Consider the following 72,089-nt stretch of genomic DNA (forward strand, 5'->3'; position numbering starts at 1 on the left):
TGGTAAAAATAAAACAGTTCAGATACGTAGCAAAGTTAATAAAAAAAGTGGTCGGAAAAATGCAGCTATCAGTATCAATCAATAAAAAGCAAAACAGAGGTACTTAATCCACTCAAAGTCTCTTTTTCGCTTACTACTGCTGTAGAACTTTGAAAAACACCCTGGTAAGCTTGTGATGATGTAATACAAATACAAAAATTGTGAAACACTGTTTTTTAAGCAGAAAGATGAAAGGGATAGAAATATTTTAAGGCTGCAAGAAAACTACAGTTTCTAGATTGAAACCACTCCTCCTGTGACAGATAGGCAGTTCCAAAGCTCACAACTCTTACTGATGAACAGAGAAACTTCCTTCTATCTTAGAAACATATGGGCAATGCAGTAACTTACAAACAGCCCAAAATTAAGCAAACTCTGAAATCCGGACTTTACTAGATTTCGAAAGCTGGGAAGCGAGAATTGGGATAGGATTTTTTGTTTTTGATTTCTTGTTTTTTTTTCAAAATGTCAAGTCAAAAACTGCAAATAAACACATTTAGCATGGAAATTAGGCTATCACACTTGAGTATGTAGCCTTTTACATTTAAACAGAAGAAAAAACACTTAAAATGAATACTTTAAAGTGCAAACAGTATTTGGTAAAAAAAAAAAAACAGTTCAGATAAGTAGCAAAGAAAATAAAAAAGTGGTCACAACAATGTGGCTAGCAATATCAAGGAATAAAATGCAAAACAAAGGTACTTATTCCACTCAAAGTCTCCTTTTCACTCTCTGCTGATGTAGAACTCTGGAGGAAACCCAGGCAGCCTCTTGCTGAGGTACTACAAGTGCAAAAACTGTGCAAACATTTTTTTAAGCAGAAAGATGAAAGGGATGGAAATAGCCCAAAACAGCCAACAAAACTAAACTTTCTGGGTTGAAACCACTCCTCCATTGATAGATAGGCTGTTCCAAATCTCACCACTCTTACTGATGAACAGAGAAGCATCCTTCTATCTTTGAAAGGTCTGGGCAACACAGTAACTTGCAAGCAGCCCAGAATTCACCAAACTCTGAAAACCGGACTTTACTAGATCGAGAAAGGTGGGAAATGAGTATAGGGATAGGATTTTTTTTTTTTTCAAAAAGTTGTCCAAAACAGCAAATAAACACATTTAGCATGGAAAATAGGCTATCTCACGTGAGTGTTCATAGGTTCATAAGTAGGTACTAGGCTATCGGCCCAAGGCCCTACATAAGCCTAGTCAACAAGGTTCCCTGGCTTACGCCACCCAAGAAAGTTATTTTCCTGTGCCACTGTTGAGTAGAGACACAGAAGTGATCCCCAGGGTGTATTTCCTATTTCCCATCCACTCATCGAGGTTTTTCTTGAAGAGTGCTAATGAAGAACTTTGCTTGACATAGATGGGTAGCCTGTTCCAGAGTGTGCAGCCTTTTACAATTATGCAGATGAAAAAAACACTTAAAAAATAAATACTTTAAAGTGCAAACAGTATTTTGTAAAAAAAAAAAAAAAAACTGTTCAGAAAAGTAGCAAAGGTAATAAAAAAGTGGTCAGAACAATGTGGCTAGCAATATCAAGCAATAAAACGCAAAACAGAAGTACTTAATCCACTCAAAGTCTCCTTTTTACTCTCTGCTGCTGCTGTAGAACGTACAGGACACCTAGGCAGGCTCTTGCTGAGGTAGTACAGCACTAAAACTGTGCAAACAAGGATTTTTAAACAGAAAGATGAAAGGGATAGAAATAAACCAGCCAATTAAACTAAAGTTTCTGGGTTGAAACCACTCCTCCAGTGACAGATAAGCTGCTCCAAAGCTCACCACACTTACTGATGAACAGAGAAGTTTCATTCTATCTCAGAAAGTTCTGGGAAACACAGTAACTTACAAACAGCCCAGAATTCACCAATCTCTGAAAACCGGACTTTACTAGCTCTAGAAAGGTGGGAAATGAGTATAGGGTTAGGATTTTTTGTTTTTGTTTTTTTTTTTCAAAAAGTCAATCAAAAACAGCAGATAAACACATTTAGCATGGAATGTAGGCTATCACACTTGAGTGTGTAGCCTTTTACAATTAAGCAGATGAAAAAATAATTTAAAAATAAATACTTTAAGGTGCAACCAGTATTTGGTATAAAAACAGTTCAGATAAGTAGCAAAGGGAATAAAAAAGTGGTCAGAACAATGTGGCTAGCAATATCAAGCAATAAAAAGCAAATCAGAGATACTTAATACACACAAATTCTCCTGTTCACTCTCTGCTGCTGTAGAACTTTGGAGGATACCCAGGCAGCCTCTTGCTGAGGTAATACAAGTGCAAAAACTGTGCAGACTTGGGTTTTTAAGCAGAAAAATGAAAGGGTTAGAAATAGCCAAAAACAGCTAATAAAACTAGAGTTTCTGGATATAAACCACTCCTTCAGTGACAGATAAGCTGTTCCAAACCTCACCACTCTCGCTGATGAACAGAGAAGCTTCCCTCTATTTTAGAAAGGTCTGGGCAACACAGGAACTTACAAGCAGCACAGACTTCAGCTAACTCTGAAAACTGGACTTTACTAGATCTAGAAAGGGGGGAAATGAGTATAGGAACAGGATTCTTTAGTTTTTTTTGTTTTTTTCAAAATGTTAAATAAAAACTAAAAAAAGTATTTGGTAAAAAACAATTCAGATAAGTAGCAAAGGTAATAAAAAAGTGGTCAGAACAATGTGGCTAGCAACGTCAAGCAATAAAAAGCAAAACAGAGGTACTTAATACACTCAAAGTCTCCTTTTCACTCTCTGCTACTGTAGAACTCTGGAGGACACCCAGGCAGCCTCTTGCTGAGCTAATACATGTGCAAAAACTGTACAAATGTAGGTCTTTAATCAGAAAGATGAAAGGGATGGAAATCGCCCAAAACAGCCAATAAAACTAGAGATTCTGTGTTGAAACCACTCCTACAGTGATAGTTAGACTGCTCCAAAGCTCAACCCTCTCACTGATGAAAAGAGAAGCTTCCTTCTATCTTAGAAAGGTATGGGCAACACAGTAACTTACAAACAGCCCAACATTCAGCCAACTCTCAAAACTGGACTTTACTAAATTAGAACGGTGGGAATCGAGTATAGTGATAGGACTTTCTTTTCAAAAAGTTAAGTCAAAAACAGCAAATAAACACATTTAGCACAGGAAATAGGCTATTGAACTTGAGTATGTAGCCTATTACAGTTAAACAGATGAAAAACACTTAAAAATGAATACTTTAAAGTGCAAAGAGTATTTGGTAAAAAACAGTTCAGATAAGTAGCAAACTTTATAAATAAATGGTCGGAACAATGCGGCTAGCAATATCGAGCACTGAAAAGCAAAACAGAGGTACTTAATCCACTCAAAGTTTTGTTATCACTCCCTGCTGCTTTAGAACTGAGCAGGACAGCCAGGCAGGCTTTTGCTGAGGTAAAACAAGTGCAAAAACTGTGCAAACACAGTTTTTTAAGCAGAAAGATGAAAGGGATAGAAATAGCCCAAAACAGCCAATCAAACTACAGTTTCTGGGTTCAAACAACTCCAGTGAGAGAAAGTCTGTTCCAAAGCTCACCCCTCTCACTAATGAACAGAGAAGCTTCCCTCTATTTTAGAAAGGTCTGGGCAACACAGGAACTTACAAGTAGCACAGACCAGCAGATTCTGCAAACTGGACTTTACTAGATTTGGAAAGGTGGAAAATGAGTATAGGAACAACATTTTTTATGTTTTTTTTTTTTTTCAAAACATTAAGTCAAAAAAGCAAATAAACACTTCTAACATGGATAATAGGCTATCACACTTAAGAGTGGAGCCTTTTACAGTTAAACAGAGGAAAAAACACTTAAAAACACTTAAAAAACAAATACTTTAAAGTGCAAACTGTATTTAGTAAAAAAGAAAACAGTTCACATAAGTAGCAAAGCTAATAAAAATGCGATCGGAACAATGCGGCTAGCAATATCAAGCAATAAAAAGCAAAACAGAGTTACTTAATCCACTCAAAGTCTCCTTTTCACTCTCTGCTGCTGCTGTAGAACTTGCAGCACACCCAAGTAGGCTCTTGTTCAGGTAGTACGAGCATTAAAATTGTGCAAACATGGGTTTTTAAACAGAAAAATGAAAGGGGTAGAAATAACTCAAAATGGCCACTAAAACTGCAGTTTTTGGGATGAAACCACTCCTCCAGTGACAGATAGCCTTTCCCAAATCTCACCTCTCTCACTGATGAACAGAGAAGGTTCCTTCTATCTTATAAAGGTTTCAACAACACAGGAACTTACAACTCTAAAAACCGGACTTTACTAGTCAAAAAAGTCGGGAAATAAGTATACAGATAAACACATTTAGCATAGAAAACAGGCTATCACACTTGAGTCTGTAGCCTTTTACTGTTAAACAGATGAAAACAAAACACTTAAAAAAATAAATACTTAAAAATACAAACAGTATTTGGTAAAAAAAAAACAGTTCAGATACATAGCAAAGTTAATAAAAAAGTGGTCGGAAAAATACAGCTATCAATATCAATCAATAAAAAGCAAAACAGAGATACTTAATCCACTCAAAGTCTCTTTTTCGCTAACTGCTGCTGTAAAACTTTGAAAAGCACCCTAGTAAGCTTGGGATGATGTAATACAAATACCAAAATTGTGAAAAACTGTTTTTTAAGTAGAAAGATGAAAGGGATAGAAATATTTTAAGGCTGCAAGAAAACTACAGTTTCTGGATTGAAACCACTCCTCCTGTGACAGATAGGCAGTTCCAAAGCTCACAACTCTTACTGATGAACAGAGAAGCTTCCTTCTATCTTAGAAATGTATGGGCAATGCAGTAACTTACAAACAGCCCAAAATTAAGCAAACTCTGAAATCCGAACTTTACTAAGTTTTGAAAGCTGGGAAGTGAGTATTGGGATAGGATTTTTTGTTTTTGATTTTTTGTTTTTATTCAAAATGTCAAGTCAAAAACTGCAAATAAACACATTTGGCATGGAAAATAGGCTATCACACTTGCGTATGTAGCCTTTTACATTTAAACCGATGAAAAAACACTTAAAAATGAATACTTTAAAGTGCAAACAGTATTTGGTAAAAAAAAAAGTTCAGATAAGTAGAAAAGGAAATAAAAAAGTGGTCACAACAATGTGGCTAGCAATATCAAGCAATAAAAAGCAAATCAGAGGTACTTAATACACTCAAAGTCTCCTGTTCACTCTCTGCTGCTGTAGAACTCTGGAGGATACCCAGGCAGCCTCTTGCTGAGGTAATACAAGTGCAAAAACTGTGCAGACATTGGGTTTTTAAGCAGAAAAATGAAAGGGATGGAAATAGCGAAAAACAGCTAATAAAACTGGAGTTTCTGGATGTAAACCACTCCTTCAGTGACAGATAAGCTGTTCCAAACCTCACCACTCTCGCTGATGAACAGAGAAGCTTCGCTCTATTTTAGAAAGGTCTGGGCAACACAGGAACTTACAGGCAACACAGACTTCAGCTAACTCTGAAAACTGGACTTTACTAGATCTAGAAAGGGGGGAAATGAGTATAGGAACAGGATTCTTTAGTTTTTTTGTTTTTTTCAAAATGTTAAGTAAAAACTAAAAAAAGTATTTGGTAAAAAACAGTTCAGATAAGTAGCAAAGGAAAAAAAAAGTGGTCACAACAATGCGGCTAGCAATATCAAGCAAGAAAAAGCAAAACAAAGGTACTTATTCCACTCAATGTCTCCTTTTCATTTTCTGCTGATGTAGAATTCTGGAGGACACCCAGGGGAGCCTCTTGCTGTGGTACTACAAGTGCAAAAACTGTGCAAAAATGTTTTTTTAAGCAGAAAGATGAAAGGGATGGAAATAGCCGAAAACAGCCAATAAAACTAAAGTTTCTGGGTTGAAACCACTCCTCCAGTGATAGATAGGCTATTCCGAAGCTCACCACTCTTACTGATGAACAGAGAAGCTTCCTTCTACCTTAGAAAGGTCTGGGCAACACAGTAACTTACAAACAGTCCAGAATTCACCAAACTCTGAAAACCGGACACCCAAGCAACCGCTACCCCAAAACAAAACACGTACAACACATAGCTCACAAAGCCAGGGTGCCAAACAGTCACAGCCCTTAAGGCTAAACAACACACCTGATACACTTGTAATAGGTGACTCTATCATCAGGCACACTGATGTCCTGCTCACCAGGCTGAGCAAGGAGAAGGTCACGGTGAGCTGCCTGTCGGGTGCTAGGATCCGCCACATAACACGAGCACTCAGGTCACTCCAAGGCAAGTACAAATATGACTCAGTCATTCTCCATGCTGGTGTGAATGACATGAGACGTACCTCCCTGGACTACATGAAAAGCGACATAGAGGAGCTCTCTGAGCATGTAGCCCAGGCCGGTGTGACCCTGACCTTGAGTAGCATCTTACCCTCACCAAGAATGATGCCACAATATGAAGACAAGATGATCAATTTCAACAATTGGCTTAAGTATTGGTGTCATTCAAAGGGGATCCAATGCCTGTCAGCCTGGGATGACATGCTCGACAAGCCACGATGCTATGCTAGGGATGGCTTGCACCTGTCACCCCTGGGCTTTCGGATATTGGCAAAGGCTCTTGCTACCCCCATAGTGCCTTTTTAGGCAAGCCTCAAAAGACAAACCCACCTCCATAGGTATCACAAGGGATAAGAAACTAAGAGTAATGCTACTCAACGCCAGAAGTCTAAACCTCAAGATGCACGCACTTGAAACTCTCCTTAGCATGGAGAACATCGATATCTGTGCAGTAACAGAAACCTGGTTCAAGGCTCCCGAGAGCACCCCAGCACTACCAGGTTATACCTCATACCATGCTTTTCGGCCCCAAAACTTGGACCAAACCACAAAAGGAGGGGAGTATCAATATTCGTCAAAGATACCCACACCTCCAGGTTGGTGGCACAGCACGAAGCATCAGAGACTATCCATGTGCAACTAACAGTGGGTAAAACTGCCTTCCAGTTTATAGCCTGCTACAGACCACCCTTCCAAACCCAGGAACCCCACTCGGCCTTCCTGAGAACACTGGAAAATATGAAGGTCTCTCCAAACACCATTATATTGGGTGACTTCAACTACCCAAACATAGACTGGGAGCATTACTCTAGCTCCAACACCCTAGCCCAGAGGTTCCTAGAATTTATAAACTAAAATGCTATGGAACAACTTGTTACCACTCCCACAAGAGGGGAAAACATACTGGACCTGATCATCACCAACGTGGGGACTCTATGCTCCAGACCAGAAGTGTATCCCTCACTGGTAAGATCAGACCATAAACTAATCTCACTGGATATTCACATCCCGTCCCCACCCCCTGCCCAGAAAACCACAGTGAAAAACTTCTCTAAAGCAAATTTCACACTCCTCAAAACCGAGGTGGAATCCTTCAAAGCCCCTGGGCCTGTGGAAAATATGGCCCAGACCGTAGAATCCTTTATAAATGCATTCTATGAACACCTTCAGGAATGCATGGATCATGCAATCCCAAATAAAACCAAGACCCAATCCTCCAACGGCAGACGTCCTGTCTGGTGGACCCCAGCCATAAACAAACTATACAATATAAGGAGGAAGCAACTACATGATAGAGCAAAATCCCAAAAAGGGAAGGCATCTCTGATCAGTATTAGCAAAAAACTACGGGCACTCATAAAATCGTCTAAGGCCAGCTTCGAGAGAAAAATTGCACAGGACACTAAGGATAATCACATGGCTTTCTTTAGTTATGTTAGGAACCTGGGTGGGAGTTCACAGATATGCTCAGAATTAGTCCAAAATGACAAAAAATACACCGAACCCACAGACATTGCCAACATCCTAGCTGACAGCTTCAGCACAAACTTCTCCCCCTCCCCACCAAAAGGGCAAATATCTATCCCAGCAGAGTGCTGCCCCCCTGACATCTCAGATGCTCAGGTAAGAGCCGCCCTCTCCAAAGCAAAAAACACAGCATCACTGGGACCAGACGGTGTCCCGGGCTGCGTCCTACATGAACTCCAAGAAGAGCTAAACCCAAACATAAAACTACTGTTCAATCTCAGCCTTACTACAGGATATGTACCCAAAGAGTGGCATACAGCAACAGTGGTCCCTCTCCACAAAGGTGGTGCCTCAATGGATCCTGGAAACTATCACCCCATAAGCCTGACTAGCTTGGTCTGTAAAGCTATGGAAAGGATCATCATGGACCTCATAAATAAAGATATTGGGGACCTACAGACACTGGATCCTACACAGTTCAGCTTTGTTAAGGGCAGATCCTGCCTCTTAAACCTGGTCGATTTCTTTGAAACAGTCACCAAGGCCATTGACGAGGAGAAGGTGGTCCACACAGCCTACCTGGACCTTGCCAAAGCCTTCGATACAATACCCCACTCGGGCATTATAGATAAGCTCACCAGCTTAAATATAAACCCCTATGTCACTAGATGGGTTGCAAACTGGCTCAAGGACAGAACCCACATGGTTAGAATTGCTGGAGCCATGTCAGACTCCAAACCAGTTACAAGTGGCGTCCCACAAGGCTCAGTCCTGGGACCTCTCTTGTTCGGTATATATTTCTCGGAGGTACAGGCCAACACAGAAGGACTGTGGCTGACCAAGTTCGCAGATGACTGCAAACTGGGCACCATAATCGACTCTCCAGCCGACACAAGCATCCTCCAAAAGGGACTCATAGAAACAGACAACTGGTGCCAGAGCCATGGCCTCAAGCTAGACACCAAAAAGTGTATAGTTATCCCCTTTGGCAAAAACAAAGTGCCCACAAATTACCACATAGGTGGTAATCCATTAAGTACAGAAGAAGTAATTAGGGACATGGGGACCTAAGTTGATAGCAGTCTCTCATTTGACAACCACGTGGCCAAAGTGGTTAGAAAAACATTTTATATAGCCCACCTAATCATGAAGGGATTCACATCTAGATCAGGGGAGGTCATCGTGCCTCTTTACTCATCCCTCATCAGGCCCATAATTGAGTACAATGCCCCTTTTGGGATATACCTTACCAGACACCTGCAGCAACTGGAAAGACCCCAAAAGTACCTCAGCAAGAGGATCAAAGGGCTCAAACAGATGCCATATGCTGCCCAGTTAAAGAAACTCCATCTCTACTCAGTGGCATACCGCCTGCTCAGAGGTGATCTGTGCCTGACGTATAAAGCCATGTCCAACCCGGAATTAATGGACATGCTGCACCTCAGAAAATCCAAATCCCATCGAGCTATGCGCTCGAGAGACTTAAACCTCAGCACTGAAATAAATAGAACATCCTGGAGGGACAGATTCATAACCCAGTGGCTCCCTTCACTCTGGAATAAAATCCCATTCCAAGTTAGGCAGAGTCCCTCATTGACTCTCTTCAAGAGGAATCTTGATGAGTGGATGGGAGATTGTAGGTTTACCCCGGGTATCACTTCTGTGTCACTGTTAGACAGAGGCACAGTATACTAACCTCGAAAAAGGGCATAGCAAAATTAATTTAAAATGGGTGGCGAAAGCCAAACACACTCTGGCTAGGCTTATAAATGCAGTAGGGCAGATAGCCTAGTTTGAACCTATGAACCTATGAACCACTCTTACTGATGAACAGAGAAGCTTCCATCTATCTTAGAAAGTTTTGGGCAACACAGTAACTTACAAACAGGCCAGAATTCACCAATCTCTGAAAACTGGACTTTACTAGATCTAGAAAGGTGGGAAATGAGTATAGGGATAGGACTTTTTTTTTTTTTTTTTCAAAAAGTCAATCAAAAACAGCAAATAAACACATTTAGCATGGAAAATAGGCTATCATACTTGAGTGTGTAGCCTTTTACAATTAAGCAGATGAAAAAACACTTAAAAATAAATGCTTTAAAGTGCAAACAGTATTTGGTAAAAAAAAAGTTCAAATATGTAGCAAAGGTAATAAAAAAGTTGTCAGAAGAATGCGGCTAGCAACATCAAGCAATAAAAAGCAAAACAGAGGTACTTAATACACTCAAAGTCTCCTTTTCACTCTCATCTGCTGTGGAACTCTGGAGGACACCCAGGCAGCCTCTTACTGAGGTAATACATGTGCAAAAACAGTACAAATGTGGGTTTTTAAGCAGAAAGATGAAAGGGATGGAAATAGCCCAAAACAGCCAATAAAACTAGAGATTATGGGTTGAAACCACTCCTCCAGTGACAGTTAGACTGTTCCAAAGCTCAACCCTTTTACAAGCAGCACAGAAATCAGCAAACTCTGAAAACTGGACATTACTAGATCTAGAAAGGTGGAAAATGAGTATAAGTACCGGGTTCTTTAGTTTTTTTTTTTTTTCAAAATCTTAAGTCAAAAACAGCAAATAAACCCTTTTAACATGGATACAAGGCTATCGCACTTGAGTGCGGAGCTTTTTACATTTATACAGATGAAAAAACACTTTAAAAATGAATACTTTAAAGTGCAAACAGTATTTAGCAATAAAAACAGTTCAGATAAGAAGCAAAGCTAATAAAAATGTAGTCGGAACAATCCAGCTAGCAATATCAAGCAATAAAAAGAAAAACAGAGGTACTTAACTCAAAGTCTCCTTTTCACTCTCTGCTGCTGCTGTAGAACTTGCAGGACATTGAGGCAGGTTCTTGCTGAAGTAGTACAAGCACTAAAACTGTGCAAACATGGGTTTTTAAACAGAATGATGAAATGGATAAAAATAACCCAAAACAGCCAATAAAATTATAGTTTATGGGTTGAAACCACTCCTCCAGTGACAGATAGGCTGTTCCAAAGCTCACCACTCTTACTGATGAACAGAGAAACATCCTTCTATCTAGAGAAAGGACTGGGCAACTCAGTAACTTACAAACAGCCCAGAATTCTGCAAACTCTCAAAACCGGGCTTTACTAGCAGAGGTAATATAAAAGTGGTCAGAACAATGTGGCTAGCAACATCAAGCAATAAAAAGCAAAACAGAGGTACTTAATACACTCAAAGTCTCCATTTCACTCTCTTCTGCTGTAGAACTCTGGAGGACACCCTGGCAGCCTCTTGCTGAGGTAATACATGTGCAAAAACTGTACAAATGTGGGTTTTTAAGCAGAAAGATGAATGGGATGGAAATAGCCCAAAACAGCCAATAAAACTAGAGATTCTGGGTTGAAACCACTCCTCCAGTGACAGTTAGATGGTTCCAAAGCTCAACCCTTTTACAAGCAGCACAGAAATCAGCAAACTCTGAAAACTGGACATTACTAGATCTAGAAAGGTGGAAAATGAGTATAAGTACCGGGTTCTTTAGTTTTTTTTGTTTTTTTTTTCAAAATTTTAAGTCAAAAACAGCAAATAATCCCTTTTAACATGGATACTAGGCTATCGCACTTGAGTGTGGAGCTTTTTACATTTATACAGATGAAAAAAGACTTTAAAAATGAATACTTTAAAGTGAAAACAGTATTTAGTAATAAAAACAGTTCCGATAAGAAGCAAAGCTAATAAAAATGTAGTCAGAACAATGCGGCTAGCAATATCAAGCAATAAAAAGAAAAACAGAGGTACTTAATCAACTCAAAGTCTCCTTTTCACTCTCTGCTGCTGCTGTAGAACTTGCAGGACATTGAGGCAGGTTCTTGCTGAAGTAGTACAAGCACTAAAACTGTGCAAACATGGGTTTTTAAACAGAATGATGAAAGGGATAGAAATAACCCGAAACAGCCAATAAAATTATAGTTTATGGGTTGAAACCACTCCTCCAGTGACAGATAGGCTGTTCCAAAGCTCACCACTCTTACTGACGAACAGATAAATGTCCTTCTATCTTAGAAAGGACTGGGTAACACAGTAACTTACAAACAGCCCAGAATTCTGCAAACTCTCAAAACCGGACTTTTCTATATCTAGAAAGGTGGGAAATGAGTATAGGGATAGGATTTTTTTGGGGGGGGGGTTTGTTTTTTTTGTTTTAAAAGTCAAGTCAAAAACAGCAAATAAACACATTTAGCATGGAAAATAGGCTATCATACTTGAGTGTGTAGCCTTTTACAATTAAGCAGATGAAAAAACACTTAAAAATAAATGCTTTAAAGTGCAAACAGTATTTGGTAAAAAAAAGTTCAAATATGTAGCAAAGGTAATAAAAAAGTGGTCAGAACAATGCGGCTAGCAACATCAAGCAATAAAAAGCAAAACAGAGGTACTTAATACACTCAAAGTCTCCTTTTCACTCTCATCTGCTGTAGAACTCTGGAGGACACCCAGGCAGCCTCTTGCTGAGGTAATACATGTGCAAAAACAGTACAAATGTGGGTTTTTAAGCAGAAAGATGAAAGGGATGGAAATAGCCCAAAACAGCCAATAAAACTAGAGATTATGGGTTGAAACCACTCCTCCAGTGACAGTTAGACTGTTCCAAAGCTCAACCCTTTTACAAGCAGCACCGAAATCAGCAACCTCTGAAAACTGGACATTACTAGATCTAGAAAGGTGGAAAATGAGTATAAGTACCGGGTTCTTTAGTTTTTTTTGTTTTTTTTTTCAAAATCTTAAGTCAAAAACAGCAAATAAACCCTTTTAACATAGATACAAGGCTATCGCACTTGAGTGTGGAGCTTTTTACATTTATACAGATGAAAAAACACTTTAAAAATGAATACTTTAAAGTGCAAACAGTATTTAGCAATAAAAACAGTTCAGATAAGAAGCAAAGCTAATAAAAATGTAGTCGGAACAATGCGGCTAGCAATATCAAGCAATAAAAAGAAAAACAGAGGTACTTAACTCAAAGTCTCCTTTTCACTCTCTGCTGCTGCTGTAGAACTTGCAGGACATTGAGGCAGGTTCTTGCTGAAGTAGTACAAGCACTAAAACTGTGCAAACATGGGTTTTTAAACAGAATGATGAAAGGGATAAAAATAACCCAAAACAGCCAATAAAATTATAGTTTATGGGTTGAAACCACTCCTCCAGTGACAGATAGGCTGTTCCAAAGCTCACCACTCTTACTGATGAACAGAGAAACATCCTTCTATCTTAGAAAGGACTGGGCAACTCAGTAACTTACAAACAGCCCAGAATTCTGCAAACTCTCAAAACCGGGCTTTACTAGCAGAGGTAATAAAAAAGCGGTCAGAACAATGTGGCTAGCAACATCAAGCAATAAAAAGCAAAACAGAGGTACTTAATACACTCAAAGTCTCCTTTTCACTCTCTTCTGCTGTAGAACTCTGGAGGACACCCAGGCAGCCTCTTGCTGAGGTAATACATGTGCAAAAACTGTACAAATGTGGGTTTTTAAGTAGAAAGATGAAAGGGATGGAAATAGCCCAAAACAGCCAATAAAACTAGAGATTCTGGGTTGAAACCACTCCTCCAGTGACAGTTAGACTGTTCCAAAGCTCAACCCTTTTACAAGCAGCACAGAAATCAACAAACTCTGAAAACTGGACATTACTAGATCTAGAAAGGTGGAAAATGAGTATAAGTACCGGGTTCTTTAGTTTTTTTTTTTTGTTTTTTTTTTTCAAAATCTTAAGTTAAAAACAGCAAATAATCCCTTTTAACATGGATACTAGGCTATCGCACTTGAGTGTGGAGCTTTTTACATTTATACAGACGAAAAAACACTTTAAAAATGAATACTGTAAAGTGCAAACAGTATTTAGTAATAAAAACAGTTCCGATAAGAAGCAAAGCTAATAAAAATGTAGTCAGAACAATGCGGCTAGCAATATCAAGCAATAAAAAGAAAAACAGAGGTACTTAATCAACTCAAAGTCTCCTTTTCACTCTCTGCTGCTGCTGTAGAACTTGCAGGACATTGAGGCAGGTTCTTGCTGAAGTAGTACAAGCACTAAAACTGTGCAAACATGGGTTTTTAAACAGAATGATGAAAGGGATAGAAATAACCTGAAACAGCCAATAAAATTATAGTTTATGGGTTGAAACCACTCCTCCAGTGACAGATAGGCTGTTCCAAAGCTCACCACTCTTACTGATGAACAGATAAATGTCCTTCTATCTTAGAAAGGACTGGGTAACACAGTAACTTACAAACAGCCCAGAATTCTGCAAACTCTCAAAACCGGGCTTTTCTATATCTAGAAAGGTGGGAAATGAGTATAGGGATAGGATTTTTTTTGGGGGGGGTTTGTTTTTTTTGTTTTAAAAGTCAAGTCAAAAATGGCAAATAAACACATTTAGCATGGAAAATAGGCTATCACACCTGAGGGTGTAGCCTTTTACAGCTAAACAGATGAAAAAACACTTAAAAATAAATACTTTAAAGTGCAAACAGTATTTGGTAAAAAAAAAGTTCAGATAAGTAGCAAAGGTAATAAAAAGGTGGTCAGAACAATGAGTCTAGCAATATCAAGCAATAAAAAGCAAAACAGTGGTACTTAATCCATTCAAAGTTTCATGTTCACTCTCTGCTGCTGTACAACTTTGAAGGGCAGCCAGGCAGGCTCTTGCTGAGGTAATACAAATGCTAGAACTGTGCAAACATGGGTTCCTTTTCACTCTCTGCTGCTGCTGTAGTACTTACAGGACACCCAGGCAGGCTCTTGCTGAGGTAGTACAGCACTAAAACTGTGCAAACAAGGATTTTTAAACAGAAAGATGAAAGGGATAGAAATAACCCAAAACAGACAATAAAACTACAGTTTCTGGGTTGAAACCACTCCTCCAGTGACAGATAGGCTGTTCCAAAGCTCACCACTTTTACTGATGAACAAATAAGCTTACTTCTATCTTAGAAAGGTCTGGGCAACACAATAACTTACAAACAGCCCAGAATTCAACAATCTCTGAAAACCGGACTTTACTAGATCTAGAAAGGTAGGAAATGAGAATAGGAATAGGATTTTTTTTTTTTCAAAACGTCAATCAAAAACAGCAAATAAACACATTTAGCATGGAATATAGGCTATCACATTTGAGTGTGTAGCCTTTTACAATTAAGCAGATGAAAAAACACTTAAAAAATAAATACTTTAAAGTGCAAACAGTATTTGGTACAAAAACAGTTCAGATAAGTAGCAAAGGGAATAAAAAAGTGGTCAGAACAATGCGGCTAGCAATATCAAGCAATAAAAAGCAAAACAGAGGTACTTAATACACTCAAAGTCTTCTGTTCACCCTCTGCTGCTATAGAACTCTGCAGGATACACAGGCAGCCTCTTGCTGAGATAATACAAGTGCAAAAACTGTACAAACATGGGATTTTAAGCAGAAAGATGAAAGGGATGGAAATAGCCAAAAACAACTAATAAAACTAGAGTTTCTGGGTATAAACCATTCCTTCAGTGACAGATAAGCTGTTCCAAAGCTCACCACTCTCACTGTTAAACAGAGAAGCTTCCCTCTATTTTAGAAAGGTCTGGGCAACACAGGAACTTACAAGCAGCACAGACTTCAGCTAACTCTGAAAACTGGACTTTACTAGATCTAGAAAGGGGGGAAATGAGTATAGGAACAGGATTTTTTAGTTTTTTTTTGTTTTTTTTCAAAATGTTAAGTAAAAACTAAAAAAAGTATTTGGTAAAAAAACAGTTCAGAAAAGTAGCAAAGGTAATAAAAAAGTGGTCAGAACAATGTGGCTAGCAACATCAAGCAATAAAAAGCAGAGGTACTTAATACACTCAAAGTCTCCTTTTCACTCTCTTCTGCTGTAGAACTCTGGAGGACACCAAGGCAGCCTCTTGCTGAGGTAATACATGTGCAAAAACTGTACAAATGTGGGTTTTTAAGCAGAAAGATGAAAGGGATGGAAATAGCCCAAAACAGCCAATAAAACTAGAGATTCTGGGTTGAAACCACTCCTCCAGTGACAGATAGACTGTTTCAAAGCTCAACTCTCTCACTGATGAACAGAGAAGCTTCTTTTATCTTAGAAAGGTATGGGCAACACAGTAACTTACAAACAGCCCAAAATTCAGCAAACTCTCAAAACTGGACTTTACTAAATTAGAATGGAGGGAATCGAGGATAGTGATAGGACTTTTTGTCAAAAAGTTAAGGCAAAAACAGCAAATAAACACATTTAGCACAGAAAATAGGCTATCGAACTTGAGTATGTAGCCTATTAAAGTTAAACAGATGAAAAACACTTAAAAATGAATACTTTAAAGTGCAAAGAGTATTTGGTAAAAAAACAGTTCAGATAAGTAGCAAACTTTATAAAAAAGTGGTCGGAACAATGCGGCTAGCAATATCGAGCACTGAAAAGCAAAACAGAGGTACTTAATCCACTCAAAGTCTCTTTTTCGCTAACTGCTGCTGTAGAACTTTGAAAAGCACCCTGGTAAGCTTGTGATGATGTAATACAAATAGAAAAATTGTGAAACACGTTTTTTTAAGCAGAAAGATGAAAGGGATAGAAATATTTTAAGGCTGCAAGAAAACTACAGTTTCTGGATTGAAACCACTCCTCCTGTGACAGATAGGCAGTTCCAAAGTTCACAACTCTTACTGATGAACAGAGAAGCTTCCTTCTATCTTAGAAACATATGGGCAATGCAGTAACTTACAAACAGCCCAAAATGTGGTCGGAACAATGTGGCTAGCAATATCAAGCAATAAAAAGCAAAACAGATTCACTTAATCCACTCAAAGTCTCCTTTTCACTCTCTGCTGCTGCTGTAGAACTTACAGGAAACCCAGGCAGGCTCTTGCTGAGGTAGTACAGCACTAAAACAGTGCAAACAAGGATTTTTAAACAGAAAGATGAAAGGGATAGAAATAACCCAAAACAGCCAAAAAAACTAAAGTTTCTGAGTTGAAACAACTCCTCCAGTGAGAGAAAGTCTGTTCCAAAGCTCACCACTCTCACTAATGAACAGATAAGCTTCCCTCTATTTTAGAAAGGTCTGGGCAACACACGAACTTACAAGCAGCACAAACCAGCAGATTCTGAAAACTGGACTTTACTAGATGTAGAAAGGTGGAAAATGAGTATAGGAACAGAATTTTTTAGTTTTTTTTTTTTTCAAAACATCAAGTCAAAAAAGCAAATAAACACTTCTAACATGGATAGTAGGCTATTGCACTTGAGTGTGGAGCCTTTTACAGTTAAACAGATGAAAAAAACACTTAAAAACACTTAAAAATGGTTAGCAAAGCTAATAAAAATGCAGTCGGAACAATGCGGCTAGCAGTATCAAGCAATAAAAAGCAAAACAGAGGTACTTAATCCACTCAAAGTCTCCTTTTCATTCTCTGCTGCTGCTGTAGAAATTGCAGCACACCCAGGTAGGCTTTTGCTGAGTTAGTACAAGCACTAAAATTGTGCAAACATGTGTTTTTAAACAGAAAGATGAAAGGGATAGAAATAACCCAAAACAGACACTAAAACTACAGTTTCTGGGATGAAACCACTCCTCCAGTGACAGATAGGCTTTTCCAAAGTTCACCTCTCTCACTGATGAACAGTGAAGCTTCCCTCTATCTTAGAAAGGTCTGGACAACACAGGAACTTACAAACAGCCCAGGATTCAACAAACTCTGAAAACCGGACTTTAATAGATCAAGAAAGGTGGGAAATAAGTATAGAGATAAACACATTTAGCATAGAAAACAGGCTATAACACTTGAGTGTGTAGCCTTTTACAGTTAAACAGATGAAACAAACACTTAAAAAATAAATACTTTAAAATACAAACAGTATTTGGTAAAAAAAAAAACAGTTCAGATACGTAGCAAAGTTAATAAAAAAGTGGTCGGAAAAATACAGCTATCAATATCAATCAATAAAAAGCAAAACAAAGGTATTAATCCACTCAAAGTCTTTTTTTCACTCACTGCTGCTATAGAACTTTGAAAAAAACCCTGGCAAGTTTGTGGTGATATAAACAAATACAAAAATTGTGAAACACTGTTTTTTAAGCAGAAAGATGAAAGGGATAGAAATATTTCAAGGCTGCCAAGAAAACTACAGTTTCTGGCTTGAAACCACTCCTCCTGTGACAGATAGGCAGTTCCAAAGCTCACCACTCTTACTGATGAACAGAGAAGCTTCCTTCTATCTTAGAAAGGTATGGGAAATGCAGTAACTTACAAACAGCCCAGAATTCAGCAAACTCTGAAAACTGGACTTTACTAGATTTAGAAAGCTGGGAAACGAGTATTGGGATAGGATTTTTTGTTTTTGTTTTTTTTTTTTCAAAATGTCTAGTCAAACACAGCAAATAAACACATTTAGCAGGGAACATAGGCTATCACACTTGAGTGTTCATAGGTTCATAGGTTCATAGGTAGGTACTAGGTTATCAGCCCAAGGCTCTACATAAGCCTAGCCAACAAAGTTGCCTGGCTTACGCCACCCAAGAAAGTTATTTTCCTGTGCCACTGCCGAGCAGAGACACAGAAGGGATCCCCAGGGTGTATTTCCTATTTCTCATCCACTCATCGAGATTTTTCTTGAAGAGTGCTAATGAAGAACTTTGCTTGACATAGATGGGTAGTCTTTTCCAGAGTGTGCAGCCTGTTACAATTATGCAGATGAAAAAAACACTTAAAAAAATAAATACTTTAAAGTGCAAACAGTATTTTATAAAAAAAAAAAACAGTTCAGAGAAGTAGAAAAGGTAATAAAAAAGTGGTCAGAACAATGCGGCTAGCAATATCAAGCAATAAAAAGCAAAACAGAGGTTCTTAATAAAGTCAAAGTCTCCTTTTCACTCTCTGTTGTTGTAGAACTCCGGAGGACACCCAGGCAGCCTCTTGCTGAGGTAATACAAGTGCAAAAACTGTGCAAACATGGGATTTTAAGCAGAAAGATGAAAGAGATGGAAATAGCCCAAAACAGCCAATAAAACTAGACTTTCGGGGTTGAAACCACTCCTCCAGTGACAGATAGGCTGTTCCAAAGCTCACCCCTCTCACTGATGAATAGAAAAGCTTCCTTCTATCTTAGAAAGGTCTGGGCAACAGAGTAACTTACAAACAGCCCAGAATTTAGCAAACTCTCAAAACCGGACTTTACTAGATTAGAAAGGTGGGAAACAAATATAGGGATAGGACTGTTTTTTCAAAAAAGTTAAGTCAAAAACAGCAAATAAACACATTTAGCATGGAAAATCAGCTATCGCAATTGAGTATGTAGCCTATTACAGTTAAACAGATGAAAAACACTTACAAAATGAATACTTTAAAGTGCAAACAGTCTCTGGTAAAAAACAGTTCAGATAAGTAGCAAACTTTATAAAAAAGTGGTTGGAACAATGTGTCTAGCAATATCGAGCATTAAAAAGCAAAACAGAGGTACTTAATCCACTTAAAGTATCCTTTTCACTCCCTGCTGCTTTAGAACTCTGCAGGACACCCAAGCAGGCTCTTGCTGAGGAAATACTACAAGAGCAAAAACTGTGCAAACATGGGTTTTTAAGACAAAGATGAAAGGGATAGAAATCGCCCAAAACAGCCAATAAAACTACAGCTTTTGGGTTGAAACCAAGCCTCCAATGAAAAATACTCTGTTCCAGAGCTCACCACTCTCACTGATGAACAAAGTAGCTTCCCTCTATCTTAGAAAGGTCTGGGCAACACAGGAACTTGCAAATAGCACAAAATTCAGCAAAGTCTGAAAAATCGACTTTACTATATCTAGAAAGATAGGAAACAAGTAGAGGGATAGGATTTATTTGCTTTTTTGTTTGTTTTTTTTTTCAAAAATTTAATTCAAAAACAACAAATAAACACTTTTAACATGGATAATAGGCTTCGCACTTGAGTGCAGCCTTTTACAATTAAACAAATGAAAAAAAAATTAAAAAACAAATACTTTAAAGTGCAAACAGTATTTGAGAAAAAACACTTCAGATAATTAGCAAAGGTAATAAAAAAACAGTCAGAACACTGCAGCTAGCAATGTCAAGCAATAAAATGAAAAACAGAGGTACTTAATCGACTCAAAGTCTCTTTTTCACTCTCTGCTGCTGTAGAACTCTGGGGGACACCCAAGCAGCCTCTTGATGAGGTAATACAAGTGCAAAAACTGTGCAAACATGATTTGTTAAGCAAAAACATGAAAGGGATATAAATAGCCCAAAACAGCCAATAAAACTCCAGTTTTTGGGTTGAAACTCCTCCTACAGTGACAGATAGGCTGTTCCAAAGCTCACAATTCTCACTGATGAACAGAGAAGCTTTCTTCTATCTTAGAATTGTCTGGGCAACACAGGAACTTACAAACAGCCTAGAATTCAACAAACTCTGAAAACTGGACTTTACTAGATCTGAAAAGATGGGAAAGGAGTATAGTGATAGGATTTTTTTTCCCAAAAAGTTGTCAAAAACAGCAAATAAACATTTATAGCACTAAAAACAGGCTTATTGCACTTCAGTGTGTAGACATTTTACAGTTAAACAGATGAAAATCACTTAAAAATGAATACTTTAAAGTGCAAACAGAATTTGGTAAAAAAAAAAAATAGTTCAGTTAAGTAGCAAAAGTAACAAAAAAGTGGTCAGAACAATTCAGCTTGCAATATCAAGCAATAAAAAGCAAAACCGAGGTACTTAATCCACTCAAAGTCTCCTTTTCACTCTTTGCTGCTGTAGAACTCTGGAAGATACCCAGGCAGCCTCTTGCTTAGGTAAAACAAGTGCAAAAACTGTGCAAACACAGGTTTTTAAGCAGAAAGATGAAAGGGATAGAAATAGCCCAAAACAGCCAATCAAACTACAGTTTCTGGGTTAAAACAACTCCTCCAGTGAGAGAAAGTCTGTTCCAAAGCTCACCCCTCTCACTAATGAACAGAGAAGCTTCCCTCTATTTTAGAAAGATCTGGGCAACACAGGAACTTACAAGCAGTACAGACCAGCAGATTCTTATCCTTTTCACTCCCTGCTGCTATAGAACTCTGCAGGACACCCAAGCAGGCTCTTGCTGAGGAAATACTACAAGAGCAAAAACTGTGCAAACATGGATTTTTAAGCAGAAAGATGAAAGAGATAGAAATAGCCCAAAACAGCCAATAAAACTACAGTTTCTGGGTTGAAACCATGCCCCTCCAATGACAAATACTCTATTCCAAAGCTCACCAACCTCACTGATGAACAAAGTAGCTTCCCTCTATGTTAGAAAGGTCTGGGCAACACAGGAACTTGCAAATAGCCCAGCATTCAGCAAACTCTAAAAAACAGACTTTACTAGATCTAGAAAGGTGGGAAATGAGTACGGGGCTAGGATTTTTTTTTGTTTTTTTTTTTTCCTTTTTTTCACAAAGTTAATTCAAAAACAGCAAATAAACACTTTTAACATGGATAATAGGCTATCTCACTTGAGTGTGTAACCATTTACAGTTAAACAAATAAAAAAAATAAAAGATGAATACTTAAAAGTGCAAACAGTATTTGGTAAAAAAACAGTTAATAAAAAAGTAGTTGGAACAATGCAGCTAGCAATATCAAGCATTAAAAGCAAAACAGAGGTACTTAATCCTCTCAAAGTCTCCGATACCCACTCTGCTGCTGTAGAACTTTGAAGGACACCCAGGCAGGCTCTTGCTGAGGTAATACAAGCACAAAAACTGGGCAAACATGTTTTTTTCTGCAGAAAGACCAAAGGGATAGAAATATTCCAAGGTGGCAAATAAAACTACACTTTCTGGGTTGAAACCACTCCTGCAGTGACAGATAGGCTGCTTCAAAGCTCACCACTCTTACTGATGAACGGAGAAGCTTACTTCTATCTTAGAAAGGTCTGGGCAACACAGTAACTTACAAACATCCCAGAATTCATCAATCTCTGAAAACCAGACTTTACTAGATCTAGAAAGGTGGGAAACAAGTGCAGGGATAGGATTTTTTTTGTTTTTGTTTTTTTTTGTTTTTTTTCAAAAAGTCAATCAAAAACAGCAAATAAACACATTTAGCATGGAAAATAGGCTATCATACTTGAGTGTGTAGCCTTTTACAATTAAGCAGATGAAAACACACTTAAAAATAAATGCTTTAAAGTGCAAACAGTATTTGGTAAAAAAAAAATTCAAATATGTAGCAAAGGTAATAAAAAAGTGGTCAGAACAATGCGGCTAGCAACATCAAGCAATAAAAAGCAAAACAGAGGTACTTAATACACTCAAAGTCTCCTTTTCACTCTCGTCTGCTGTAGAACTCTGGAGGACACCCAGGCAGCCTCTTGCTGAGGTAATACATGTGCAAAAACAGTACAAATGTGGGTTTTTAAGCAGAAAGATGAAAGGGATGGAAATAGCCCAAAACAGCCAATAAAACTAGAGATTATGGGTTGAAACCACTCCTCCAGTGACAGTTAGACTGTTCCAAAGCTCAACCCTTTTACAAGCAGCACAGAAATCAGCAAACTCTGAAAACTGGACATTACTAGATCTAGAAAGGTGGAAAATGAGTATAAGTACCGGGTTCTTTAGTTTTTTTTTTGTTTTTTTTTTCAAAATCTTAAGTCAAAAACAGCAAATAAACCCTTTTAACATGGATACAAGGCTATCGCACTTGAGTGTGGAGCTTTTTACATTGATACAGATGAAAAACACTTTAAAAATGAATACTTTAAAGTGCAAACAGTATTTAGCAATAAAAACAGTTCAGATAAGAAGCAAAGCTAATAAAAATGTAGTCGGAACAATGCGGCTAGCAATATCAAGCAATAAAAAGAAAAACAGAGATACTTAACTCAAAGTCTCCTTTTCACTCTCTGCTGCTGCTGTAGAACTTGCAGGACATTGAGGCAGGTTCTTGCTGAAGTAGTACAAGCACTAAAACTGTGCAAACATGGGTTTTTAAACAGAATGATGAAAGGGATAAAAATAACCCAAAACAGCCAATAAAATTATAGTTTATGGGTTGAAACCACTCCTCCAGTGACAGATAGGCTGTTCCAAAGCTCACCACTCTTACTGATGAACAGAGAAACATCCTTCTATCTTAGAAAGGACTGGGCAACTCAGTAACTTACAAACAGCCCAGAATTCTGCAAACTCTCAAAACCGGGCTTTACTAGCAAAGGTAATAAAAAAGTGGTCAGAACAATGTGACTAGCAACATCAAGCAATAAAAAGCAAAACAGAGGTACTTAATACACTCAAAGTCTCCTTTTCACTCTCTTCTGCTGTAGAACTCTGGAGGACACCCAGGCAGCCTCTTGCTGAGGTAATACATGTGCAAAAACTGTACAAATGTGGGTTTTTAAGCAGAAAGATGAAAGGGATGGAAATAGCCCAAAACAGTCAATAAAACTAGAGATTCTGGGTTGAAACCACTCCTCCAGTGACAGTTAGACTGTTCCAAAGCTCAACCCTTTTACAAGCAGCACAGAAATCAGCAAACTCTGAAAACTGGACATTACTAGATCTAGAAAGGTGGAAAATGAGTATAAGTACCGGGTTCTTTAGTTTTTTTTTTTTTGTTTTTTTTTTCAAAATCTTAAGTCAAAAACAGCAAATAATCCCTTTTAACATGGATACTAGGCTATCGCACTTGAGTGTGGAGCTTTTTACATTTATACAGATGAAAAAAGACTTTAAAAATGAATACTTTAAAGTGAAAACAGTATTTAGTAATAAAAACAGTTCCGATAAGAAGCAAAGCTAATAAAAATGTAGTCAGAACAATGCGGCTAGCAATATCAAGCAATAAAAAGAAAAACAGAGGTACTTAATCAACTCAAAGTCTCCTTTTCACTCTCTGCTGCTGCTGTAGAACTTGCAGGACATTGAGGCAGGTTCTTGCTGAAGTAGTACAAGCACTAAAACTGTGCAAACATGGGTTTTTAAACAGAATGATGAAAGGGATAGAAATAACCCGAAACAGCCAATAAAATTATAGTTTATGGGTTGAAACCACTCCTCCAGTGACATATAGGCTGTTCCAAAGCTCACCACTCTTACTGATGAACAGATAAATGTCCTTCTATCTTAGAAAGGACTGGGTAACACAGTAACTTACAAACAGCCCAGAATTCTGCAAACTCTTAAAACCGGGCTTTTCTATATCTAGAAAGGTGGGAAATGAGTATAGGGATAGGATTTTTTTTTGGGGGGGGGTTTGTTTTAAAAGTCAAGTCAAAAATGGCAAATAAACACATTTAGCATGGAAAATAGGCTATCACACCTGAGTGTGTAGCCTTTTACAGCTAAACAGATGAAAAAACACTTAAAAATAAATACTTTAAAGTGCAAACAGTATTTGGTAAAAAAAAAGTTCAGATAAGTAGCAAAGGTAATAAAAAGGTGGTCAGAACAATGAGTCTAGCAATATCAAGCAATAAAAAGCAAAACAGTGGTACTTAATCCATTCAAAGTTTCATGTTCACTCTCTGCTGCTGTACATCTTTGAAGGGCAGCAAGGCAGGCTCTTGCTGAGGTAATACAAATGCTAGAACTGTGCAAACATGGGTTCCTTTTCACTCTCTGCTGCTGCTGTAGTACTTACAGGACACCCAGGCAGGCTCTTGCTGAGGTAGTACAGCACTAAAACTGTGCAAACAAGGATTTTTAAACAGAAAGATGAAAGGGATAGAAATAACCCAAAACAGACAATAAAACTACAGTTTCTGGGTTGAAACCACTCCTCCAGTGACAGATAGGCTGTTCAAAAGCTCACCACTTTTACTGATGAACAAATAAGCTTACTTCTATCTTAGAAAGGTCTGGGCAACACAATAACTTACAAACAGCCCAGAATTCACCAATCTCTGAAAACCGGACCTTACTAGATCTAGAAAGGTAGGAAATGAGAATAGGGATATGATTTTTTTTTTTCAAAACGTCACTCAAAAACAGCAAATAAACACATTTAGCATCGAATATAGGCTATCACATTTGAGTGTGTAGCCTTTTACAATTAAGCAGATGAAAAAACACTTAAAAAATAAATACTTTAAAGTGCAAACAGTATTTGGTACAAAAACAGTTCAGATAAGTAGCAAAGGGAATAAAAAAGTGGTCAGAACAATGCGGCTAGCAATATCAAGCAATAAAAAGCAAAACAGAGGTACTTAATACACTCAAAGTCTTCTGTTCGCTCTCTGCTGCTATAGAACTCTGCAGGATACACAGACAGCCTCTTGCTGAGATAATACAAGTGCAAAAACTGTACAAACATGGGATTTTAAGCAGAAAGATGAAAGGGATGGAAATAGCCAAAAACAACTAATAAAACTAGAGTTTTTGGGTATAAACCATTCCTTCAGTGACAGATAAGCTGTTCCAAAGCTCACCACTCTCACTGATAAACAGAGAAGCTTCCCTCTATTTTAGAAAGGTCTGGGCAACACAGGAACTTACAAGCAGCACAGACTTCAGCTAACTCTGAAAACTGGACTTTACTAGATCTAGAAAGGGGGGAAATGAGTATAGGAACAGGATTTTTTAGTTTTTTTGTTTTTTTTTCAAAATGTTAAGTAAAAACTAAAAAAAGTATTTGGTAAAAAAACAGTTCAGAAGAGTAGCAAAGGTAATAAAAAAGTGGTCAAAACAATGCGGCTAGCAACATCAAGCAATAAAAAGCAGAGGTACTTAATACACTCAAAGTCTCCTTTTCACTCTCTTCTGCTGTAGAACTCTGGAGGACACCAAGGCAGCCTCTTGCTGAGGTAATACATGTGCAAAAACTGTACAAATGTGGGTTTTTAAGCAGAAAGATGAAAGGGATGGAAATAGCCCAAAACAGCCAATAAAACTAGAGATTCTGGGTTGAAACCACTCCTCCAGTGACAGATAGACTGTTTCAAAGCTCAACTCTCTCACTGATGAACAGAGAAGCTTCCTTCTATCTTAGAAAGGTATGGGCAACACAGTAACTTACAAACAGCCCAAAATTCAGCAAACTCTCTAAACTGGACTTTACTAAATTAGAAAGGTGGGAATCGAGTATAGTGATAGGACTTTTTGTCAAAAAGTTAAGGCAAAAACAGCAAATAAACACATTTAGCACAGAAAATAGGCTATCGAACTTGAGTATGTAGCCTATTACAGTTAAACAGATGAAAAACACTTAAAAATGAATACTTTAAAGTGCAAAGAGTATTTGGTAAAAAACAGTTCAGATAAGTAGCACACTTTATAAAAAAGTGGTCGGAACAATGCGGCTAGCAATATCGAGCACTGAAAAGCAAAACAGAGGTACTTAATCCACTCAAAGTCTCTTTTTCGCTAACTGCTGCTGTAGAACTTTGAAAAACACCATGGTAAGCTTGTGATGATGTAATACAAATACAAAAATTGTGAAACACGTTTTTTAAGCAGAAAGATGAAAGGGATAGAAATATTTTAAGGCTGCAAGAAAACTACACTTTCTGGATTGAAACCACTCCTCCTGTGACAGATAGGCAGTTCCAAAGCTCACAACTCTTACTGATGAACAGAGAAGCTTCCTTCTATCTTAGAAACGTATGGGCAATGCAGTAACTTACAAACAGCCCAAAATGTGGTCGGAACAATGTGGCTAGCAATATCAAGCAATAAAAAGCAAAACAGATTCACTTAATCCACTCAAAGTCTCCTTTTCACTCTCTGCTGCTGCTGTAGAACTTACAGGAAACCCAGGCAGGCTCTTGCTGAGGTAGTACAGCACTAAAACAGCACAAACAAGGATTTTAAAACAGAAAGATGAAAGGGATAGAAATAACCCAAAACAGCCAAAAAAACTAAAGTTTCTGATTTGAAACAACTCCTCCAGTGAGAGAAATTCTGTTCCAAAGCTCACCACTCTCACTAATGAACAGATAAGCTTCCCTCTATTTTAGAAAGGTCTGGGCAACACACGAACTTACAAGCAGCACAGACCAGCAGATTCTGAAAACTGGACTTTACTAGATGTAGAAAGGTGAAAAATGAGTATAGGAACAGAATTTTTTAGTTTTTTTGTTTTTTTTTTCAAAACATCAAGTCAAAAAAGCAAATAAACACTTCTGACATGGATAGTAGGCTATTGCACTTGAGTGTGGAACCTTTTACAGTTAAACAGCTGAAAAAACACTTAAAAACACTTAAAAATGATTAGCAAAGCTAATAAAAATGCAGTCAGAACAATGTGGCTAGCAGTATCGAGCAATAAAAAGCAAAACAGAGGTACTTAATCCACTCAAAGTCTCCTTTTCATTCTCTGCTGCTGCTGTAGAAATTGCAGCACACCCAGGTAGGCTTTTGCTGAGTTAGTACAAGCACTAAAATTGTGCAAACATGGGTTTTTAAACAGAAAGATGAAAGGGATAGAAATAACCCAAAACGGACACTAAAACTACAGTTTCTGGGATGAAACCACTCCTCCAGTGACAGATAGGCTTTTCCAAAGTTCACCACTCTCACTGATGAACAGTGAAGCTTCCCTCTATCTTAGAAAGGTCTGGACAACACAGGAACTTACAAACAGCCCAGGATTCAACAAACTCTGAAAACCGGACTTTACTAGATCAAGAAAGGTGGGAAATAAGTATAGAGATAAACACATTTAGCATAGAAAACAGGCTATAACACTTGAGTGTGTAGCCTTTTACAGTTAAACAGATGAAACAAACACTTAACAAATAAATACTTTAAAATACAAACAGTATTTGGTAAAAAAAAACAGTTCAGATACGTAGCAAAGTTAATAAAAAAATGGTCGGAAAAATACAGCTATCAATATCAATCAATAAAAAGCAAAACAAAGGTATTAATCCACTCAAAGTCTTTTTTTCGCTCACTGCTGCTGTAGAACTTTGAAAAACACCCTGGCAAGTTTGTGGTGATGTAAACAAATACAAAAATTGTGAAACACTGTTTTTTAAGCAGAAAGATGAAAGGGATAGAAATATTTCAAGGCTGCCAAGAAAACTACAGTTTCTGGCTTGAAACCACTCCTCCTGTGACAGATAGGCAGTTCCAAAGCTCACCACTCTTACTGATGAACAGAGAAGCTTCCTTCTATCTTAGAAAGGTATGGGAAATGCAGTAACTTGCAAACAGCCCAGAATTCAGCAAACTCTGAAAATCGGACTTTACAAGATTTAGAAAGCTGGGAAACGAGTATTGGGATAGGTTTTTTGTTTTTTGTTTTTTTTTTTTTTTTCAAAATGTCAAGTCAAAAACAGCAAATAAACACATTTAGCATGGAAAATAGGCTATCACACTTCAGTGTGTAGCCTTTTACATTTACACAGATGAAAAACACTTAAAAATGAATACTTTAAAGTGCAAACAATATTTGGTAAAAAAACAGTTCAGATAAGTAGCAAACTTTATAAAAAAGTGGTCGGAACAATGTGTCTAGCAATATCGAGAATTAAAAAGCAAAACAGAGGTACTTAATCCACTCAAAGTATCCTTTTCACTCACTGCTGCTTTAGAACTCTGCAGGACACCCAAGCAGGCACTTGCTGAGGAAATACTACAAGAGCAAAAACTGTGAAAACATGGATTTTTAAGCAGAAAGATGAAAGAGATAGAAATATTCCAAAGCTGCCCTCTATCTTAGAAAGGTCTGGGAAACTCAGGAACTTGCAAACAGCACAGAATTTACTAGATCTAGAAAGGTGGGAAATGAGTATGGGGATAGGATTTTTTGTTTTGTTTTTTTTGCTTTTTTCAAAAAGTTAATTCAAAAACAGCAAACAAACGCATTTAACATGGACAATAGGCTATCACACATGAGTGTGTAGCATGTTACAGTTAAAAAAATTAAAAAATGAATACTTTAAAGTGCAAACAGTATTTGGTAAAAAAAACAGTTCAGATAAGTAGCAAAGTTAATAAAAAAAGTGGTTGGAACAATATAGCTAGCAATACCAAGCATTAAAAGCAAAACAGAGGTACTTAATCCTCTCAGAGTCTACATTTCACTCTCTGCTGCTGTAGAACTTTAAAGGACACCCAGGCAGGCTCTTGCTGAGGTAATACAAGCAGAAAGATGAAAGGGATAGAAATATTCCAAGGCAAATAAAACTACAGTTTTTGGGTTGAAACCACTCCTTCATTGACAGATAGGCTGTTCCAAATCTCACCACTCTCACTTATGAACAGAGATGCTTCCTTCTATCTTACAAAGGAATGTGCAATACAGTAACTTACAAACAGCCCAGAATTCAGCAAAGTCTGAAAACCAGACTTTACTAGATCTAGAAAGGGAGGAAATGAGTAGAGGGATAGGATTTTTTTGTTTTTGTTTTTTTTTTTTGTTTTTTTTTTTTAAGTCAAGCAAAAAACAGCAAATAAATACATTTAGCATGGAAAATAATCTATCACACTTGAATATGTAGCCTTTTACAGTTAAGCAGATAAAGAACACTTAAAAATAAATACTTTAAAGTACAAACATTATTTGGTAAAAAAAAAAACAGTTCAGATAAGTAGAAAAGGTAATAAAAAAGTGGTCAGAACAGTGTGGCTAGCAATATCAAGCAATAAAACACAAGGCAGAGGTATTTAACCTAATCAAAGTCTCATTTTCACTCTCTGCTGTTGCTGTAGAACTTATAGGACACCCAGGCAGGCTCTTGCTGAGGTAGTAGATCACTAAAACTGTGAAAGCAAGGATTTTTAAACAGAAAGAAGAAAGGGATAGAAATAATCCAAAACAGCCAATAAAACTACAGTTTCTAGGTTGAAACCACTCCTCCAGTGACAGATAGGCTGTTCCAAAGCTCATCACTCTTACTGATGAACAGAGAAGCTTCCTTCTATCTTAGAAAGTTCTGGGCAACACAGTAACTTACAAACAGCCCAGAAATCACCAATCTCTGAAAACTGGACTTTACTAGATATAGAAAGGTGGGAAATGAGTATAGGGATAGGATTTTTTGTTTTTGTTTTTTTTTTTATTTTTTTTTTTGTTTTCAAAAAGTCAATCAAAAACAGCAAATAAACATATTTAGCATGGAATATAGGCTATCACACTTGAGCGTGTAGCCTTTTACAATTAAGAAGATGAAAAAACACTTAAAAAATAAATACTTTAAAGTGTAAACAGTATTTGGTAAAAAAACAGTTCAGATAAGTAGCAAAGGGAATAAAAAAGTGGTCAGAACAATGCGGCTAGCAATATCAAGCAATAAAAAGCAAAACAGTGGTATTTAATACACTCAAAGTCTCCTGTTCACTCTCTGCTGTTGTAGAACTCTGGAGGACACCCAGGCAGCCTCTTGCTGAGGTAATACAAGTGCAAAAACTGTGCAAATGTGGGTTTTTAAGCAGAAAGATGAAAGGGATGGAAATAGCCAAAAACAGCTAATAAAACTAGAGTTTCTGGGTATACACCACTCCTTCAGTGACAGATAAGCTGTTCCAAAGTTCACCACTCTCACTGTTGAACAGAGAAGCTTCCCTCTATTTTAGAAATATCTCGGCAACACAGGAAATTACAAGCAGCACAGATTTCAGCTAACTCTGAAAACTGGACTTTACTAGATCTAGAAAGGGGGGAAATGAGTATAGGAACAGGATTTTTTAGTTTTTTGTTTTTGTTTTTTTTTCAAAATGTTAAGTAAAAACTAAAAAAATAGTATTTGGTAAAAAAACAGTTCAGATAAGTAGCAAAGGAAATGAGTATAGGAACAGGATTTTTTAGTTTTTTTGTTTTTTTTCAAAATGTTAAGTAAAAACTAAACAAAGTATTTGGCTCTTGCTGAGGTAGTACAGCACTAAAACTGTGCAAACAAGGATTTTTAAACAGAAAGATGGAAGGGATAAAAATAACCCAAAACAGCCAATAAAACTACAGTTTCTGTGTTGAAACCACTCCTCCAGTGACAGATAGGCTGTTCCAAAGCTCACCACTCTTACTGATGAACAGAGAAACGTCCTTCTATCTTAGAAAAGACTGGGCAATACAGTAACTTACAAACAGGTAATAATTCAGCAAACTCTCAAAACTGGACTTTACTAGATCTAGAAAGGTGGGAAATGATTGCAAGAACAGAGTTCTTTCGTTTTTTTTTTTTTGTTTGTTTTTTTCAAAATCTTAAGTCAAAAACAGCAAATAACCACATTTAGCATGGAAAATAGGCTATCACACCTGAGTGTGTAGCCTTTTACAGTTAAACAGATGGAAAAAACACTTAAAAATAAATACTTTAAAGTGCAAAGAGTATTTGGTAAAAAAACTGTTCAAATAAGTAGCAAACTTTATAATAAAGTGGTCGGAACAATGTGGCTACCAATATCGAGCACTGAAAAGCAAAACAGAGGTACTTAATCCACTCAAAGTTTCCTTATCACTCCCTGCTGCTTTAGAACTGTGCAGGACATCCATGCAGGCTTTTACTTAGGTAAAACAAGTGCAAAAACTGTGCAAACACAGGTTTTTAAGCAGAAAGATGAAAGGGATAGAAATAGCCCAAAACAGCCAATCAAGCTACAGTTTCTGGGTTAAAACAACTCCTCCAGTAAGAGAAAGTCTGTTCCAAAGATCACCCCTCTCACTAATGAACAGAGAAGCTTCCCTCTATTTTAGAAAGATCTGGGCAACACAGGAACTTACAAGCAGCACAAACCAGCAGATTCTGAAAACTGGACTTTAGTAGATCTAGAAAGGTGGAAAATGAGAATAGGAACAGAATTTTTTAGTTTTTTTTGTTTTTTTTCAAAACATTAAGTCAAAAAAGCAAATAAACACTTCTAACATGGATAATAGGCTATCACACTTGAGTGTGGAGCATTTTACAGTTAAACAGATGAAAAAACACTTAAAAACACTTAAAAAATGAATACTTTAAAGTGCAAACCATATTTAGTAAAAAAGAAAACAGTTCACATAAGTAGCAAAGCTAATACAAATGCGGTTGGAACAATGCGGCTAGCAATATCAAGCAATAAAAAGCAAAACAGAGGTACTTAATCCACTCAAAGTCTCCTTTTCACTCTCTGCTGCTGCTGTAGAACTTGCAGCACACCCATGTAGGCTCTTGCTGAGGTAGTGCAAGCACTAAAATTGTGCAAACATGGGTTTTTAAACAGAAAGATGAAAGGGATAGAAATAACCCAAAACGGCCACTAAAACTACAGTTTCTGGGATGAAACCACCCCTCCAGTGACAGATAGGCTTTTCCAAAGCTCACCATTCTCACTGATGAACAGAGAAGCTTCCCTCTATCTTAGAAAGTTCTGGACAACACAGGAACTTACAAACAGCCCAGGATTCAACAAACTCTGAAAACCGGACTTTACTCGATCAAGAAAGGCAGGAAATAAGTATAGAGATAAACACATTTAGCATAGAAAACAGGCTATCACACTTGAGTCTGTAGTCTTTTACAATTAAACAGATGAAAAAAACATTTAAAAAATAAATACTTTAAAATGAAAACAGTATTTGGTAAAAAAAACAGTTCAGATATGTAGCAAAGTTAATAAAAAAGTGGTCGGAAAAATACAGCTATCAATATCAATCAATAAAAAGCAAAACAGAGGTACTTAATCCACTCAAAGTCTCTTTTTCGCTCACTGCTGCTGTAGAACTTTGAAAAACACCCTGGCAAGCTTGTGATGATGTAATACAAATACAACTATTGTGAAACACAGTTTTTTAAGCAGAAAGATGAAAGGGATAGAAATATTTCAAGGCTGCCAAGAAAACTACAGTTTCTGGATTGAAACCACTCCTCCTGTGACAGATAGGCAGTTCCAAAGCTCACTACTCTTATTGATGAACAGAGAAGCTTCCTTCTATCTTAGAAAGGTATGGGAAATGCAGTAACTTACAAACAGCCCAGAATTCAGCAATCTCTGAAAACTGGACTTTACTAGATTTAGAAAGCTGGGAAATGAGTATTGGGATAGGATTTTTTGTTTTTGTTTTTTTTTTTTTTTTTTTTCAAAATGTCAAGTCAAAAACAGCAAATAAACACATTTAGCATGGAACATAGGCTATCACACTTGAGTGTTCATAGGTTCATAGGTTCATAGGTAGGTACTAGGTTATCAGCCCAAGTCTCTACATAAGCCTAGCCAACAAAGTTGCCTGGCTTACGCCACCCAAGAAAGTTATTTTCCTGTGCCACTGCCGAGCAGAGACACAGAAGGGATCCCCAGGGTGTATTTCCTATTTCTCATCCACTCATCGAGATTTTTCTTGAAGAGTGCTAATGAAGAACTTTGCTTGACATAGATGGGTAGTCTGTTCCAGAGTGTGCAGCCTGTTACAATTATGCAGATGAAAAAACACTTAAAAAATAAATACTTTAAAGTGCAAACAGTATTTTGTAAAAAAAAAACAGTTCAGAGAAGTAGCAAAGGTAATAAAAAAGTGGTCAGAACAATGCGGCTAGCAATATCAAGCAATAAAAAGCAAAACAGAGGTTCTTAATACAGTCAAAGTCTCCTTTTCACTCTCTGTTGTTGTAGAACTCTGGAGGACACCCATGCAGCCTCTTGCTGATGTAATACAAGTGCAAAAACTGTGCAAACATGGGATTTTAAGCAGAAAGATGAAAGGGATGGAAATAGCCCAAAACAGCCAATAAAACTAGACTTTCGGGGTTGAAACCACTCCTCCAGTGACAGATAGGCTGTTCCAAAGCTCACCCCTCTCACTGATGAATAGAAAAGCTTCTTTCTATCTTAGAAAGGTCTGGGCAACAGAGTAACTTACAAACAGCCCAAAATTTAGAAAACTCTCAAAACCGGACTTTACTAGATTAGAAAGGTGGGAAACAAATATAGGGATAGGACTTTTTTTTCAAAAAGTTAAGTCAAAAACAGCAAATAAACACATTTAGCATGGAAAATCAGCTATCGCAATTGAGTGTGTAGCCTATTACAGTTAAACAGATGAAAAACACTTACAAAATGAATACTTTAAAGTGCAAACAGTCTCTGGTAAAAAACAGGTCAGATAAGTAGCAAACTTTATAAAAAAGTGGTTGGAATAATGTGTCTAGCAATATCGAGCATTAAAAAGCAAAACAGAGGTACTTAATCCACTTAAAGTATCCTTTTCACTCCCTGCTGCTTTAGAACTCTGCAGGACACCCAAGCAGGCTCTTGCTGAGGAACTACTACAAGAGCAAAAACTGTGCAAACATGGGTTTTTAAGCACAAAGATGAAAGGGATAGAAATCGCCCAAAACAGCCAATAAAACTACAGCTTCTGGGTTGAAACCAAGCCTCCAATGACAAATACTCTGTTCCAGAGCTCACCACTCTCACTGATGAACAAAGTAGCTTCCCTCTATCTTAGAAAGGTCTGGGCAACACAGGAACTTGCAAATAGCACAAAATTCAGCAAAGTCTGAAAAATCGACTTTACTATATCTAGAAAGGTAGGAAACGAGTAGAGGGATAGGATTTATTTGCTTTTTTGTTTGTTTTTTTTTTCAAATATTTAATTCAAAAACAACAAATAAACACTTGTAACACAGATAATAGGCTTTGCACTTGAGTGCAACCTTTTACAATTAAACAAATGAAAAAAAATAAAAAAACAAATACTTTAAAGTGCAAACAGTATTTGAGAAAAAACACTTCAGATAATTAGCAAAGGTTTTAAAAAAGCAGTCAGAACACTGCAGCTAGCAATGTCAAGCAATAAAATGAAAAACAGAGGTACTTAATCGACTCAAAGTCTCTTTTTCACTCTCTGCTGCTGTAGAACTCTGGGTGACACCCAAGCAGCCTCTTGCTGAGGTACTACAAGTGCAAAAACTGTGCAAACATGATTTGTTAAGCAAAAACATGAAAGGGATATAAATAGCCCAAAACAGCCAATAAAACTCCAGTTTTTGGGTTGAAACTCCTCCTACAGTGACAGATAGGCTGTTCCAAAGCTCACAATTCTCACTGATGAACAGAGAAGCTTTCTTCTATCTTAGAATTGTCTGGGCAACACAGGAACTTACAAACAGCCTAGAATTCAACAAACTCTGAAAACTGGACTTTACTAGATCTGAAAAGATGGGAAAGGAGTATAGTGATAGGATTTTTTTTTCCAAAAAGTTGTCAAAAACAGCAAATAAACATTTATAGCACTAAAAATAGGCTATTGCACTTGAGTGTGTAGAAATTTTACAGTTAAACAGATGAAAATCACTTAAAAATGAATACTTTAAAGTGCAAACAGTATTTGGTAAAAAAAAATTCAAATATGTAGCAAAGGTAATAAAAAAGTGGTCAGAACAATGCGGCTAGCAACATCAAGCAATAAAAAGCAAAACAGAGGTACTTAATACGCTCAAAGTCTCCTTTTCACTCTCGTCTGCTGTAGAACTCTGGAGGACACCCAGGCAGCCTCTTACTGAGGTAATACATGTGCAAAAACAGTACAAATGTGGGTTTTTAAGCAGAAAGATGAAAGGGATGGAAATAGCCCAAAACAGCTAATAAAACTAGAGATTATGGGTTGAAACCACTCCTCCAGTGACAGTTAGACTGTTCCAAAGCTCAACCCTTTTACAAGCAGCACAGAAATCAGCAAACTCTGAAAACTGGACATTACTAGATCTAGAAAGGTGGAAAATGAGTATAAGTACCGGGTTCTTTAGATTTTTTTGTTTTTTTTTTCAAAATCTTAAGTCAAAAACAGCAAATAAACCCTTTTAACATGGATACAAGGCTATCGCACTTGAGTGTGGAGCTTTTACATTTATACAGAAGAAAAACACTTTAAAATGAATACTTTAAAGTACAAACAGTATTTAGCAATAAAACAGTTCAGATAAGAAGCAAAGCTAATAAAAATGTAGTCGAACAATGCATTAGCAATATCAAGCAATAAAAAGAAAAACAGAGATACTTAACTCAAAGTCTCCTTTTCACTCTCTGCTGCTGCTGTAGAACTTGCAGGACATTGAGGCAGGTTCTTGCTGAAGTAGTACAAGCACTAAAACTGTGCAAACATGGGTTTTTAAACAGAATGATGAAAGGGATAAAAATAACCCAAAACAGCCAATAAAATTATAGTTTATGGGTTGAAACCACTCCTCTAGTGACAGATAGGCTGTTCCAAAGCTCACCACTCTTACTGATGAACAGAGAAACATCCTTCTATCTTAGAAAGGACTGGGCAACTCAGTAACTTACAAACAGCCCAGAATTCTGCAAACTCTCAAAACCGGACTTTACTATCAAAGGTAATAAAAAAGCGATCAGGACAATGTGACTAGCAACATCAAGCAATAAAAAGAAAAACAGAGGTACTTAATACACTCAAAGTCTCCTTTTCACTCTCTTCTGCTGTAGAACTCTGGAGGACACCCAGGCAGCCTCTTGCTGAGGTAATACATGTGCAAAAACTGTACAAATGTGGGTTTTTAAGCAGAAAGATGAAACGGATGGAAATAGCCCAAAACAGCCAATAAAACTAGAGATTCTGGGTTGAAACCACTCCTCCAGTGACAGTTAGACTGTTCCAAAGCTTAACCCTTTTACAAGCAGCACAGAAATCAGCAAACTCTGAAAACTGGACATTACTAGATTTAGAAAGGTGGAAAATGAGTATAAGTACCGGGTTCTTTATTTTTTTTTTTTTCAAAATCTTAAGTCAAAAACAGCAAATAATCCCTTTTAACATGTATACTAGGCTATCGCACTTGAGTGTGGAGCTTTTTACATTTATACAGATGAAAAAAGACTTTAAAAATGAATACTTTAAAGTGCAAACAGTATTTAGTAATAAAAACAGTTCCGATAAGAAGCAAAGCTAATAAAAATGTAGTCAGAACAATGTGGCTAGCAATATCAAGCAATAAAAAGAAAAACAGAGGTACTTAATCAACTCAAAGTCTCCTTTTCACTCTCTGCTGCTGCTGTAGAACTTGCAGGACATTGAGGCAGGTTCTTGCTGAAGTAGTACAAGCACTAAAACTGTGCAAACATGGGTTTTTAAACAGAATGATGAAAGGAATAGAAATAACCCGAAACAGCCAATAAAATTATAGTTTATGGGTTGAAACCACTCCTCCAGTGACAGATAGGCTGTTCCAAAGCTCACCACTCTTACTGATGAACAGATAAATGTCCTTCTATCTTAGAAAGGACTGGGTAACACAGTAACTTACAAACAGCCCAGAATTCTGCAAACTCTCAAAACCGGGCTTTCCTATATCTAGAAAGGTGGGAAATGAGTATAGGGATAGGATTTTTTTTTTGGGGGGGGTTTGTTTTTTTTGTTTTAAAAGTCAAGTCAAAAATGGCAAATAAACACATTTAGCATGGAAAATAGGCTATCACACCTGAGTGTGTAGCCTTTTACAGCTAAACAGATGAAAAACACTTAAAAATAAATACTTTAAAGTGCAAACAGTATTTGGTAAAAAAGTTCAGATAAGTAGCAAAAGTAATAAAAAGGTGGTCAGAACAATGAGTCTAGCAATATCAAGCAATAAAAAGCAAAACAGTGGTACTTAATCCATTCAAAGTTTCATGTTCACTCTCTGCTGCTGTACAACTTTGAAGGGCAGCCAGGCAGGCTCTTGCTGAGGTAATACAAATGCTAGAACTGTGCAAACATGGGTTCCTTTTCACTCTCTGCTGCTGCTGTAGTACTTACAGGACACCAAGGCAGGCTCTTGCTGAGGTAGTACAGCACTAAAACTGTGCAAACAAGGATTTTTAAACAGAAAGATGAAAGGGATAGAAATAACCCAAAACAGACAATAAAACTACAGTTTCTGGGTTGAAACCACTCCTCCAGTGACAGATAGGCTGTTCAAAAGCTCACCACTTTTACTGATGAACAAATAAGCTTACTTCTATCTTAGAAAGGTCTGGGCAACACAATAACTTACAAACAGCCCAGAATTCACCAATCTCTGAAAACCGGACTTTACTAGATCTAGAAAGGTAGGAAATGAGAATAGGGATATGATTTTTTTTTTCAAAACGTCAATCAAAAACAGCAAATAAACACATTTAGCATCGAATATAGGCTATCACATTTGAGTGTGTAGCCTTTTACAATTAAGCAGATGAAAAAACACTTAAAAAATAAATACTTTAAAGTGCAAACAGTATTTGGTACAAAAACAGTTCAGATAAGTAGCAAAGGGAATAAAAAAGTGGTCAGAACAATGTGGCTAGCAATATCAAGCAATAAAAAGCAAAACTCAAAGTCTTCTGTTCGCTCTCTGCTGCTATAGAACTCTGCAGGATACACAGGCAGCCTCTTGCTGAGATAATACAAGTGCAAAAACTGTACAAACATGGGATTTTAAGCAGAAAGATGAAAGGGATGGAAATAGCCAAAAACAACTAATAAAACTAGAGTTTCTGGGTATAAACCATTCCTTCAGTGACAGATAAGCTGTTCCAAAGCTCACCACTCTCACTGATAAACAGAGAAGCTTCCCTCTATTTTAGAAAGGTCTGGGCAACACAGGAACTTACAAGCAGCACAGACTTCAGCTAACTCTGAAAACTGGACTTTACTAGATCTAGAAAGGTGAAAATGAGTATAGGAACAGGATTTTTAGTTTTTTTGTTTTTCAAAACATTCAAAATGTTAAGTAAACACTTCTAAAATGGATAGTAGGCTTTGGTAAAAACAGCTCAAAAAGTAGCAAAGGTAATAAAAAGTGGTCAGAACAATGCGGTAGCAACATCAAGCAATAAAAGCAAAACAGAGGTACTTAATACACTCAAAGTCTCCTTTTCACTCTCTGCTGCTGTAGAACTCTGGAGGACACCAAGGCAGCCTCTTGCTGAGGTAATACATGTGCAAAAACTGTACAAATGTGGGTTTTAAAAAGAAAGATGAAAGGGATGGAAATAGCCCAAAACAGCCAATAAAACTACAGTTTCTGAGCTGAAACCACTCCGCCAGTGACAGAAAGCTTACCACTCTCACTAATGAACAGAGAAGCTTCTCTCTATCTTAGGAAGGTCTGGGCAACACAGGAACGTATAAACAGCCCAAAATTCAGCAAACTCTCAAGACTGGACTTTACTAAATTAGAAAGGTGGAAATAAGTATAGTGATAGGACTTTTGTCAAAAAGTTAAGACAAAACAGCAAATAAACACATTTAGCACAGAAAATAGGCTATCGAACTTGAGTGTGTAGCCTATTACAGTTAAACAGATGAAAAACACTTAAAATGAATATACTTTAAAGTGCAAACAGTATTTGGTAAAAAAAACAGTTCAGATAAGTAGCAAACTTAATAAAAAGTGGTCGAAAAATACAGCTATCAATATCAATCAATAAAAAGCAAAACAGAGGTATTAATCCACTCAAAGTCTCTTTTTCGCTACTGCTGCTGTAGAACTTTGAAAAACACCCTGGCAAGTTTGTGGTGATGTAATACAAATACAAAATTGTGAAACACTGTTTTTAAGCAGAAAGATGAAAGGGATAGAAATATTTCAAGGCTGCCAAGAAAACTACAGTTTCTGGCTTGAAACCACTCCTCCTGTGACAGATAGGCAGTTCCAAAGCTCACCACTCTTACTGATGAACAGAGAAGCTTCCTTCTATCTTAGAAAGGTATGGGCAATGCAGTAACTTACAAACAGCCCAGAATTCAGCAAACTCTGAAAACGGACTTTACTAGATTTAGAAAGCTGAAAAATGAGTATTGGGATAGGTTTTTTTTTTTTTTTTTTTCAAAATGTCAAGTCAAAAACAGCAAATAAACACATTTAGCATGGAAAATAGGCTATCACACTTCAGTGTGTAGCCTTTTACATTTACACAGATGAAAAACACTTAAAAATGAATACTTTAAAGTGCAAACAATATTTGGTAAAAAAACAGTTCATATAAGTAGCAAAGGAAATAAAAAAGTAGTCACAACAATGCGGCTAGCAATATCAAGCAAGAAAAAGCAAAACAAAGGTACTTATTCCACTCAATGTCTCCTTTTCATTTTCTGCTGATGTAGAATTCTGGAGGACACCCAAGGGAGCCTCTTGCTGTGGTACTACAAGTGCAAAAACTGTGCAAAAATGTTTTTTTTTTAAGCAGAAAGATGAAAGGGATGGAAATAGCCCAAAACAGCCAATAAAACTAGAGATTATGGGTTGAAACCACTCCTCCAGTGACAGTTAGACTGTTCCAAAGCTCAACCCTTTTACAAGCAGCACAGAAATCAGCAAACTCTGAAAACTGGACATTACTAGATCTAGAAAGGTGGAAAATGAGTATAAGTACCGGGTTCTTTAGATTTTTTTTTCAAAATCTTAAGTCAAAAACAGCAAATAAACCCTTTTAACATGGATACAAGGCTATCGCACTTGAGTGTGGAGCTTTTTACATTTATACAGAAGAAAAAACACTTTAAAAATGAATACTTTAAAGTACAAACAGTATTTAGCAATAAAAACAGTTCAGATAAGAAGCAAAGCTAATAAAAATGTAGTCGGAACAATGCGGCTAGCAATATCAAGCAATAAAAAGAAAAACAGAGATACTTAACTCAAAGTCTCCTTTTCACTCTCTGCTGCTGCTGTAGAACTTGCAGGACATTGAGGCAGGTTCTTGCTGAAGTAGTACAAGCACTAAAACTGTGCAAACATGGGTTTTTAAACAGAATGATGAAAGGGATAAAAATAACCCAAAACAGCCAATAAAATTATAGTTTATGGGTTGAAACCACTCCTCTAGTGACAGATAGGCTGTTCCAAAGCTCACCACTCTTACTGATGAACAGAGAAACATCCTTCTATCTTAGAAAGGACTGGGCAACTCAGTAACTTACAAACAGCCCAGAATTCTGCAAACTCCCAAAACCGGACTTTACTATCAAAGGTAATAAAAAAGCGATCAGGACAATGTGACTAGCAACATCAAGCAATAAAAAGAAAAACAGAGGTACTTAATACACTCAAAGTCTCCTTTTCACTCTCTTCTGCTGTAGAACTCTGGAGGACACCCAGGCAGCCTCTTGCTGAGGTAATACATGTGCAAAAACTGTACAAATGTGGGTTTTTAAGCAGAAAGATGAAACGGATGGAAATAGCCCAAAACAGCCAATAAAACTAGAGATTCTGGGTTGAAACCACTCCTCCAGTGACAGTTAGACTGTTCCAAAGCTCAACCCTTTTACAAGCAGCACAGAAATCAGCAAACTCTGAAAACTGGACATTACTAGATTTAGAAAGGTGGAAAATGAGTATAAGTACCGGGTTCTTTATTTTTTTTTTTTGTTTTTTTTTTCAAAATCTTAAGTCAAAAACAGCAAATAATCCCTTTTAACATGTATACTAGGCTATCGCACTTGAGTGTGGAGCTTTTTACATTTATACAGATGAAAAAAGACTTTAAAAATGAATACTTTAAAGTGCAAACAGTATTTAGTAATAAAAACGGTTCCGATAAGAAGCAAAGCTAATAAAAATGTAGTCAGAACAATGCGGCTAGCAATATCAAGCAATAAAAAGAAAAACAGAGGTACTTAATCAACTCAAAGTCTCCTTTTCACTCTCTGCTGCTGCTGTAGAACTTGCAGGACATTGAGGCAGGTTCTTGCTGAAGTAGTACAAGCACTAAAACTGTGCAAACATGGGTTTTTAAACAGAATGATGAAAGGAATAGAAATAACCCGAAACAGCCAATAAAATTATAGTTTATGGGTTGAAACCATTCCTCCAGTGACAGATAGGCTGTTCCAAAGCTCACCACTCTTACTGATGAACAGATAAATGTCCTTCTATCTTAGAAAGGACTGGGTAACACAGTAACTTACAAACATCCCAGAATTCTGCAAACTCTCAAAACCGGGCTTTTCTATATCTAGAAAGGTGGGAAATGAGTATAGGGATAGGATTTTTTTTTTGGGGGGGGGTTTGTTTTTTTTGTTTTAAAAGTCAAGTCAAAAATGGCAAATAAACACATTTAGCATGGAAAATAGGCTATCACACCTGAGTGTGTAGCCTTTTACAGCTAAACAGATGAAAAAACACTTAAAAATAAATACTTTAAAGTGCAAACAGTATTTGGTAAAAAAAAAGTTCAGATAAGTAGCAAAGGTAATAAAAAGGTGGTCAGAACAATGAGTCTAGCACTATCAAGCAATAAAAAGCAAAACAGTGGTACTTAATCCATTCAAAGTTTCATGTTCACTCTCTGCTGCTGTACAACTTTGAAGGGCAGCCAGGCAGGCTCTTGCTGAGGTAATACAAATGCTAGAACTGTGCAAACACGGGTTCCTTTTCACTCTCTGCTGCTGCTGTAGTACTTACAGGACACCAAGGCAGGCTCTTGCTGAGGTAGTACAGCACTAAAACTGTGCAAACAAGGATTTTTAAACAGAAAGATGAAAGGGATAGAAATAACCCAAAACAGACAATAAAACTACAGTTTCTGGGTTGAAACCACTCCTCCAGTGACAGATAGGCTGTTCAAAAGCTCACCACTTTTACTGATGAACAAATAAGCTTACTTCTATCTTAGAAAGGTCTGGGAAACACAATAACTTACAAACAGCCCAGAATTCACCAATCTCTGAAAACCGGACTTTACTAGATCTAGAAAGGTAGGAAATGAGAATAGGGATATGATTTTTTTTTTTCAAAACGTCAATCAAAAACAGCAAATAAACACATTTAGCATCGAATATAGGCTATCACATTTGAGTGTGTAGCCTTTTACAATTAAGCAGATGAAAAAACACTTAAAAAATAAATACTTTAAAGTGCAAACAGTATTTGGTACAAAAAAAGGTTCAGATAAGTAGCAAAGGGAATAAAAAAGTGGTCAGAACAATGTGGCTAGCAATATCAAGCAATAAAAAGCAAAACTCAAAGTCTTCTGTTCGCTCTCTGCTGCTATAGAACTCTGCAGGATACACAGGCAGCCTCTTTCTGAGATAATACAAGTGCAAAAACTGTACAAACATGGGATTTTAAGCAGAAAGATGAAAGGGATGGAAATAGCCAAAAACAACTAATAAAACTAGAGTTTCTGGGTATAAACCATTCCTTCAGTGACAGATAAGCTGTTCCAAAGCTCACCACTCTCACTGATAAACAGAGAAGCTTCCCTCTATTTTAGAAAGGTCTGGGCAACACAGGAACTTACAAGCAGCACAGACTTCAGCTAACTCTGAAAACTGGACTTTACTAGATCTAGAAAGGGGGGAAATGAGTATAGGAACAGGATTTTTTAGTTTTTTTTGTTTTTTTTTCAAAATGTTAAGTAAAAACTAAAAAAAAGTATTTGGTAAAAAAACAGCTCAGAAAAGTAGCAAAGGTAATAAAAAAGTGGTCAGAACAATGCGGCTAGCAACATCAAGCAATAAAAAGCAGAGGTACTTAATACACTCAAAGTCTCCTTTTCACTCTCTTCTGCTGTAGAACTCTGGAGGACACCAAGGCAGCCTCTTGCTGAGGTAATACATGTGCAAAAACTGTACAAATGTGGGTTTTTAAGCAGAAAGATGAAAGGGATGGAAATAGCCCAAAACAGCCAATAAAACTAGAGATTCTGGGTTGAAACCACTCCTCCAGTGACAGATAGACTGTTTCAAAGCTCAACTCTCTCACTGATGAACAGAGAAGCTTCCTTCTATCTTAGAAAGGTATGGGCAACACAGTAACTTACAAACAGCCCAAAATTCAGCAAACTCTCAAGACTGGACTTTACTAAATTAGAAAGGTGGGAATCGAGTATAGTGATAGGACTTTTTGTCAAAAAGTTAAGACAAAAACAGCAAATAAACACATTTAGCACAGAAAATAGGCTATCGAACTTGAGTATGTAGCCTATTACAGTTAAACAGATGAAAAACACTTAAAAATGAATATTTTAAAGTGCAAAGAGTATTTGGTAAAAAACAGTTCAGATAAGTAGCAAACTTTATAAAAAAGTGGTCGGAACAATGCGGCTAGCAATATCGAGCACTGAAAAGCAAAACAGAGGTACTTAATCCACTCAAAGTCTCTTTTTCACTAACTGCTGCTGTAGAACTTTGAAAAACACCCTGGTAAGCTTGTGATGATGTAATACAAATACAAAAATTGTGAAACACGTTTTTTTAAGCAGAAAGATGAAAGGGATAGAAATATTTTAAGGCTGCAAGAAAACTACACTTTCTGGATTGAAACCACTCCTCCTGTGACAGATAGGCAGTTCCAAAGCTCACAACTCTTACTGATGAACAGAGAAGCTTCCTTCTATCTTAGAAACGTATGGGCAATGCAGTAACTTACAAACAGCCCAAAATGTGGTCGGAACAATGTGGCTAGCAATATCAAGCAATAAAAAGCAAAACAGATTCACTTAATCCACTCAAAGTCTCCTTTTCACTCTCTGCTGCTGCTGTAGAACTTACAGGAAACCCAGGCAGGCTCTTGCTGAGGTAGTACAGCACTAAAACAGTGCAAACAAGGATTTTTAAACAGAAAGATGAAAGAGATAGAAATAACCCAAAACAGCCAAAAAAACTAAAGTTTCTGAGTTGAAACAACTCCTCCAGTGAGAGAAAGTCTGTTCCAAAGCTCACCACTCTCACTAATGAACAGATAAGCTTCCCTCTATTTTAGAAAGGTCTGGGCAACACACGAACTTACAAGCAGCACAGACCAGCAGATTCTGAAAACTGGACTTTACTAGATGTAGAAAGGTGAAAAATGAGTATAGGAACAGAATTTTTTAGTTTTTTTGTTTTTTTTTCAAAACATCAAGTCAAAAAAGCAAATAAACACTTCTAACATGGATAGTAGGCTATTGCACTTGAGTGTGGAACCTTTTACAGTTAAACAGATAAAAAAAACACTTAAAAACACTTAAAAATGATTAGCAAAGCGAATAAAAATGCAGTCAGAACAATGCGGCTAGCAGTATCAAGCAATAAAAAGCAAAACAGAGGTACTTAATCCACTCAAAGTCTCCGTTTCATTCTCTGCTGCTGCTGTAGAAATTGCAGCACACCCAGGTAGGCTTTTGCTGAGTTAGTACAAGCACTAAAATTGTGCAAACATGGGTTTTTAAACAGAAAGATGAAAGGGATAGAAATAACCCAAAACGGACACTAAAACTACAGTTTCTGGGATGAAACCACTCCTCCAGTGACAGATAGGCTTTTCCAAAGTTCACCACTCTCACTGATGAACAGTGAAGCTTCCCTCTATCTTAGAAAGGTCTGGACAACACAGGAACTTACAAACAGCCCAGGATTCAACAAACTCTGAAAACCGGACTTTACTAGATCAAGAAAGGTGGGAAATAAGTATAGAGATAAACACATTTAGCATAGAAAACAGGCTATAACACTTGAGTGTGTAGCCTTTTACAGTTAAACAGATGAAACAAACACTTAAAAAATAAATACTTTAAAATACAAACAGTATTTGGTAAAAAAAAAAACAGTTCAGATACGTAGCAAAATTAATAAAAAAGTGGTCGGAAAAATACAGCTATCAATATCAATCAATAAAAAGCAAAACAAAGGTATTAATCCACTCAAAGTCTTTTTTTCGCTTACTGCTGCTGTAGAACTTTGAAAAACACCCTGGCAAGTTTGTGGTGATGTAAACAAATACAAAAATTGTGAAACACTGTTTTTTAAGCAGAAAGATGAAAGGGATAGAAATATTTCAAGGCTGCCAAGAAAACTACAGTTTCTGGCTTGAAACCACTCCTCCTGTGACAGATAGGCAGTTCCAAAGCTCACCACTCTTACTGATGAACAGAGAAGCTTCCTTCTATCTTAGAAAGGTATGGGAAATGCAGTAACTTACAAACAGCCCAGAATTCAGCAAACTCTGAAAACCGGACTTTACAAGATTTAGAAAGCTGGGAAACGAGTATTGGGATAGGTTTTTTTGTTTTTTGTTTTTTTTTTGTTTTGTTTTTTTTTTTCAAAATGTCAAGTCAAAAACAGCAAATAAACACATTTAGCATGGAAAATAGGCTATCACACTTCAGTGTGTAGCCTTTTACATTTACACAGATGAAAAACACTTAAAAATGAATACTTTAAAGTGCAAACAATATTTGGTAAAAAAACAGTTCATATAAGTAGCAAAGGAAATAAAAAAGTAGTCACAACAATGCGGCTAGCAATATCAAGCAAGAAAAAGCAAAACAAAGGTACTTATTCCACTCAATGTCTCCTTTTCATTTTCTGCTGATGTAGAATTCTGGAGGACACCCAGGGGAGCCTCTTGCTGTGGTACTACAAGTGCAAAAACTGTGCAAAAATGTTTTTTTTAAGCAGAAAGATGAAAGGGATGGAAATAGCCCAAAACAGCCAATAAAACTAAAGGTTCTGGGTTGAAACCACTCCTCCAGTGATGGGTAAGCTATTCCAAAGCTCACCACTCTTACTGATGAACAGAGAAGCTTCCTTCTATCTTAGAAAGGTCTGGGCAACACAGTAACTTACAAACAGTCCAGAATTCCCCAAACTCTGAAAACCGGACACCCAAGCAACCGCTACCCCAAAACAAAACACGTGCAACACATAGCTCACAAAGCCAGTCTGCCAAACAGTCACAGCCCTTAAGGCTAAACAACACACCTGATACACTTGTAATAGGTAACTCTATCGTCAGGCACACTGACGTCCCGCTCACCAGGCTGAGCAAGGAGAAGGTCACGGTGAGCTGCCTATCGGGTGCTAGGATCCGCCACATAACACAAGCACTCAGGTCACTCCAAGGCAAGTACAAATATGACTCAGTCATTGTCCATGCTGGTGTGAATGACCTGAGATGTACCTCCCTGGACTACATGAAAAGAGACATAGAGGAGCTCTCTGAGCATGTAGCCCAGGCCGGTATGACCCTGCCCTTGAGTAGCATCTTACCCTCACCAAGAATGATGCCACAATATGAAGACAAGATGATCAATTTCAACAATTGAATTAAGTATTGCTGTCATTCAAAGGGGATCCAATGCCTGTCAGCCTAGGATGACATGCTCGACAAGCCACAATGCTACGCTAGGGATGGCTTGCACCTGTCACCCCTGGGCTTTCAGATATTGGCAAAGGCTCTTTGCTACCCCCATAGTGCCTTTTTTAGGCAAGGCTCAAAAGACAAACCCACCTCCATAGGTATCACAAGGGATAAGAAACTAAGAGTAATGCTACTCAACGCCAGAAGTCTAAACCTCAAGATGCACACACTTGAAACTCTCCTTAGCATGGAGAACATCAATATCTGTGCAGTAACAGAAACCTGGTTCAAGGCTCCCGAGAGCACCCCAGCACTACCAGGTTATACCTCATACCATGCTTTTCGGGCCCAAAACTTGGACCAAACCACAAAAGGAGGGGGAGTATCAATATTCGTCAAAGATACCCACACCTCCAGGTTGGTGGCACAGCACGAAGCATCAGAGAATATCCATGTGCAACTAACAGTGGGTAAAACTGCCTTCCAGTTTATAGCCTGCTACAGACCACCCTCCCAAAGCCAGAACCTCACTCGGCCTTACTGAGAACACTGGAAAATATGAAGGTCTCTCCAAACACCATTATATTGGGCGACTTCAACTACCCAAACATAGACTGGGAGCATTACTCTAGCTCCAACACCCTAGCCCAGAGGTTCCTAGAATTTATAAACTCAAATGCTATGGAACAACTTGTTACCACTCCCACAAGAGGGGAAAACATACTGGACCTGATCATCACCAACATGGGGACTCTATGCTCCAGACCAGAAGTGTATCCCTCACTGGCAAGATCAGACCATAAACTAATCTCACTGGATATTCACATCCCGACCCCACCCCCTGCCCAGAAAACCACAGTGAAAAACTTCTCTAAAGCAAATTTCACACTCCTCAAAACCAAGGTGGAATCCTTCAAAGCCTCCGGGCCTGTGGAAAATACGGCCCAGACCGCAGAATCCTTTATAAACGCATTCTATGAACACCTTCAGGAATTCATGGATCATGCAATCCCAAATAAAACCAAGACCCAATCCTCCAAAGGCAGACGTCCTGTCTGGTGTACCCCAGCCATAAACAAACTATAGAATAGAAGGAGGAAGCAACTACATGATAGAGCAAAATCCCAAAAAGGGAAGGCATCTCTGATCAGTATTAGCAAAAAACTACGAGCACTCATAAAATCGTCTAAGGCCAGCTTCAAGAGAAAAATTGCAAAGGACACTAAGGATAATCACAAGGCTTTCTTTAGTTATGTTAGGGACCTGGTGGGAATTTACAGATATGCTCAGAATTAGTCCAAAATGACAAAAAATACACCGAACCCACAGACATTGCCAACATCCTAGCTGACAGGTTCAGTGCAAACTTCTCCACCCCTCCCCACCAAAAGGGCAAATATCTATCCCAGCAGAGTGCTGCCCCCCTGACATCTCAGATGCTCAGGTAAGAGCCGCCCTCTCCAAAGCAAAAGCACAGCATCAATGGGACCAGACAGTGTCCCGGGCTGCGTCCTACATGAACTCCAAGAAGAGCTAAACCCAAACATAAAACTACTGTTCAATCGCAGCCTTACTAAAGGATATGTACCCAAAGAGTGGAGTACAGCAACAGTGGTCCCTCTCCACAAACGTGGTGCCTCAACGGATCCTGGAAACTATCGCCCCATAAGCCTGACTAGCTTGGTCTGCAAAGCTATGGAAAGGATCATCATGGACCTCATAAATAAAGATATTGGGGACCTACAGACACTGGATCCTACCCAGTTCAGCTTTGTTAAAGGCAGATCCTGCCTCTTAAACCTGGTCGATTTCTTTGAAACAGTCACCAAGGCCATTGACAAGGGGAAGGTGGTCCACACAGCCTACCTGGACCTCGCAAAAGTCTTCGATACAATACCCCACTCGGGCATTATAAATAAGCTCACCAGCTTAAATATAAACCCCTATGTCACTAGATGGGTTGCAAACTGGCTCAAGGACAGAACCCACATGGTTAGAATTGCTGGAGCCGTGTCAGACTCCAAACCAGTTACAAGTGGCATCCCACAAGGCTCAGTCCTGGGACCTCTCTTGTTCGGTATATATTTCTCGGAGGTACAGGCCAACACAGAAGGACTGTGGCTGACCAAGTTCGCAGATGACTGCAAACTGGGCACCATAATCGACTCTACAGCTGACACAAGCATCCTCCAAAAGGGCCTCATAGAAACAGACAACTGGTGCCAGAGCCATGGCCTCAAGCTAGACACCAAAAAGTGTATAGTCATCCCCTTTGGCAAAAACAAAGTGCCCACAAATTATCACATAGGTGGTAATCCATTAAGTACAGAAGAAGTAATTAGGGACATGGGGACCCAAGTTGATAGCAATCTCTCATTTGACAACCACGTGGCCAAAGTGGTTAGAAAAACATTTTATATAGCCCACCTAATCATGAAGGGATTCACATCTAGATCAAGGGAGGTCATCGTGCCTCTTTACTCATCCCTCATCAGGCCCATAATTGAGTACAATGCCCCTTTTGGGATGTACCTTAGCAGACACCTGTAGCAACTGGAAAGACCCCAAAAGTACCTCACCAAGAGGATCAAAGGGCTCAAACAGATGCCATATGCTGCCCGGTTAAAGAAACTCCAGCTCTACTCAGTGGCATACTGCCTGCTCAGAGGCGATCTGTGCTTGACGTATAAATCCATGTCCAACCCGGAATTAATGGACATGCTGCACCTCAGAAAATCCAAATCCCATTGAGCTACGCGCTCGAGAGACTTAAACCTCAGCACTGAAATAAATAGGACATCCTGGAGGGACACATTCATAACCCAGAGGCTCCCTTCACTCTGGAATAAAATCCCAGTCCAAGTTAGGCAGAGTCCCTCATTGACTCTCTTCAAGAGGAATCTTGATGAGTGGATGGGAGATCGTAGGTTTACCCCTGGTATCACTTCTGTGTCACTCTTAGACAGAGGCACAGTATACTAACCTCGAAAAAGGACATAGCAAAATTCATTTAAAATGGGTGGCGAAAGCCAAACACACTCTGGCTAGGCTTATAAATGCCCTAGGGCAGATAGCCTAGTATGAACCTATGAACCTATGAACCACTCTTACTGATGAACAGAGAAGCTTCCTTATATCTTAGAAAGTTCTGGGCAACACAGTAACTTACAAACAGGACAGAATTCACCAGTCTCTGAAAACTGGACTTTGCTAGATCTAGAAAGGTGGGAAATGAGTATAGGGATAGGACTTTTTGTTTTTTTTTTTTTTCAAAAGTCAATCAAAAACAGCAAATAAACACATTTAGCATGGAAAATAGGCTATCATACTTGAGTGTGTAGCCTTTTACAATTAAGCAGATGAAAAAACACTTAAAAATAAATGCTTTAAAGTGCAAACAGTATTTGGTAAAAAAAAAGTTCAAATATGTAGCAAAGGTAATAAAAAAGTGGTCAGAACAATGCGGCTAGCAACATCAAGCAATAAAAAGCAAAACAGAGGTACTTAATACACTCAAAGTCTCCTTTTCACTCTCGTCTGCTGTAGAACTCTGGAGGACACCCAGGCAGCCTCTTACTGAGGTAATACATGTGAAAAAAACGTACAAATGTGGGTTTTTAAGCAGAAAGATGAAAGGGATGGAAATAGCCCAAAACAGCCAATAAAACTAGAGATTCTGGGTTGAAACCACTCCTCCAGTGACAGTTAGACGGTTCCAAAGCTCAACCCTCTTACAAGCAGCACAGAAATCAGCAAACTCTGAAAACTGGACATTACTAGATCTAGAAAGGTGGAAAATGAGTATAAGTACAGGGTTCTTTAGTTTTTTTTTTTTTTTTTTTTCAAAATCTTAAGTCAAAAACAGCAAATAAACCCTTTTAACATGGATACTAGACTATCACACTTGAGTGTGGAGCTTTTTACATTTATACAGATGAAAAAACACTTTAAAAATGAATACTTTAAAGTGCAAACACTATTTAGTAATAAAAACATTTCAGATAAGAAGCAAAGCTAATAAAAATGTAGTCAAAACAATGCGGCTAGCAATATCAAGCAATAAAAAGAAAAACAGAGGTACTTAATCAACTCAAAGTCTCCTTTTCACTCTCTGCTGCTGCTGTAGAACTTGCAGGACATTGAGGCAGGCTCTTGCTGAAGTAGTACAAGCACTAAAACTGTGCAAACATGGGTTTTTAAACAGAATGATGAAAGGGATAGAAATAACCCAAAACAGCCAATAAAATTATAGTTTATGGGTTGAAACACTCCTCCAGTGACAGATAGGCTGTTCCAAAGCTCACCACTCTTACTGATGAACAGAGAAACGTCCTTCGATCTTAGAAAGGACTGGGCAACACAGTAACTTACAAACAGCCCAGAATTCTGCAAACTCTCAAAACCGGGCTTTACTAGATCTAGAAAGATGGGAAATGAGTATAGGGATAGAATTTTTTGTTTTTTTTGTTTTAAAAGTCAAGTCAAAAATGGCAAATAAACACATTTAGCATGGAAAATAGGCTATCACACCTGAGTGTGTAGCCTTTTACAGTTTAACAGATGAAGAAATACTTAAAAATAAATACTTTATAGTGCGAACAGTATTTGGTAAAAAAAAGTTCGGATAAGTAGCAAATGTAATAAAAAAGTGGTCAGAACAATTTGGCTTGCAATATCAAGCAATAAAAAGCAAAACAGAGGTACTTAATACACTCAAAGTCTCCTTTTCACTCTTTGCTGCTGTACAACTCTGGAAGACACCCAGACAGCCTCTTGCTGAGGTAATACAAGTGCAAAAACTATGCAAACATGGGATTTTAAGCAGAAAAATGAAAGGGATGGAAATAGCCACAAACAGCAAATAAAACTAGAGTTTCTGGGTAGAAACCACTATTCCAGTGACAGATAGGATGTTTCAAAACTCACCACTTTCACTGATGAACAGAGAAGATTCCTTCTATCTTAGAAAGGTCTGGGCAACACAATAACTTACAAACAGCCCAAAATTCAGCAAACTCTCAAAACCAGACTTTACTACATTAGAAAGGTGGGAAATAAATATAGGGATAGGATTTTTTTTTTCAAAATGTTAAGTCAAAAACAACAAATAAACACATTTAGCATGGAAAATAGACTATCACACTTGAGTAGGTAGCCTATTACAGTTAAACAGATGAAAAACACTTAAAAAATGAATACTTTAAAGTGCAAACAGTATCTGGTAAAAACAGTTCAGATAAGTAGCAAACTTTATAAAAAAGTGGTCGGAACAATGTGTCTAGCAATATCGAGAATTAAAAAGCAAAACAGAGGTACTTAATCCACTCAAAGTATCCTTTTCACTCACTGCTGCTTTAGAACTCTGCAGGACACCCAAGCAGGCACTTGCTGAGGAAATACTACAAGAGCAAAAACTGTGAAAACATGGATTTTTAAGCAGAAAGATGAAAGAGATAGAAATATTCCAAAGCTGCCTCTATCTTGGAAAGGTCTGGGAAACACAGGAACTTGCAAACAGCACAGAATTTACTAGATCTAGAAAGGTGGGAAATGAGTATGGGGATAGGATTTTTTTGTTTTGTTTTTTTGCTTTTTTCAAAAAGTTAATTCAAAAACAGCAAACAAACGCATTTAACATGGACAATAGGCTATCGCACATGAGTGTGTAGCATGTTACAGTTAAAAAAATTAAAAAATGAATACTTTAAAGTGCAAACAGTATTTGGTAAAAAAAACAGTTCAGATAAGTAGCAAAGTTAATAAAAAAAAGTGGTTGGAACAATATAGCTAGCAATACCAAGCATTAAAAGCAAAACAGAGGTACTTAATCCTCTCAGAGTCTACATTTCACTCTCTGCTGCTGTAGAACTTTAAAGGACACCCAGGCAGGCTCTTGCTGAGGTAATACAAGCAGAAAGATGAAAGGGATAGAAATATTCCAAGGCGGCAAATAAAACTACAGTTTCTGGGTTGAAACCACTCCTTCATTGACAGATAGGCTGTTCCAAAGCTCACCACTCTCACTTATGAACAGAGATGCTTCCTTCTATCTTACAAAGGAATGGGCAATACAGTAACTTACAAACAGCCCAGAATTCAGCAAAGTCTGAAAACCAGACTTTACTAGATCTAGAAAGGGAGGAAATGAGTAGAGGGATAGGATTTTTTTGTTTTTGTTTTTTGTTTTGTTTTTTTTTTTTAAGTCAAGCAAAAAACAGCAAATAAATACATTTAGCATGGAAAATAATCTATCACACTTGAATATGTAGCCTTTTACAGTTAAGCAGATAAAGAACACTTAAAAATAAATACTTTAAAGTACAAACATTATTTGGTAAAAAAAACAGTTCAGATAAGTAGCAAAGGTAATAAAAAAGTGGTCAGAACAATGCGGCTAGCAATATCAAGCAATAAAAAGCAAGGCAGAGGTATTTAACCTAATCAAAGTCTCATTTTCACTCTCTGCTGTTGCTGTAGAACTTATAGGACACCCAGGCAGGCTCTTGCTGAGGTAGTAGATTACTAAAACTGTGAAAGCAAGGATTTTTAAACAGAAAGATGAAAGGGATAGAAATAATCCAAAACAGCCAATAAAACTACAGTTTCTGGGTTGAAACCACTCCTCCAGTGACAGATAGGCTGTTCCAAAGCTCATCACTCTTACTGATGGACAGAGAAGCTTCCTTCTATCTTAGAAAGTTCTGGGCAACACAGTAACTTACAAACAGCCCAGAAATCACCAATCTCTGAAAACTGGACTTTACTAGATATAGAAAGGTGGGAAATGAGTATAGGGATAGGATTTTTTGTTTTTGTTTTTTTTTTTTTTTTTTTTTTTTTTGTTTTTTCAAAAAGTCAATCAAAAACAGCAAATAAACATATTTAGCATGGAATATAGGCTATCACACTTGAGCGTGTAGCCTTTTACAATTAAGAAGATGAAAAAACACTTAAAAAATAAATACTTTAAAGTGCAAACAGTATTTGGTAAAAAAACAGTTCAGATAAGTAGCAAAGGGAATAAAAAAGTGGTCAGAACAATGCGGCTAGCAATATCAAGCAATAAAAAGCAAAACAGTGGTATTTAATACACTCAAAGTATTCTGTTCACTCTCTGCTGTTGTAGAACTCTGGAGGACACCCAGGCAGCCTCTTGCTGAGGTAATACAAGTGCAAAAACTGTGCAAATGTGGGTTTTTAAGCAGAAAGATGAAAGGGATGGAAATAGCCAAAAACAGCTAATAAAACTAGAGTTTCTGGGTATACACCACTCCTTCAGTGACAGATAAGCTGTTCCAAAGGTCACCACTCTCACTGTTGAACAGAGAAGCTTCCCTCTATTTTAGAAATATCTCGGCAACACAGGAAATTACAAGCAGCACAGATTTCAGCTAACTCTGAAAACTGGACTTTACTAGATCTAGAAAGGGGGGATATGAGTATAGGAACAGGATTTTTTAGTTTTTTTTTTTGTTTTTTTTCAAAATGTTAAGTAAAAATTAAAAAAATAGTATTTGGTAAAAAAACAGTTCATATAAGTAGCAAAGGAAATGAGTATAGGAACAGGATTTTTTAGTTTTTTTGTTTTTTTTCAAAATGTTAAGTAAAAACTAAACAAAGTATTTGGCTCTTGCTGAGGTAGTACAGCACTAAAATTGTGCAAACAAGGATTTTTAAACAGAAAGATGGAAGGGATAAAAATAACCCAAAACAGCCAATAAAACTACAGTTTCTGGGTTGAAACCACTCCTCCAGTGACAGATAGGCTGTTCCAAAGCTCACCACTCTTACTGATGAACAGAGAAACGTCCTTCTATCTTAGAAAAGACTGGGCAACACAGTAACTTACAAACAGGTAAGAATTCAGCAAACTCTCAAAACCGGACTTTACTAGATCTAGAAAGGTGGGAAATGAGTGCAAGAACAGGGTTCTTTCGTTTTTTTTTTGTTTGTTTTTTCAAAATCTTAAGTCAAAAACAGCAAATAACCACATTTAGCATGGAAAATAGGCTATCACACCTGAGTGTGTAGCCTTTTACAGTTAAACAGATGGAAAAAACACTTAAAAATAAATACTTTAAAGTGCAAAGAGTATTTGGTAAAAAAACAGTTCAAATAAGTAGCAAACTTTATAATAAAGTGGTCGGAACAATGTGGCTACCAATATCTAGCACTGAAAAGCAAAACAGAGGTACTTAATCCACTCAAAGTTTCCTTATCACTCCCTGCTGCTTTAGAACTGTGCAGGACATCCAGGCAGGCTTTTGCTTAGGTAAAACAAGTGCAAAAACTGTGCAAACACAGGTTTTTAAGCAGAAAGATGAAAGGGATAGAAATAGCCCAAAACAGCCAATCAAACTACAGTTTCTGGGTTAAAACAACTCCTCCAGTGAGAGAAAGTCTGTTCCAAAGATCACCCCTCTCAATAATGAACAGAGAAGTTTCCCTCTATTTTAGAAAGATCTGGGCAACACAGGAACTTACAAGCAGCACAAACCAGCAGATTCTGAAAACTGGACTTTAGTAGATCTAGAAAGGTGGAAAATGAGAATAGGAACAGAATTTTTTAGTTTTTTTGTTTTTTTTCAAAACATTAAGTCAAAAAAGCAAATAAACACTTCTAATATGGATAATAGGCTATCGCACTTGAGTGTGGAGACTTTTACAGTTAAACAGATGAAAAAACACTTAAAACACTTAAAAAATGAATACTTTAAAGTGCAAACCATATTTAGTAAAAAAGAAAACAGTTCACATAAGTAGCAAAGCTGATACAAATGCGGTTGGAACAATGCGGCTAGCAATATCAAGCAATAAAAAGCAAAACAGAGGTACTTAATCCACTCAAAGTCTCCTTTTCACTCTCTGCTGCTGCTGTAGAACTTGCAGCACACCTATGTAGGCTCTTGCTGAGGTAGTGCAAGCACTAAAATTGTGCAAACATGGGTTTTTAAACAGAAAGATGAAAGGGATAGAAATAACCCAAAACGGCCACTAAAACTACAGTTTCTGGGATGAAACCACCCCTCCAGTGACAGATAGGCTTTTCCAAAGCTCACCATTCTCACTGATGAACAGAGAAGCTTCCCTCCATCTTAGAAAGTTCTGAACAACACAGGAACTTACAAACAGCCCAGGATTCAACAAACTCTGAAAACCGGACTTTACTCGATCAAGAAAGGCAGGAAATAAGTATAGAGATAAACACATTTAGCATAGAAAACAGGCTATCACACTTGAGTCTGTAGTCTTTTACAATTAAACAGATGAAAAAAACATTTAAAAAATAAATACTTTAAAATGCAAACAGTATTTGGTAAAAAAAACAGTTCAGATATGTAGCAAAGTTAATAAAAAAGTGGTCGGAAAAATACAGCTATCAATATCAATCAATAAAAAGCAAAACAGAGGTACTTAATCCACTCAAAGTCTCTTTTTCACTCACTGCTGTTGTAGAACTTTGAAAAACACCCTGGCAAGCTTGTGATGATGTAATACAAATACAACTATTGTGAAACACTGTTTTTTAAGTAGAAAGATGAAAGGGATAGAAATATTTCAAGGCTGCCAAGAAAACTACAGTTTCTGGATTGAAACCACTCCTCCTGTGACAGATAGGCAGTTCCAAAGCTCACTACTCTTATTGATGAACAGAGAAGCTTCCTTCTATCTTAGAAAGGTATGGGCAATGCAGTAACTTACAAACAGCCCAGAATTCAGCAAACTCTGAAAACTGGACTTTACTAGATTTAGAAAGCTGGGAAATGAGTATTGGGATAGGATTTTTTGTTTTTGTTTTTTTTTTTTTTTTCAAAATGTCAAGTCAAAAACAGCAAATAAACACATTTAGCATGGAACATAGGCTATCACACTTGAGTGTTCATAGGTTCATAGGTTCATAGGTAGGTACTAGGTTATCAGCTCAAGTCTCTACATAAGCCTAGCCAACAAAGTTGCCTGGCTTACGCCACCCAAGAAAGTTATTTTCCTGTGCCACTGCCGAGCAGAGACACAGAAGGGATCCCCAGGGTGTATTTCCTATTTCTCATCCACTCATCGAGATTTTTCTTGAAGAGTGCTAATGAAGAACTTTGCTTGACATAGATGGGTAGTCTGTTCCAGAGTGTGCAGCCTGTTACAATTATGCAGATGAAAAAACACTTAAAAAATAAATACTTTAAAGTGCAAACAGTATTTTGTAAAAAAAAACAGTTCAGAGAAGTAGCAAAGGTAATAACAAAAGTAGTCAGAACAATGCGGCTAGCAATATCAAGCAATAAAAAGCAAAACAGAGGTTCTTAATACAGTCAAAGTCTCCTTTTCACTCTCTGTTGTTGTAGAATGCTGGAGGACACCTAGGCAGCCTCTTGCTGAGGTAATACAAGTGCAAAAACTGTGCAAACATGGGATTTTAAGCAGAAAGATGAAAGGGATGGAAATAGCCCAAAACAGCCAATAAAACTAGACTTTTGGGGTTGAAACCACTCCTCCAGTGACAGATAGGCTGTTCCAAAGCTCACCCCTCTCACTGATGAATAGAAAAGCTTCCTTCTATCTTAGAAAGGTCTGGGCAACAGAGTAACTTACAAACAGCCCAAAATTTAGCAAACTCTCAAAACCGGACTTTACTAGATTAGAAAGGTGGGAAACAAATATAGGGATAGGACTTTTCTTTTCAAAAAGTTAAGTCAAAAACAGCAAATAAACACATTTAGCATGGAAAATCAGCTATCGCAATTGAGTGTGTAGCCTATTACAGTTAAACAGATGAAAAACACTTACAAAATGAATACTTCAAAGTGCAAACAGTCTCTGGTAAAAAACAGTTCAGATAAGTAGCAAACTTTATAAAAAAGTGGTTGGAACAATGTGTCTAGCAATATCGAGCATTGAAAAGCAAAACAGAGGTACTTAATCCACTTAAAGTATCCTTTTCACTCCCTGCTGCTTTAGAACTCTGCAGGACACCCAAGCAGGCTCTTGCTGAGGAAATACTACAAGAGCAAAAACTGTGCAAACATGGATTTTTAAGCACAAAGATGAAAGGGATAGAAATCGCCCAAAACAGCCAATAAAACTACAGCTTCTGGGTTGAAACCAAGCCTCCAATGACAAATACTCTGTTCCAGAGCTCACCACTCTCACTGATGAACAAAGTAGCTTCCCTCTATCTTAGAAAGGTCTGGGCAACACAGGAACTTGCAAATAGCACAAAATTCAGCAAAGTCTGAAAAATCGACTTTACTATATCTAGAAAGGTAGGAAACGAGTAGAGGGATAGGATTTATTTGCTTTTTTGTTTGTTTTTTTTTCAAAAATTTAATTCAAAAACAACAAATAAACACTTTTACCACGGATAATAGGCTTCACACTTGAGTGCAGCCTTTTACAATTAAACAAATGAAAAAAAATTAAAAAACAAATACTTTAAAGTGCAAACAGTATTTGAGAAAAAACACTTCAGATAATTAGCAAAGGTAATAAAAAAGCAGTCAGAACACTGCAGCTAGCAATGTCAAGCAATAAAATGAAAAACAGAGGTACTTAATCGACTCAAAGTCTCTTTTTCACTCTCTGCTGCTGTAGAACTCTGGGGGACACCCAAGCAGCCTCTTGCTGAGGTAATACAAGTGCAAAAACTGTGCAAACATGATTTGTTAAGCAAAAACATGAAAGGGATATAAATAGCCCAAAACAGCCAATAAAACTCCAGTTTTTGGGTTGAAACTCCTCCTACAGTGACAGATAGGCTGTTCCAAAGCTCACAATTCTCACTGATGAACAGAGAAGCTTTCTTCTATCTTAGAATTGTCTGGGCAACACAGGAACTTACAAACAGCCTAGAATTCAACAAACTCTGAAAATTGGACTTTACTAGATCTGAAAAGATGGGAAAGGAGTATAGTGATAGGATTTTTTTTTCCAAAAAGTTGTCAAAAACAGCAAATAAACATTTATAGCACTAAAAATAGGCTATTGCACTTGAGTGTGTAGAAATTTTACAGTTAAACAGATGAAAATCACTTAAAAATGAATACTTTAAAGTGCAAACAGTATTTGGTAAAAAAAAAAAAAGTTCAGATAAGTAGCAAAAGTAACAAAAAAGTGGTCAGAACAATTCAGCTTGCAATATCAAGCAATAAAAAGCAAAACCGAGGTACTTAATCCACTCAAAGTCTCCTTTTCACTCTTTGCTGCTGTAGAACTCTGGAAGATACGCAGGCAGCCTCTTGCTTAGGTAAAACAAGTGCAAAAACTGTGCAAACACAGGTTTTTAAGCAGAAAGATGAAAGGGATAGAAATAGCCCAAAACAGCCAATCAAACTACAGTTTCTGGGTTAAAACAACTCCTCCAATGAGAGAAAGTCTGTTCCAAAGCTCACCCCTCTCACTAATGAACAGAGAAGCTTCCCTCTATTTTAGAAAGATCTGGGCAACACAGGAACTTACAAGCAGTACAGACCAGCAGATTCTTATCCTTTTCACTCCCTGCTGCTTTAGAACTCTGCAGGACACCCAAGCAGGCTCTTGCTGAGGAAATACTACAAGAGTAAAAACTGTGCAAACATGGATTTTTAAGCAGAAAGATGAAAGAGATAGAAATAGCCCAAAACAGCCAATAAAACTCCAGTTTCTGGGTTGAAACCATGCCTCCAATGACAAATACTCTGTTCCAAAGCTCACCAACCTCACTGATGAACAAAGTAGCTTCCATCTATGTTAGAAAGGTCTGGGCAACACAGGAACTTGCAAATAGCCCAGCATTCAGCAAACTCTAAAAACCAGACTTTACTAGATCTAGAAAGGTGGGAAATGAGTACGGGGCTAGGATTTTTTTTTGTTTTGTTTTTTTTTCCTTTTTTTCACAAAGTTAATTCAAAAACAGCAAATAAACACTTTTAACATGGATAATAGGCTATCTCACTTGAGTGTGTAACCATTTACAGTTAAACAAATAAAAAAAAATAAAAGATGAATACTTAAAAGTGCAAACAGTATTTGGTAAAAAAACAGTTAATAAAAAAGTGGTTGGAACAATGCAGCTAGCAATATCAAGCATTAAAAGCAAAACAGAGGTACTTAATCCTCTCAAAGTCTCCGATACCCACTCTGCTGCTGTAGAACTTTGAAGGACACCCAGGCAGGCTCTTGCTGAGGTAATACAAGCACAAAAACTGGGCAAACATGGGTTTTTCTGCAGAAAGACCAAAGGGATAGAAATATTCCAAGGTGGCAAATAAAACTACACTTTCTGGGTTGAAACCACTCCTGCAGTGACAGATAGGCTGCTTCAAAGCTCACCACTCTTACTGATGAACAGAGAAGCTTCCTTCTATCTTAGAAAGGTCTGGGCAACACAGTAACTTACAAACAGCCCAGAATTCATCAATCTCTGAAAACCAGACTTTACTAGATCTAGAAAGGTAGGAAACAAGTGCAGGGATAGGATTTTTTTGTTTTTGTTTTTTTTTTCAAAAAGTCATTCAAAAACAGCAAATAAACACATTTAGCATGGAAAATAGGCTATCATACTTGAGTGTGTAGCCTTTTACAATTAAGCAGATGAAAAAAACACTTAAAAATAAATGCTTTAAAGTGCAAACAGTATTTGGTAAAAAAAAAGTTCAGATATGTAGCAAAGGTAATAAAAATGTGGTCAGAACAATGCGGCTAGTAACATCAAGCAATAAAAAGCAAAACAGATGTACATAATACACTCAAAGTCTCCCTGTCACTCTCTTCTGCTGTAGAACTCTGGAGGACACCCAGGCAGCCTCTTGTTGAGGTAATACATGTGCAAAAACTGTACAAATGTGGGTTTTTAAGCAGAAAGATGAAAGGGATGGAAATAGCCCAAAACAGCCAATAAGACTAGAATTTCATAGTTGAAATCACTCTACCAGTGACAGTTAGACTGTTCAAAGCTCAACCCTCTCACTGATAAACAGAGAAGCTTCCTTCTATCTTAGAAAGGTATGGGCAACACAGTAACCTACAAACAGCCCAAAATTCAGCAAACTCTCAAAACCAGACTTTACTAGATTAGAAAGGTGGGAAACGAGTATAGGGATAGGATTTTTTTTTCAAAAAGTTAAGTCAAAAACAGCAAAAAAAACACATTTAGCATGGAAAATAGCCTATTGCACTTGAGTGTGTAGCCTATTACATTTAAACAGATGAAAAATACTTAAGTTCATAGGTTCATAGGTTGGTACTAGGCTATCAGCCCTAGGGCCTATACAAGCCTAGCCATAACAATTCCCTGGCTATTTTTTCCCACGCTATTTACTTCCCTGTACCCCTGTCTATCAGGGTGACTAACATGATCCCCGGGGTGAATTTCCTTTCTCCCATCCAATCATCAAGGTTCCTTTTGAAGAGGGCCAAAGAGGCACTCTGCTTGACATGCATGGGCAATCTATTCCAGAGTCTGAGGAGTCTCTGGGTCAGGAACCTATCCCTCCAGCATGTTTTGTTTATTGTGATGACAAGGTTTAGATCCCTGGAGCATGTGGCTCTGAGGGATTGGGATTTCTTTAAGTGTAGCATGTCCAACAGCTCTGGGTTTGAGATGGCCTTGTATGTTAAGCAGAGATTGCCTCTGAGTAGACGATATGCGACAGGGTATAGCTGGAGTTTTTTAAGGCGGTCAGCGTAGGGCGTCTGCTTTAGGCCTGTGATTAAAAACAAATACTTTAAAGTGCAAACAGTATTTGATAAAAAAAAAACAGTTCAGATAAGTAGCAAACCTTATAAAAAAGTGGTCTAAATAATATGGCTAGCAATATCGAGCATTAAAATGCAAAACAAAGGTACTTAATCCACTCAAAGTCTTCTTTTTACTCCCTGCTGCTTTAGAATTCTGCAGAACACCCAAGCAGGCTCTTGCTGAGGAAATACTAAAAGAGCAAAAATTGTGCAAACTTGGGTTTTTAAGCAGAAAGATAAAAGGGATAGAAAAAGCCCAAAACAGCCAATAAAACTACAATTTCTGTGATCAAACCATGCCCAGTGATAAATACTCTGTTCCAAAGCTCACCACTCTCACTGATGAACAGAGTAGCTTCCCTCTATCTTAGAAAGGTCTGGGCAACACAGTAACTTACAAACAGCACAGAATTCAGCAAACTCTGAAAACCAAACTTTACTAGATCTAGAAAGGTGGGAAATGAGTACGGGGATAGGATTTTTTGTTTTTTTGTTTTTTTTTTTTTTTCAAAACGTTAATTTAAAAACAGCAAATAAACACTTTTAACATGGATAATAGGCTATTGCACTTGAGTGTGTAGCCTTTACAGTTAAACAAATGAAGAACATTAAAAAATTAATACATTAAAGTGCAAACAGTATTTGGGGAAAAAAACAGTTCAGATAAGTAGCAAAGGTAATAAAAAAGTGGTCAGAACAGTGCGGCTAGCAATGTCAAGCAATATAAAGCAAAACAGAGGTACTTAATACACTCAAAGTCTCCTTTTCACTCTCTGCTGCTGTAGAACTCTGGAGGACACCCAGACAGCCTCTTGCTGAGGTAATACAAATGCAAAAACTGTGCAAACATGGGTTTTTAAGCAGAAAGATGAATGGATAGAAATAGCCCAAAACAGCCAATAAAACTACAGTTTCTAGGTTGAAGCCACTCCTCTAGTGACAGATAGGCTGTTCCAAAGCTCACCAGTCTTACTGATGAACAAAGAAGCTTCCTTCTATCTTAGAAAGGTCTGGGCAACACAATAACTTACAAACAGCCCAAAATTCACCAAACTCTGAAAACCGGAATTTACTAGATCTAGAAAGATGGGAAACGAGTATAGGGATAGCATTTTTTGTTTTTGTATTTTTTTTTAAAGTCAAGTCAAAAACAGCAAAAAAACACATTTAGCATTGAAAATAGGCTATCACACTTGTCTGTAGCCTTTTATAGTTAAACAGATGAAAAAACACTTACAAAATAAATACTTTAAAGTGCAAACAGTATTTGGTAAACAAACAGTTCAGATAAGTAGCAAATGTAATAAAAAAGTGGTCAGAACAATGTGGCTAGCAATATCAAGCAATAAAAAGCAAAACAGTGGTACTTAATCCACTCAAAGTTTCCTTTTCACTCTGCTGCTGTAAAACTTTGAAGGACACCCAGACAGGCTCTTGCTGAGGTAATACAAATGCAAAAACTGTGCAAACATGGGTTTTTAAGCAGAAAGATGAAAGGGATGGAAATAGCCCAAAACAGCCAATAAGACTAGAGTTTCAGGGTTGAAACCAATCCTTCAGTGACAGATAGGCTGTTCCAAAGCTCACCCCTCTCACTGATGAACAGAGAAACTTCCTTCTATCTTAAAAAGGTCTGGGCACCACAGTAACTTAAAAAAGCCCATAATTCAGCAAAATCTCGAAACCAGACTTTACTAGATTAGAAAGGTGGGAAACAAGGATAGGGATAGGATTTTATTTTTTCAAAAAGTTAAGTGAAAAATAGCAAATAAACACATTTGGCACAGAAAATAGGCTGTCACAAGCATAATTTAGCAAAAAACAGTTCAGATAAGTAGCAAACTTTATAAAAACGTGGTCGGAGCAATGCAACTAGCAATATCGAGCATTAAAAAGCCAAACAGAGGTACTTAATCTACTCAAAGTTTCCTTTTCATTCCCTGCTGCTTTAGAACTCTGCAGGACACCCATGCAGGCTCTTGCTGAGGAAATACTACACGAGCAAAAACTGTGCAAGCATGGGTTTTTAAGCAGAAAGATGAAAGGGATAGAAATAGCCCAAAACGGCCAATAAACCTACAGTTTTTGAGTGAAACCAGGCCTCCAGTGACAAAGACTCTGTTCCAAAGCTCATCACTGTCACTGATGAACAGAGTAGCTTCCCTCTATCTTAGAAAGGTCTGGACAACACAGGAACTTGCAAACAGCACAGGATTTTTTGTTTTGTTTTTTTTTTGTTTGTTTTTTTTCAAAGAGTTAATTCAAAAACAGCAAATAAACACTTTTAACATGAATAATAGGCTATTGCACTTGAGTGTGTAACATTTTAAAGTTAAACAAATGAAAAAAAATAAAAAATGAATACTTTAAAGTGAAAACAGTATTTGGCCAAAACAACAGTTCAGATAAGTATCAAAGTTAATAAAAAAGGTGGTTGGAACAATGTAGTTAACAATATCAAGCATTAAAAGCAAAACAGAGGTACTTAATCCTCTCAAAGTCTCCCTTTCACTATCTGCTACTGTAGAACTTTGAAGGACACCTAGGCAGGCTCTTGCTGAGGTAATACAAGCACAAAAACTGTGCAAACATGGGTTTTTAAGCAGAAAGACGAAAGAATAGAAATATTCCAAGGCGGCAAATAAAACTACAGTTTCTGGATTGAAACCACTCCTCCAGTGACAGGCTGTTCCAAAGCTCGCCACTCTCACTGATGAACAGAGAAGCTTCCTTCTATCTTACAAAGGAATGGGCAACACAGTAACTTACAAAGCCTAGAATTCAGCAAAGTCTGAAAACCGGACTTTACTATATCTAGAAAGTGGTAAATGATAGGATTTATTTGTTTGTTTGGTTTTTTTTTTTTTGTTGTTTTTTTTTTCAAAAAGTTAATTCAAAAACAGCAAATAAACACTTTTAACAAGGATAATAGGCTATCACACTTGAGTGTAGCCTTTTACAGTTAAACAAATGAAAAAAAAAAAAAAACGAATATTTTAAAGTGCAAACAGCATTTGGGAAAAAACCTGTTCAGATAAGTAGCAAAGGTACTAAAAAAGTGGTCAGAACAGTGCGGCTAGCAATATCAAGCAATAAAAAGGAAAACAGAGGTACTTAATTCACTCAAAGTCTCCTTTTTGCTTTCTCCTGCTGTAGATCTCTGCAGGACACCCAGGCAAGCTCTTGCTGAGGTAATTCAAGTGTAAAAACTGCCCAAACATGGGTTTTTAAGCAGAAAGAGGAAAGGGATAGAAATATCCCAAAACAAAAATAAAACTACAGTTTCTGGGTTGAAACCACTCTCCAGTGGCAGATAGGCTGTTCCAAAGCTCACCACTCTCACTGATGAACAGAGAAGCTTCCCTCTATCTTAGAAAGGTCTGGGCAATACAGTAACTTACAAACATCCCAGAATTCAGAAAACTCTGAAGACCGGACTTTACTAGATCTACAAAAGGTGGGAAACGAGTATAGGGATAGGATTTTTGTGCTTTTTTTTTTTTTTGAAAAGTTAAATCAAAAACAGCAAATAAACAAATGAACCCTTTAACATGGACAATAGGCTATCGCACTTGACTGTGTAGCCTTTTACATTAATCAGATGAAAAAACACTTAACGAATACTTTAAAGTGCAAAAAATATTTGGTAAAATACAGTTCAGATAAGTAGCAAAGTTAATAAAAAAGCGGTCGCAACAATGCGGCTAGCAATATCAAGCAATAAAAAGCAAAACAGAAATACTTAATCCACTCAAAGTATACTTTTCACTTTCTGCTGCTGTAGAACTCTGCAGGACACCCAGGCAGGCTCTTGCTGAGGTAATAAAGGTGCAAAAACTGCAAAAACACAGGTTTTTAAGCAGAAAGATGAAAGGGATAGAAATAGCCCAAAACAGTTTATGGGTTAAAACCACTCCTCCTGTGAAAGCTAGTGTGTTCCAAAGATCACCATTCCCACTGATGAATAGAGAAGCTTCCCACAATCTTAGAAAGGTTTGGGCAACATAGGAATTTACAAACAGCACAGAATTCAGCAAACTCTGAAAACCAGACTTTACTAGATCTAGAATGGTGGGAAATGAGTATAGGAATAGGATATTTTAGTTTTTTTTTTTTTGTTTTTTTTTCAAAAAGTTAAGTCAAAAACAGCAAATACACACTTATTACATGGATAATACGCTATCACACTTGAGTGTGTAGCCCTTTACATTTAAACAGATGCAAAAACACTTAAAAATCGAATACTTTAAAGTGCAAACAGTATTTGGTAAAAGAAACAGTTCAGATAAGTAGCAAAGTTAATAAACAAGCAGTCAGAACATCGCAGCTAACAATATCAAGCAATAAAAAGGAAAACAGAGGTACTTAATCCACTCAAAGTCTCCTTTTCGCTCTCTGCTGCTGTAGATCTCTGCAGGACACCCAAGCAAGCTCTTGCTGAGGTAATACAAGTGCAAAAACTGCCCAAACATGGGTTTTTAAGCAGAAAGAGGAAACAGATAGAAATATCCCAAAACAAAAATAAAACTACAGTTTCTGGATTGAAACCACTCTCCAGTGGCAGATAGGCTGTTCCAAAGCTCACCACTCTCACTGATGAACAGAGAAGCTTCCCTCTATCTTAGAAAGGTCTGGGCAACACAGGAACTTACAAACAGCCCAGAATTCAACAAACTCTGAAAACAAGACTTTATTAGATCTAAAAAGGTGGGAAATGAGTATAGGGATAAGATTTTTTGTTTTTTGGGTTTTTTTCAAAAAGTTAAGGAAAACACAGCAAATAAACACTTTTAACATGGAAAATAGCGTATCACACTTGAGTGTGTAGCCTTTTACAGTTAAACAGATGAAAAAACACTTAAAAATGAATTATTTAAAGAGCAAACAGTATTTAGTAAAAAAAAAAACAGTTCAGATAAGTAGCAAAGTTAAAGGTCTGGGCAATACAGGAACTTACAAACCGTGCAGAATTCAGCAAACTCTGTAGACCGGACTTTACTGGATCTACAAAAGGTGGGAAATGAGTATAGGGATAGGATTTTTGTGGGGTTTTTTTGTTTTTTTTTTTCAAAAAGTTAAATCTAAAACAGCAAATAAACCCTTTAACATGGAAAATAGGCTATCACGCTTGAGTGTGTAGCCTTTTACATTAAACAGATGAAAAACACTTAACAAATACTTTAAAGTGCAAGCAATATTTGGTAAAAAAACAGTTCAGATAAGTAGCAAAGTTAATAAAAAAGCAGTTGAAATAATGCAGCTAGCATTATCAAGCAATAAAAAGCAAAACAGAGGTACTTAATCCACTGAAAGCCATTTTTTCACTCTCTGCTGCTGTAGAACTCTGCAGGACAGCCAGGCAGGCTCTTGCTGAGGTAATACAGGTGCAAAAACTATGCAAACTCAGTTTTTTAAGCAGAAAGATGAAAGGGATAGAAATAGCCCAAAACAGCCAATAAAACTACAGTTTCTGGGTTAAAACTGCTCCTCCAGTGACAGATAGTCTGTTCCAAAGCTCACCACTCTCATTGATGAACAGAGATGCTTCCCTCTATCATAGAAAGGTCTGGGCAACACAGGAATTTACAAACAGCACAGAATTCTGCAAACTCTGAAAACTGGACTTTACTAGATCTAGAAAGGTGGGAAATGAGTATAGGAATACGATTTTTAGTTTTTTTTTTGTTTGTTTTTTTTTCAAAACGTTAAGTCAAAAACAGCAAAGAAACACATTTAACATGGATAATAGGCTGTCACACTTGAGTGTGGAGCCTTTTACAGTTAAACAGATGAAAAAACACTTAAAAAATGAATACTTTAAAGTGCAAACAGTATTTAGTAAAAAAAAAAATAGTTCAGATAAGTAGCAAAGTTAATAAAAATGCGGTCGCAACAATGCGGATAGCAATATCAAGCAATAAAAAGCAAAACAGAGGTACTTAATCCACTCAAAGTCTCCTTTTCACTCTCTGCTGCTGATGTAAAACTTGCAGGACATCCAGGCAGGCTCTTGCTGAGGTAATAGAAGCACAAAAACTGTGCAAACGTGTTTTTAAACAGAAAGATGAAAGAGATAGAAATAACCCAAAATGACCAATAAAACTGCAGTTTCTGGGTTGAAACCACTCCTCAAGTGACACATAGGCTGTTCCAAAGCTCACCACTCTCACTGATAAACAATGAAGCTTTCCTCTATCTTAAAAAGGTCTGGGCAGCACAGGAACTTACAAACAGCCCAGAATTCAACAAACTCTGAAAATTGGACTTTACAAGATCTAGAAAGGTGGGAAATGAGTATAGGGATAGGATTTTTTTTTTGCTTTTTTTTTTCAACACAGCAAATAAACACTTTTAACATGGAAAATAGGGTATCATACTTGAGTGTGTAGCCTTTTACAGTTAAACAGATGAAAAAAAAAACACTTAAAAAATGAATACTTTAAAGTGCAAACAGATTTTTTTTAAAAGTTCTGATAAGTAGCAAAGTTAATAAAAAAGTGGTTGGAACAATACGGCTAGCAATATCAAGCAATAAAAAGCAAAACAGAGGTACTTAATCCTCTCAAACTCTCCTTTTTGCTCTCTGCTGCTGTAGAACTCTGCAGGACACCCAGGCAGGCTCTTGCTGAGGTAATACAAGCAACAAAAACTGTGCAAACATGAGTTTTTAAGCAGAAAGATGGAAGGGATAGAAATACCCAATATGGCCAATAAAACTGCAGTTTCTGGGTTGAAACCACTCTTCCAGTGACAGATAGGCTGTTCCAAAGTTCACCCCTCTCACTGATGACCAGAGAAACTTCTCTCTATCTTAGAAAGGACTGGGCAACACAGGAACTTACAAACAGCCCAGAATTTAGCACACTGAAAACTGGACTTTGCTAGATCTAGAAAGGTGTGAAACCAGTATAGAGATAGGATATTTTTGTTTTTTGTTTTTTTGTTTTCAAAAAGTTCAGTCAAAAACAGCAAATAAACACTTTTAACATTGAAAATAGGCTTTCACACTTGAGTGTGTAGCCTTTTACAGTTAAACAGATAAAAACACTTAAAAATGATTACTTTCAAGTGCGAACAGCATTTGGTAAAAAAAAAACAGTTTGGATAAGTAGCAAGCTTAATAAAAAAGTGGTCAGAACAAAGCAGCTAGCAATATCAAGCAATAACAAGCAAAACAGAGGTACTTAATCTACTCAAAGTCTTCTTTTCGCTCTCTGCTGCTGTAGAACTCTGGAAGACACCCAGGTAGGCTCTTGCTGATGAGACAAAAGCATGAACTACTATCAAGAGAGTAGCCTGAGACAAAAATTGTGTTGTTGTGGAAATGTTTCTTAAATCGAAATATGAAGACATTACAACAGCTGGAATCTGGTCTTGCAATGTCAAGAACACCATTTAGATTATACACCTTACAAATTCAAGCTTGTTTCTTTCATAAAAATGTCATTATGGAGTAAAAGAACAGCAGAATCCCCTAAAATAGCACAAGCTGCAACAGCCTCTGTTTTGGAGGTGTTTAGTTTCAAACAATTACAAGAAAGCCACAAATGTATGGTTTCAGGATGGTCATCTAAAAAGTATGCACATGTCATATCATCCAGTGGGAAAAAAAGGTAAATTTGAGTATTACCTGCATAAGTATCGTATGAAAATCCCCTCTTCTCAATAGAATTAACTAATAGGTTCATAGGCAAATACTATGCTATCAGTCTGTGGACTATTACAATTCTAGCCAATAACTAGTGGTCAGAATCAATACCTATACCTTACATTGCTGAGGTAAAGACCTTAACCATTATTGCCAACCTCACCTCAAGATTATGTCACCCTAGATGCTACTCAAACCCACAATTGCTAGTTTAAGAGGCCAATGCCTTATCCATTAGGCCACTGGGGCTCTGACCATATGAAGGATGATGGAAGCATGTATACTGTAAACAGTAGTGGACCTAACACTGAATCCTGTGGAATCTCACAATCCAATGGATTCAGTGAGGATGTGTTAAAACCTGAACAGACTCTTTGGAAACAGCTGGAAAAGTGAGATGTAAACCACTCTAAGACTGTAGTGGAATGGCCACAGGAAGCCATTTGTCATTCAGTCAGTATGTTGTGGGGTGTCAAATAGTGCAGAGAGATACAGGAAGCCCAGTATAGTGGTATCTAGCCATCAAAACATCATTTTCTAATAGAATAAGGGCAGTTTCTCTACTGCAATAAGTGTGAAACCCAGGCTGAAATGGTTTATTATCTATGAGATATGTATAGCAACTACTTATACTGATTATATAAAATTGTAAATTTTGTTAAAATATTTTCATGTTTAAACTTGCACATAACATTCTTTTGTTATTGAGTGGAATGTCTTTAAAATTTCATTGTAATTTCTTCTTCTTTATAACTAACTGTAAATTGTTTTATACTGTGGAGCTTTTCTCCATGGGCCTCCACTGAAAATAGGTTCTGTTTGGTCCAGTGGACTATCCTGGTAAACAATAAGCAAATCAGTAAAATAAATAAATGGGTCTGAAGTTGCTTAAAATCAGTCTTTTCAATAACATTCTCTAAGAAGATGAGGTTTGAGACTGGGTGGAAATTGTCCAGAACACTGCGGTCCAATGTAGTTTTTTTTTTTTTTTTTGAGACTAGGGACAACCTTCATTTTCTTTCAAAGCTGATAAAAATTCTTGAGTTTCAAAGATGTACCCAAAATCTAAAAAAATACTGGTCCCAGAGCATTGAGCATAATAAAAATTAAGCTCAGTGGGCAAGGATCCAGTCTGCTGGTCATTGGTCACTTACTTAAGACCACAGATATGAAATCACCCTCATGAGAAATATTAATCACTATCCAAGATGTAAAAGGAAGGTGGGGTAGCCTTACAGCATTACCCATAGGGTCCAGAAAGAACAGGGTGGCTCTGATAGTAATAACCTTATTGGACAAAAATGATCTGTAGAGTCATATAGTAAGAACAGATAGAGCTCTTCTGATTATCAGACAGCCTGGACTGCACAACCCTTCAGCCACAAGTTGCTGGTTAGTTAGATGCCACAGAGATCATTCTCAAATAAATATGCAACCTTTTCCTAATTAGTCACTGAGTGATGGGTTGGATAATGCTTCTCCAAATCAAGCTTACCATTCCACAGATAAAGCACATGCCATCAGTGCCCCAGTATGTGCCCCTCTTAGGAAGAAGAAAGAGCATGATCAAACCATGATTCACACAACAAATATGAATTGTGGCAAGAGTGTCTATTGTCAAAGACATAGACCTGTTACAGTCTCCAAAAAAAGCATCCAGACACCATGCACCATGTTCCAGGAAAAAAATTAGGACTTGTGGTTCAAAATATTTCCAGAGAAATATGTCAAGATTAATTGATCAACTTCAGTTTCTGAAGTAGGGAATCAAAATGTGGAAGTTAAATCATCAGACCACAAGACTAATTGTTGCACTGAATCCCATTACTTTACATCCATTAGAAACACTGTGTCTGACCCAGTCTATGTGTTGCAAAGGTAATAAGCTTTCATTATCCAGGCAAATTAATGGGCAATATCCAGTGACTCATCCTAGATATAAAGGTTAATAACATCCATTATACAACAACCCCCTATTAATATTCAAAAACGTGCACACTGATTGGCAGCGTGCATGTTGTAAATCTGAGTTATAATAATGGAAAAAGGTCCAGTCGCCCGGACTTTTTCCATTAATATAACTCCTTTTTTACAGCAACGAAGAAGGCAAGATCTCCGTTGCTTCACACTGTCTCGCTATGTTAAATGAGTTTAACATAGTGAGACAGCTTTAAAAAAAGCAACAGAGATTCTCCGTTGCTTTTTTAAAGCTGTCTCACTATGTTAAACTCCTTTAACATAGCGAGATAGTTTGTAAAAAGCAACGGAGATCTTGCTTTCTCCATTGCTTTTTTCAAAACTGTCTCACTACGTTAAATGGGTTTAACATACCGAGACAGCTTTAAAAAAAGCAACAGAGATTATCCATTGCCTTTTTTAAAGCTATCTTGCTATGTTAAACCCATTTAACATAGTGAAACAGTTGGTAAAAAGCAACGGAGATTGTGCTTTCTCCGTTGCTTTTGCCCACAGCTCTGCTGTACTGTGTGGGCATATGCATGGGTAGTACATCAGAACTGCCGCAGAATACCAGACAGGTGTGGAAGGGCAGCAAGGAGGCATTATACAATGCCATTATTTAAGAAAAGCAATTATTTTTTTTCTTAAATAATGTCATTGTATAATAGCAATAACCCACTTCTGGGTGTGGGTAATGCTGGATTTACGCATGGTTGGCTTTGTTTGGCCACTCGGGCTTCGCCCTTGTGACCAAACCACACCAACCGTGGGTAAATCCAGCATTACCCACACCCAGGTGTGGGTTATTGCTATAACAACCAATACATGAATCAAGGAGAAAGTCAGAAAACTCCTAGAGGAATGTCCTTACATAACTAGGTGGATGGTAGATGAGGAGAAACCTATATTTTTCTCTGACAAACAAGATGTGTTTAAAGGAGTTAGTGTCCCTAGTGGAAATCTGTGCCAAGTGTAGTCCAGTCTTAGCACAAATGCCTGCTCCACCCCCAATTTTACCCCTACTCAAACACTG

The sequence above is a fragment of the Protopterus annectens genome, chromosome 4.part0, assembly GCF_019279795.1.
Source record: "Protopterus annectens isolate FY-2018-M chromosome 4.part0, PAN1.0, whole genome shotgun sequence".
Classification (NCBI taxonomy): domain Eukaryota; kingdom Metazoa; phylum Chordata; order Ceratodontiformes; family Protopteridae; genus Protopterus; species Protopterus annectens.